This window comes from Vipera ursinii (genome assembly GCF_947247035.1).
Source record: "Vipera ursinii genome assembly, chromosome: 9".
In the NCBI taxonomy this organism is placed as follows: domain Eukaryota; kingdom Metazoa; phylum Chordata; class Lepidosauria; order Squamata; family Viperidae; genus Vipera; species Vipera ursinii.
The window spans coordinates 8,477,005-8,544,757 of NC_139523.1; the positions used below are offsets into that span (position 1 = coordinate 8,477,005).

At 42.9% G+C, this 67,753-nt stretch overlaps 1 protein-coding gene across 1 annotated transcript; it reads left to right on the forward strand.

Annotated features, from left to right (window-relative positions):
- Positions 1-10,763: 10,763 nt before the first annotated feature.
- DLGAP3 (DLG associated protein 3) lies at positions 10,764-58,882 on the forward strand (the record flags this gene model as incomplete). The annotated part of the gene is made up of 10 exons (XM_083369742.1): positions 10,764-11,786; positions 23,920-24,125; positions 25,344-25,458; positions 28,714-28,954; positions 30,249-30,589; positions 46,118-46,203; positions 48,642-49,066; positions 51,532-51,623; positions 52,643-52,786; positions 58,664-58,882. 10 exons carry the CDS (start codon positions 10,764-10,766, stop codon positions 58,880-58,882), a joined length of 2,892 nt encoding a protein of 963 aa, XP_083225868.1.
- Between the last annotated feature and the right edge of the window lie 8,871 nt (positions 58,883-67,753).

Consider the following 67,753-nt stretch of genomic DNA (forward strand, 5'->3'; position numbering starts at 1 on the left):
ATGTCCATCCAGTCCCAATCCTGTCCAATGTCTACATTTTCCGAAGACCCAAGAGTTTTCTTCAAATGCTTTCTCAGGATGCCAATTCAGGAAAACACTTTCTCAAAAGGGAGATTCCCATGTATATCGGAAAGGGAGGTGTGCCAGAGCCCAGTTATGGCCTGCCTTAAAATGACCAATTATTTTTAAATGGCCTGCATGATAGCCGCTAACGCTACATTCATCGACTGAAAAAAAAATGCTATTAGTTCAAGTAAACAAGTTAATCAGCTTCCCATTCAAAATGTTTTGGATTATGCAGGTGTGCGCAATGCATGGAGCCCTTGTGTTAGTGAAGAAAACCTTGGCAATATTCTGGGAGTTGAAATCCCTTATCCCCCCCCAACCACCTTAAAGCTGCTAAGGTTGAGAAATACTGTCAACTTACTGTACATCCAGTCATTTAGTGACCATTCAAAGTTACGATGGACCTGAAAAAGGTAACTATGACCCAGATTTAAAGTTCTGACACCTGAATAGCCTGTGGTCACATGACTATATTTGAGGTGCTCAGTAGCCGGTCTACAATTACTGCGGTTTGCAGCGTCCTGCACTTACATGACTGCAACTGATGACATTTTTGCTGGAAAATGTCATAAGAAACCAGCATTGACTTCCAGCTTTAGGAGAAAAATCACTGATGGCAAACAATGGCTTCACTTAACATTTGTGGTGATCACTTAATGAGTGTGGCAAAAAACAAAGGTCATACAAATCAGTGGAGACGCTCTTAACCATCATCACGACGTTTGACCAAAATTGTGCATGTACGGTAATTACTATCGCAAGTCGAGAACTGCCTCTATGAGATTGCTTGATCCTGGGTTTCGATCCATAACAGCAAATCTCTGGGCTTTACTTCATGAACCATAAATCAAGGATGAAGCTCCTGGGATCTTCCTGTGTGTATGAGATTGCTGTGATGATGCCAATGCTGTCTCTACACTTACCTCAGAATCCAATTGTTATCCTCCTCCAGTTGTGCTGTTATTTCTGCTGCAAGCCTGGCCAAAGATGATAGCAATTGTAGTCCAACATATCTGGAGAGTGCCAGGCTGGGGAAGAGTGGATTAGTTAGATAAGACCCAAAGCATGCAAATGCAAGTAGATTAATAGGTACCACTTTGGTGGGAAGGTAACAGAGTTCTATGCTGACTACATTATTATAGATAATGTCTTCAGACAATGCTGGCTCCCTTGGCCAAGAAATGGAGATGAGCATCCTAGAGTCAGACACAACTGGACAGGGAAACTGTACTTTTAATCTACAGTCACAGCTGGAGTATTTTGCCTTGTCATGAGTTCTTTCCATAAAGGAGCAAGATACAACAAAAGGTTGTCATTAATCTATAAAGTACATCATTAAGAAATCCTTATTAACAAAGGGAAAGAAGAGGAAATAAACATGCTTGTTTCAAGGGACATCTTCCTGATTTTCTGGTCAATGACCAAAATAAAATCACTGATGGGTTGACTAACGTCTTACTGGCATCCCAAAACAACAGAGCTTTAACAATTGAAGGCAGTGACTCTTTTCTCTGTGATTTCCCACCTGGACTACTGCAGCTCACTCTATGTGGGGCCTGAAGATGACCCAAATGGCAAAGATGCTTGTCTGCTGACCAGCACTGGCGTAGTCCAGCAATGGTTTCTGAGGGACTTCTGGGTCCAATTCTATAAAACTATACCAGGCCAGGAGATTTGGGCTTCCTAGCTGAATGATCTTCCTCATGAGATGCTCCTTCCTGGAGTCAAAGAGGCCATCTAGGTCAAAAATGAACAGCCCTCTCTCAACTGAGCCCTCTCCAGTCTACAACACAGTCCTTTCAGCAGTTCCAAGAAGGCTCCACACCCATCCGCACTACTCAGGTGACCCCGAGGGCACAGATAAACCTCCAGGGGCTTCAACGCCTTGCTAAAAGAATGCAGATATGACCAGCTGTCTGCAAGGAGTATAAATCCTTCCATTCCCCACCATCCAGTCAGAGCTGAAGAAGCTTCTTGGGTGAGAAGCGAAATGTCTTTCAGGAAAAACAAAGAAGTCCCGTTGCCTTGTGAAAAAAAGCCACCTTTGGGGCCTTCCTGAGGAAGCTCACCCAGAGAGATGATCCTGAATATTCTCCAGGTAAAATCTGCCTGGCCCACATGATTTAGCCAGAAAATAATACTATGAGTACCTGCAATTAGACAGATCAGGGGAGTATGGATCCAGAGAATGGCATTCTCAAGGGCAGCCCACTCACTATGGAATAGCACACAGGCCAAACCCTTTCTCTTCTTCTGGGTGTCCCAGGCATTAATTTTATAGAAGACAGACTCATTTTTTCCAAAGGTTTGAATGATCTTAATGTCTCTGGATTTTCCAGATGTTTTTCATGTTCTGTTGGCCACTGGGAGCATGCAATTAATTGTAACCAATCAATCAATCAACATTGGATTTATCTATTAATGCTAGTCTCTGATGCCTTGTTACATCAAGCCTGACATTGCCAGGGGTCAATGATTGCAAGCAGGGCCAAAAAAAAAAGTCTTCAGCTACACATTTTTCATTTGTTCACTCTTATTGTAGACTTTTCTGGCATGTAACTGGAAGTGGGATGCTCTCCAAAGCTTGTGATGCTCTCCACCCAAACCAGAAAAAAATGGGTTAAGGGGGGGGGGAGGGAATTGCCCTCTCCAAAAACATTCTTTTAGGATGCTCACATTGGTTATTCATGAAAGTTTCAGAGAGCAGTTGACCACTATCTGCACTTCACTGCGTTCCCCAATATTTCATTTTGATGTTTGGCACTTGCTGCAGTGCAGTGATATTTGGAGCGGGGCAAGATGTGAGGGCTCCTATCTGATATCTCCAAAAACTATAAGAAATATACTAAAGGATATCAACAAGATAAAAGGCCTGAATGCTAATGTTAAAAATTTGCATTCAGGACATGGAGCTTAATGCAACGTTCACTATTTCTAATCTGCAATTTGATGGGCAAAATATTTTAGGATATTTCATCTCTAATACTGATCACTGTTATTACTGAAAGGAGTATAACCTATTTAACCCTTGCCCTTGCCAGGTTCAGGGATCAAAAGAGAGTGATTTTTTTTTTCTGAGACTCCCCTTTTTTCATGCAAATTATGTATATCACTGTGGAACCGTGAACCATTGTATGCAAAACCCGTTGACTGAAGGTCTAGGAAAGAAAGGTCTCCTTTGATGGTAGTACAGAGATGCTAGAAGATGGGTTCTAGGCATTGTTTGGAAAATGAAGTCTAGAATCCTGATGAAAAGGCTAGGACAGTTTCAGCTGGCTTGTTAAATTGGTGCTAACCTGATCCGGTGCTGTCCCAAGCAGTTAGCAACACAAGAGCCCTGATTCTCACCTGTAAGAGAACAACCTAACCACAGGACCATTGGTGTTACTAAAAGGTAAAGGTAAAGGTTCCCCCGCACATGCGTGCTAGTCGTTTCTGACTCTAGGGGCCGGTGCTAATCTCCTTTTCAAAGACGAAGAGCCAGCGCTTGTCCTAGGATGTCTCTGTGGTCATGTGGCCGGCATGACTAGATGCCAAAGGCGCACGGAACGCTGTTACCTTCCCACCGTAGTGGTCCCTATTTTTCTACTTGCATTTTTACGTGTTTTCGGACTGCTAGGTTGGCAGAAGCTGGGACGAGTAACAGGCTCTCACTCTGTTACGCGGCACTCGGGATTCGACCTGCCAAACTGCCGACCTTCTGATTGACAAGCTCAGTGTCCTAACCCACTGAGCCACTACGTCCTTTTTGGTGTTACTATCCAGGCTCAAAATATGTCCAGGATAGGATGCCAATGTAGTACCATGAAACAGCATTTCACCATTTTCCTCTCTTATTCCATGCTGGTCTGGTCTGTGACTACTTGGGACTTGCTGGAGAGTTCAGGTCGCATGTCCTTGATGTACATATGTCCTTCCCCTCACCCCTTCCAGACACCATTAGTTCATCCTGTCGTGAAACCCAACCATCCTCTCAGACTCTTGTGGGAACTAGACCACCAAGTGAAGCCATCATATAAGGTTTTAAAAAAGCTAATACAATCTTTGGTTGTATAAATAGAGGCATATAATCCAAATCATGTGAAGTGTTACTATCACTTTATAAAACCTTAGTAAGACCACGCCGGGAATACTGCATCCAGTTTTGGTCACCACACAAAAATAAAGACGTTGAGACTTTGGAAAAAGGGCAAAGAAGAGAAACTAAGATGATCAAAGGCCTGGAGACTAAAACATATGAAGAACAGTTGCAAGACTTGGGTTTGCCTACTCTAGAGAAAAAAAGTACTAGGGGTGACATGACAGCAGTATTCCAGTATTTGAGGGGCTGCCACAAAGAGGAGGGGGTCAAAATATTTTCCAAAGGACCAGAAGGCAAGACAAGAAATTAATCAAGGAGAGAAGCAACCTGGAATCAAGGAGAAACTTTCTAACAGTGAGAACAATTAACCAGTGGAACAGCTTGCCACCAGAAATCGTGGGCGCTCCATCACCGGAGATTTTTAAGAAGAGACTGGAGAGCCACTTGTCTGAAATGGTATAGGACAGGGGTAGGCAACCTTGGCTCTTTTATGACTTGTGGATTTCAACTCCCAGAATTCCTGGGAGTTGAAGTCCACGAGTCATAAAAGAGCCAAGGTTGCCTACCCCTGGTGTAGGGTCTCCTGCCTGAGCAGGGGGTTGGGCTAGAAGACTTCCAAGGTCCCTTCTATTTTATCCTATATAAAGTTTTTGTTGGGATCCAGCCCGTGTCCTGCGCACATTGGCTGAATCCCCCTGATCTAATTCCAAAGTCCAGGGATGTGCTGCCAATCTGTTAACAAGGTGTCCTCCAGTGAGCGAGAACAAACAGAGGAGGGCAAAAGAAAGGCATGACTTGGTCGTCCAGAAGAACAAAGACATCCTGCTTCCCTCATTTGTTTTGCCTGCTGTTCATCTGGAACCAAAGCTAGTCAAGAGAGACAGGAGTGATTAACACCTCCAGGTAGCAGTGCGTGAGCTTGTCCTCCCTTGGGTCTTTCCCTAGCGCTCGCCACCTGATTTCCTTTACTGCTAAATTCACGATCAGGAGGGCTCCACGTTCTCTCGCCAACGTTCTGGAGAAGCACTTGGATGGGATGGGAGGAAAGGATGCTTTGCTCATATGGGTGGGCTGTTCTTGACGCCTTTCCCAGCCCTTCAGTCCCCAGCTGGATGCCTGTTCGCTTTTTTCCAGCGAACAGATGCACCAACCGTTTAACTGACAAGGCCACTTGTTTGGCAATTGGAAGCTGACCGCTGCCGCAGTTGGTTTCTTTCCGGTTTGTAATGCTGCAGCTTTATATTTATGAATAATTGGAGGGTGATTTGTGCCTTGCAAAAGCCGAAAGGCATGAAGCCGTAATAAATCTCCTCCGAGAATGGATTGACCTTGTGCCTTTTCTCCTAGACAAAGAGTCATTTTCTGCCTCCACCCACTCTTTAACTTTCTTTCTTTTCTCTTTTTCTGTTCGGTCTCTTTTTTTCATTCATTTGCTCACTCTTGCATTTTTTACGACTGGCTAGAAATGGACCCATCCTCCCCCCCCCAGGCAAAACCAAAGTGATAAAACCCACCAATTTTGACTGTGGCTTAAAAGCAATTTCATTTTTTTTACTCAGCAGCGGCTGAATGACTTTATCAAGAGGGCGGGGGGAAGCCTGTGTAAGATCACACCTAGAATTGCTGTTAAAATGTACCACTTCCTGGTCTGGTTGCCATTCTAGCAGGATTTTTCTGCTTTAGCCATAAACATTTACTGTAGCAAGGGGGATTATCTCAAAGCTGCAATAGAAATTAAATCCAACAAGTCTGCCAGATTACAGATTTTATCCCAAACACAAGTTGTACCAAATTGGAGCTGCCAAATTATAGGGTAACCACAAGTAATGCCAGTTTGGTCTAGTGCAGGGGTAGGCGACCTTGGCTCTTTTATGGCTCGTGGACTTCAACTCCCAGAATTCCTGAGCCAGTATGGCTCAGCATGGAAACCTCTCCCTTTCCCCTCAGCATGGCTGGCTCAGGAATTCTGGGAGTTGAAGTCCACGAGTCATAAAAGAGCCGAGGTTGCCGACCCCTGGTCTAGTGGTTAAGGCATCGGGTTCGAAACTGGTGAGTTCTAAGTCCCGCCTTAGCCATGAAAACCAGCTGGGTGACTTTGGGCCAATGCTTCCCTCTCAGCCCAACCCACCTCACAGGGTTGTTGTGGTGGTGGTGGTGGAGAAAAACAGGAGGAGGAAGGTGTGTTGGATATGTTCGCCACCTTGGGTTGTTTGTAAAAATGATGAAGTTGAGATGCAAATAAATAAATAAGCCCCAGTAAGCTCTAATTCTTTGCTGTGTTTCACGGTCACTTGGATCTTTGTGGGCCAGTCTAGTAGCTTTCACCTAAACAAACCAGGTTCTATCTAGGGGTCCCTTTTTCGGATGGAGACACTGACTGGACTTGCACGACAGACTTTGCATGGTTCCTGAATTAATCTATTTTCTGAAATCATTCACAATATAGAATTTTAAATTAACAAAACAGAACATGTGTTTTAGTATCACAGGCTAAACCGTCAAGAGAGAGAGGGGGGGAGAGGGAGGGAGGGAGGGGGGGAAGGAGGAAGAGAAATATTTAAACTTATTGTGTATATGTTTAGAAATTTTATATGTAAAAAAGATATGAGCTATTTCATGCTTTATTGTTCCAATCCAAGGATGACCAGGGGATCAAAAAAAGCACACCTGGGTTTGTGTGTGTGTGTTTGTGTGTTCTCTCTCTCTCTCTCTCTCTCTCTCTCTCTCTCTGTGTGTGTGTGTGAATCTGAAAACAGGAGTAGGTCTTCAAATACATGGTTGCAACAGCCATCTTAATTTTGGGACTCCCCCCACCCCCAACTCCCCACTCTGCCATCTGAAGTAAAAAAACGTATATATCAGCAACTGGCTTGGGGATCCCATGATTGATCAAAGCTTGCAAGATGGTTACATGAGGCTAACTAAGTGAACTCTCTGTATGTGTTTTTTCACTATTTGTGGATTATTTTATCTCTTGAAATTATCTTGGTTCTATTTTTAATCAGTTTTCACCTATTGGGATTGTTTTAGTGTATATGCTGCCTAGTCACTATGTGAGATGGGCAGCTATGTAAATGTGTGTTCTGTGTTCTGGGTGTGTGTATGTGCATGCACGCACGCACGCACACAAGGGACAGAGATGATAGATAGATAGATAGATAGATAGATAGATAGATAGATAGATAGATAGATAGATAGATAGATAGATAGATAGATAGATAGATAGATGATAGACAGACAGACAGACAGAGATAGACTCTGTTCCAATTCTACACCTTCCCCAACCTGGCATCTGTTGAGACACTGCAATTATAATTTTTAAAATTCTCAACCAGATGGCCAAATCCTACACATTTAAAAGGTGTTAGGTTGAGGATGATCACCTTACTTCACCTGATGAAATGTCTAGCAGGCTGTGGAAATATGGGGGAGGAATCAGGATGGTTGCAAAAGAAACACTTCAGCCCGAAGACGGTGGGGAGGAAGCATAAGAAAGAGAATAACTTTGACTTAACTATACGAGGTATAAGTAGATCTGGAGAATTGCTTTGGCAGTCTTTCGAGATTCTATTTCATTACCTGGCTAAAAACAAAGATTTCTCCAGAAATCCAAGTGGTACTTGCCTCTGAGTCTATCAGCACTGCAAGGCTTGATAAGCATTAGAAAATTGGCATAGTTCTTATTGTGCATATGTGTCTGTCCTGTCCCAGTTTGATCCCTTAAGCAAGAATGACCCTCGACTCCATTTGGTGTGAAAGGTTTATTTTACTAACGGCCAAATGGATTACAGCAGGGGTGTCAAACTCAATTTCATTGAGGGCCGCATCAGCATTGCGGTCCCTGGTGGGTATGGCCAGGGTGGGCGTGGCCTACTGGGTGGGCATGGCCAGCTCTACATCGTTCGCATCAAGGGTGCCTCTGGGGGCCTGGGCAGGAGTGGGACAGATCTGGGGGTCTCTGGCAGAAGGAGGGTCTCTGGGCCAGGGCCAAGGCAGTGGGGGCCGTTCCCTCACTCCTTCCAGGATGGCTTTGCGGGCCACATGAAACCACTTCGCGGGCCACATCCGGCCCCTGGGCCTTGTGTTTGATATGTCTGGATTACAGCATAGCAAAGCCAGAACTGAGGTTTGTGCATCAAAACTTTCACAGTTAACTTTTCCCCACTTTGTCTCTTCCCATTGCTGGTCTCTCCCATTGTCCAATCATATTGAAATAAATTGTTGTGGGAACGGTCTCTTCAGCTGTAGACTGGGTGGTGCAGAACTGCATGCCATTCCCAGCTGGGCAACCTTGAAGTAAGGTTGTAAAAGATACGATGAGTCTGTCCCCCCCATAGATCATGGCAGGTGGCAGCTCTGACAGTATGTTCCTCTCCCCCCCCCCCAAAAAAAGTTCTGGAATGGTGGAATCCAGAGGAAACTTCAGTCCTTAATTCTCCTAGCTTCATCAATGGGCTTTGGAATTTGCCATAGGTGGTGATCTCTTCTAGCCTGATTTTTCATCCGTGGATTCTTTTCAGTCTGCCTGCAGCTTTAATCAACACTTGCTTTTGACAAATAGCTAAGAGATTCAGGAGGCTTTAAGGAAACGTCTAAAAATATCTCCACAGCAACATCAGCCTTGATTGAAGCCCTTTTCAGAAAGGATGGATCTGGATCAAAGCCTCCAGTCATGAGGTAGCCTTTGCCCTGTCTCCATTTCATTTCAGCTGCTGAGTATCAAAGGAGGGGACCAGCTGAGAGATTGCAAGGTGGACACGCTATTTTAAAAATATTAAAAAGCCTAAATATGAGCTCTCAGAACCTTATTCATGTAAAACCTCTCCCTTTTTAAGCTTCTCTTTTGCTCATTGCTATGAACCACCATAGAGATATTGTGGAGGTGTCTTAAGAGATTTTTCAAAAAAAAAACACCTCCCAAGATGTAGACACCAGCCAAAAAAAGAAAGAAAGAAAGAAAGAAAGATCCACTTATTAAAAAAGTGAATGTATAAAGTCCTGGGCCCATTGCCAGAGGCCTTGGCAATCTGATGAGCAAAAATAAAGGCTTCTGTCAAAGCCACCTTTGCTGTTGGCTTGGGGAGAATAGGAACTCAAGAGCTCTTTGAGCAGCTGAGATGCCCAAGATGCAGAGAGGCTTCAAAATCTTATCACAGGTTATTTACTCAGATGCCTGTTGCCATTTAAGGACCACTTTGCTTTGTTTGGTACTCTGCCCCCTTCCCTCTTCTCCATAAAAAATCAGTTGTCCACTAAGCTGCCTCATAAACTCCAATTCTATCAAAACAAAAGGTCAGCCTCACAACGAGGTTTTTTTGTGATACTTCCTAATCACTGATTTTATCTAAATATTTTCTGTTCAACTTGCCTTACATTACCCCAAGGAAAATCCTTAGAAAGAAATTAGCACTTTCTTTTTACAATGGATGAAGAACATCCAAAGCTTATTTCAGGACACACCAGCAATAATGATGATGTGTCCCTGATGTCACCAAATCGTAACTTTCAGTAGGCTCACTCAGCATAGCCTACAGCAGGGGTAGGCAACCTTGGCTCTTTTATGACTCATGGACTTCAACTCCCAGAATTCCTGAGCCAGCATGGCTCAGCTTGGAAACCTCTCCCTTTCTCCTCAGCGTGGTTGGCTCAGGAATTCTGGGAGCTGAAGTCCGTGAGTCATAAAAGAGCCAAGGTTGCCTACCCCTGGCCTATAGTAAGGATGCTGGGAACTGTAACATCCAGATACACATGTGACTCCCAATTACACCCGTTAGTAGAAGTCAACCTTGGAATACCTAGTAGGAAAGAATAGAGATGCCTGTTCACATAATGATTCCAGATAGAGGTGGCTGGTTCCTGAAACCCATTTACGAGCAGACAAGCCCTGCTCCTTTCTTCTTTTTCCTCTCTTCTCCACCCTTACCGTGTTCTAAAACTACATGATTTCAGATGGCCTTTAACTCCTTTCTGGGAAAGTGGACTCCCTTCAAAATAAAAACATAGGGCTAGGACCAACAAAACCTTTTCCTAATTTCCAAGAATGTCTGGAAAGGACTCTTATGCCAACCATCTCCGAATATCTTGGAGAATCTAGCTGAGACACTTTGCAAATAGTAGCCCAACATATCTGAAGAACTTCAGGCTACAGCAAGCTGAACTATCTTAAAAACTAGATAATTCCTTTGCTTGACCCCTTGCGGTGGCATTGACCATGTCAGAGGAAGAAAGCTTTAGTAAAAACCCTCTTTTCATCACCTTAGGTCAGGGGTCTTCATACTTGGCCAATTTAAGACTTGTGGACTTCAACTCCCAGAATTCCTCAGCCAGCGTGCCTGGCTAAAGAATTTTGGGAGTTGAAATCCACAAGTCTTAAACTGGCCAAGTTTGAAAATCCCTGCCTTAGCTCAAAGTTGTCTACCTGACAGCAGGTGTACAGGAGTTCCTATGGTAACTTTCCAGAGTCAAGGATTGAACCTGAGACCTTTTTCATGAAAGTTGTCTCTGTGGCCCTGCTTTTCTAGACTCTAACATTATCTTTTTTGTAGGTGCTGAGTCTTCCTCTTACTCTGACCTACAGAGAGCAGGATGAGAGGCCTACTTGTCCGGTGATGACACCATGAAGAGCTACCATGGGGACCGCAACCAGTCACGGGAACACCCTTGCCGCTGCATCCCAGAGGCCTGTGACCAGCCAATGGAATACATCCACCATAGCCAGGAATCTCGCCAGCCATACCTCCTCAGCCCCAGTGAGCCTTATTCCTTGGACCATTACTGCTCATCCCGGAGCTCTGCTGACCCTCCCCTCAGCCTAACTGAACCACTTTCTGCTGCCAGCAGTAGCAGCACCTTTCCTAGAATGCACCACACACCTCAACAGTACGACTCCTGTGACGAGTGTATGGCGGCCGCCCATCCTTCCGGCAAGATCAACCGGCTGCCCCCGACTCTCCTGGACCAGTTCGAGAAGCAACTGCCTCTTCACCACGACGGCTTCCACACCCTGCAGTACCAGCGGGCCAGCAGCACAGAACAGCCACGCAGCGAGAGCCCCAGCCGCATCCGGCATCTCGTCCATTCTGTCCAGAAGCTCTTTGCTAAGTCACATTCTCTGGAAGCCCCATCCAAGCGGGAGTACAACGGCACCAAGATGGAAGGGCGGGGCGCAGAAGGAGGGTACCATCACCACCACCCTCACCACCACCGCCAGTCGCGGCACGGCAAGCGTAGCAAAAGCAAAGACCGCAAGGTGGATTCCTCATCATCTTCTTCCCGCCATCGGAACAAGATGATGGGCTGGTGGAGCTCCGATGATAATCTGGACAGTGATAGCAGCTACATGGTGTCTGGAAGGCAACATGCTGTTGACCAGAACACCCAGTACTGTGTGGACACCCCCGAAAGTGCCTTCCGAGACTTGACCTTGAAGGGTCTCAAAAGTGGAGGTGGTGAGGGCAAGTGTTTAGCCTGTGCAGGAATGTCCATGTCCTTGGATGGCCAGACTCTCAAGAGGAGTTCTTGGCATACGATGACAGTCAGCCAAGCACGGGAGGCTTATCCCAGCTCAGGAGGAGGCCCAGAAAAAGCCTTGATGCTTCAAGAGGCCAAGGCCAAGGATCGGTCCTATCATTATCTTCAGGTAAGGAGGTGGGTAGACTGTCCAGGGTGTTCATTTTATACCTTCAATTCTGATATTGATGGGTTCTTCAGATATAGGTAGTCATTGACTTTCAACCAGTCGCTTAGCACCCTTTAGAGTTATGACAGATCCCCAAAAGGTACGTATGACCGGGTTCCAAAATTCTGCTCCTCCTCCACGATCACAACTTAGAACTGTAATGGACTGGCTCCATTACAGTCATTAGGCATGCACTACCTGTACATAACGGTCCTGAGCAGTATTGTCATCAGTTTCTTACGTCTACCTTTTACAATCTGTATTTGATTACAACTTCCAAATACAAGTCAGTATGACCAGATCCATCTAGCTAATCCCCATTTGGGAAATTGTGTTCCATAGCCTTGTTGTGTTCAGCCTTTTCACTGTGAGGTGGCGTAAAAGTCCTAAACCAAGCAGGAGATTGCATTAGCTGAGTCCCAAGGCTTCTTCAATTCTTCACACTCCAGGGGTGTCTCCAGGGGGGGACAAGGAGGAGCCCAGGACAAAATAAGCATTGTGGGGTCCTTGGTGCTCTCTGAGCTTGATGGGGATTTTTTTCAGACATTTCATTACCAAACTAGATAACATCATCAGTGCAAAATAAGCATTGTAGTGTCTTGAGGCAAACGTGGCCCTATTCTGACTGCCCCAAGTTGCTGCACAAACATATATAAGAGATGCACCTTACATCACATCGTGACAACACCGTTTTTGTCATTCTGATGAAACCAACTGATTCTTGCAGATAATTCTGAGTCCCGTCATTCAACAGTTTAGTCGTACGACACATTTTGCCAGCTCCAATAAAAACCGAACAGATGCTTTCACGCAATATGGTCAATCTGGCTAGTTTTAAACTTGCTTAGGCTTTTTACTTTTCAATTTAGCATGCTGCTGAAAGCCATTCTATTTGATTGATTTATGGTTCATCATCTAATCCTAGAAACTGAATAATAAGATGAAGAGACTTCTGTGAATCAGCCAAACACTGTATTGCTCTGTGTTACTTTTTTACCATTTTTGTCTGCTATAGTTTTTGGATTAAATTCCAAGGTTGTAATTGAGCTACTATTTTTATCCCCTAGGATTTGCTTTTGTTTTTTTGTTTTTTTTATATTTCCTTTCTGAAATTTTATTTTTTAAAATATATATTGTATTTGTTTTTTTATATGTGGTTTTATCCGTTTGTCATGCACCACTCAGTCGCCTTCAGGTGAGATGGGCAGCTATGATTTCTTTATAAGTCACAAGTTTCTCATAATTAATTAAGTTTGGGTGTACGAACGCCTCCATTGTCGAAATCCATCCTGGTATTTTCATGTAAGTTCTTGATTTTACCTTTTCCCATGTCAAAAGCAGTGCATTTGTTACGTAGTGGTTTTGAAAGTATTTGTAAAATTTGTTCTTCCCATACCCTAGGAAAGCATGTCATCCAAGTTGTAGGTCATGCCCTTCTAGGTATAATAGTCTTTTATTTCTAAGAGTTATCCATTCTTTTAAACCACGTTAGTGCGGCTGCTTGATAGTACAAGACCCAGTCTGGTAGCTCAAAGCCTCCATTTTCTTTTGCTTCTTGTAACATTTTCAGTCTAATTCTAGCTTTTTTCCTTTGCCAAATAAATTTCAATATTGATGTATTCAATTCATCAAAAAAAATTGTCAATTTTTATCGGTATTCTTTCAAATAAAAAGAGCAGTTTTGGTAAAATGTTCATTTTCACAGTCGCTATTCTTCCCAAGATCGATAATTGTAGATTTTTTTCATTTTTTTCAATTCCAGTTTTATTTGTTTTAATAATTTTACATAATTATCTTCTTTAATTTTTGCACACCTTGCTGTTAGTTATATCTCCAAGTATTTAACTTTCTTAACTACTTGAAGATATGTTTTTTCTAATAATTGTGGGGTTTTTTTGTTTATCTGTGAGGTTTTTAACTATAACTTTAGTCTTTATTGATTTTCAGTCATGCTACTTCTCCAAATTCTTCAATCTTTGCTAATAATTTAGGACTTGTCTCTAACGGATCTCCAATATAAATAACAAGTCATCTGCAAATGCTTGTAGTTTGTACTTTTCAACTTTTATCTCCTTTGATTTCTGGATCTTGTCTAACATTCCTGTTCAACACTTTCAGAGTTAAGATAAATAATAGTGGGGATAATGGACACCCTTGTCTTTTGCCTTTTTTAATATTGAAACTCTCCGTGAAATCTCCATTCACAATTATTTTGGCCGTTTGTCTGTGATAAATTGTTTGAATTATATTCATAAAAGTTTTCTCCAAAATCCATACAGTTTAGTTGTTGAACCATAAATTTCCAATTGGAATGTTATCAAATGTACCCAGGAAAACAAATGGCTTTGATATATTTTTTTAGACGCACAGAAAGCCAAAGATGCTTTTTCATGAGGCAACTGGATTTGTTTTATTTTGAAGGCATTTTGCTTCTCACCTGAGAAGCTTCTTCAGCTCTGACTGGATGGTGGGGGTGTTCTGTACCAGCCTACTACCGGCCCTGCAGAAAAGGCAGGGACAACCCCTTTACAAACGGCAAGAGGCTGGAACTAAGCCTGCCAAATTTATTAACATAAAACAGAGCAAAACAAGACATGAACCATGAAACAGGAGCTATTCAAACGGTTGCCTTCAGCAAACCAGCCCTCCCACACATTCCCCTTTTAAACAGTTCAGGGCGTGGCTTCTCTCTGCCTCCTTCCGAGGTGCCCCATTGCCTTCCTCTGTTTACTCCTGATTGACTGCCTCCTGCGTCGGGCATCCTTGAACAGGGCCAGCTGTGGGTCATCTTCATCCATGCTGTCAGGCTCACACAGCTGGGTCTGCGTCGTAACCAGATGGGAGGGGCCTGGCTGAGGGCTCTGCGGAGCCTCAAGGCCATCATCAGCAAGCTCTCCAACACCCTCAGCAAGCTCTCCAACACCCCTTTCCTCCTCCTCTGAATCGTCCGACCCAACTGCCGAACCCACAGGCTGACCCTGAAAAACAACAGGGGGGTGGAAGGATTGATATTCCTTGCATACCGCTAATTCGAAGAATGTTCATCCCAAAGTACATGGTTAAATGCCTATGGAGATTCTCAGTCATCCAGATCATAGCTGCCCCAAAGATGCTTTTTCACGAGGCAACTGAACTGTCTTTGTTTTTCTTTGAAGACGTTTTGCTTCTCATCCAAGAAGCTTCCATTCCCCACCCTCCAGTCAGAGCTGAAGAAGCTTCTTGGATGAGAAGCAAAACGTCTTCAAAGAAAAACAAGAAAGTCCAGGTGCCTCATGAAAAAGCATCTTCGGGACAACCATGACTTGGATGACTGAGAATCTCCATAGACATAAACAAACAAAAAAACCCAGCAAACTGGACCTGTAGGATAAAAATCTGTTGCTGAGAAAGAGTCAGTGCTCAGGGATTGGTTCCTTGATATCAGCAGGAGAGGAGAAATTTTGCACAACTGCCTATTGGCCCATCCCAGATTCTGTAACAATTTTAAAATTATGGCCAAAATGCAGTATGGATTTCTCTATGGAACATCATTTCCCCTGAGGTACGATTGCCGCCCCTCACCTTGTGGCTTTTCCAAAAGTGGTTGATTTGATTGTGTTACTACTGCCATGGGGATTGTGTCCTGTTATGTTCTGAATTTTTAATATTGTAAGCCACTGTGTGTGAGTTGGGTAACCATATAAATTTGTTTAGTAATAATAATTAAGAAGAAGAAGAAGAATGGATATTTCTACGAGGCTACCAGTTCTAGCATGTGTTTTGTCTAGTTAATTCATGGTAGCTGTGCTTGCAGTATGGAGGAGTATTCTTCTCTTTTTTTCTCTCCTTTCCCCCTTTCTTTTCCCATGATGCTTTATAGTTCTGCCCCTTGATGTTGGTGATTAAAGAAATGTCAAGGCCATAGTAACCTCTTTTCCAAAGAAGAAGAAAAAATGGGAGGGAAAGCAGTCAATAGGAGCAAAGAGAGGCAGTTGTCCCTTTTAAAAGACTGAAGAGTTCTGAAGAGCTGGACAGATCAGCTTCTCTGGATGTCGAAGCTCTTCCAACAGGCCAGTTGCTTTTGCTAGCAGTACCCAAACAAACAATTAGCAAGAGCTAGTAGCTGGTACTGCAGAGAACAGCTATTGCACAGGGCTAATCAATGGTCTCCAATTGCTAATGAGAGGAAAAACAGAATAACAAGAGCAGCCAGCAACTGTCTGGGAGAAGACAATGAAAACATCCTTCCCAGGTCTGTTTTCTAAGGTCAGGGCTCGAACGTGACCAGGGTTGCAAGAACTTGATCATTACTGTTCAGAGAAGGAGGAAGGATTAAATAAGACAGTGTAGTTGTGAAGGTGTTGAACTGCCATTGTGAGACTCAAGTCCATCCTCAGATACAAAAAGCGTGTTGGGGAAGTTGGACTTGTTCCTCTCTCTCAGCCAAAGAACCACGCTGGTGTAGTGGTGTAGGTGTTAAACTAGGAGTAGAGAGGCCCAGGTACTAATCCCTGCTCAGGGATGAAGATCAGCAGATGACTTTGGACCAGTCTTTCCCTCTCAACCTAGCCTATCTTAACAGAGTTATTGGTTTTGGAGATAAATAGGAAGGGAGAACATTGTGCACCACTTTGAACTTCTGAAGGAGACATAACAAATCAAGTGTCAACCAGAGCTCCAGATGGATCAGAGTACATGAGATATGGACTAGCACATATTCAGAGCATCATGATGGGGAAAAACATTCTAGATCAGTGTTGAGGATATTTATGTGCCCTTACTGTCTTTTTAAGGGACGCGGTGGCTCAGTGGGTTAGGACGCTGAGCTTGTCGATCAGAAGGTCGGCAGTTTGGCGGGTCGAATCCCGAGTGCCGCGTAGCAGAGTGAGCGCCTGTTACTCGTCCCAGCTTCTGCCAACCTAGCAGTTCGAAAGCACGTAAAAATGCAAGTAGAAAAATAGGGACCACTATGGTGGGAAGGTAACAGTGTTCCGTGCGCCTTTGGCGTCTAGTCATGCCGGCCACATGACCACGGAGACGTCCTCGGACAAGCGCTGGCTCTTCGGCTTTGAAACGGAGATGAGCACCGGCCCCTAGAGTCGGAAACGACTAGCATGCATGTGCGGGGGAACCTTTACCTTTACCTTTACTGTCTATTTAAGGGATGCAGTGGCTCAGTGGGTTAGGACGCTGAGCTTGTCGATCAGAAGGTTGGCAGTTTGGCGGGTCGAATCCCGAGTGCCGCATAACAGAGTGAGCGCCTGTTACTCATCCCAGCTTCTGCCAACCTACCAGTTCGAAAGCACGTAAAAATGCAAGTAGAAAAATAGGGACCACTACGGTGGGAAGGTAACAGCGTTCCGTGCGCCTTTGGCGTCTAGTCATGCCAGCCACATGACCACGGAGACGTCCTCGGACAAGCGCTGGCTCTTCGGCTTTGAAACAGAGATGAGCACCGGCCCCTAGAGTTGGAAATGACTAGCACACATGTGCGGGGGAACCTTTACCTTTACCTTTATTGTCTATTTAGGATAATTTTGTAAGATCTTGAAAGGTCTTCTGAAACTTTTTGGTTATCCTATCTTGTCTCCTGGACTACCAACTTACTTTGCTTTATATTTAAATCCAGTCAGCCCTTGATTTAATGGTCCAATAGAGGAAGAGGATCTATTAAAGTAGAATATCTGTTATTTCTGAATGAGAGTTTATGCATGTGTGTTTTACATATACTATACCTGCATAAAATGGCAAACATGTTGTGTATACAGTATTGACAATAAATGTATATTGACAGCATTTGTTCATTTAATCCAGATTACTTTTTTTGCTTATCCAAACACAATTACCTTCCTTCCTATGTTCAGAAATTTAGGATCTGGAACCCACCTCTGCCAGTTTGCCAGATTCCACCTAAATAGGTTCCGAAAGACATTAGATCTTCTCAGTGTGAAATCTGTTTCACCCACTAAATCCATGACACATATTCCAACTTATCTTCTTGATATTCTGTTTCTCCAATCACCCTTCCACAGTTGGTTGTACGATGAGTCTTTTGGAACGAAGCTGGCTTCTGGGCACTTCTGAGTGTAATCACTTTTAATTATGAGATGCTGCTAGGAGAAAAGAAATGGAACTAAGAGAAGCAGTTAAAGTCAAGCAGGGAATTTTCGAAAGCAGTGTGAAACCAGCAAGAATGAATTTTCTGTTAAGCTCTGTTGCGAAATTGGCCAGAGAACAGGCAAAATTTCCTCTTCCTTCTCCATTGTTGTTTGTTATTCAGTCGCTAAGTCATGCGCAACTCTTTGTGCCCCCGTAGACCACAGCACACCAGGCCCTCCTATCCTCCATTGTCTCCTGGAGTTTGCACAAATTCATGTTCAATTTATTTATTTATTTATTTATTTTAATTCCATTTATATCCCGCCCTTCTCCGAAGACTCAGGGCGGCTTACAAGCTTAGCAGTAGCCTTCATTCTATGTATATGCCTGCTTATTAGGGCTTTCACACACACCCCAAGCGGCATTATTACAAAGTCAGCTTAATTGCCCCCAACAATCTGGGTCCTCATTTTACCTACCTTGGAAGGATGGAAGGCTGAGTCAACCTTGAGCCTGGTGGGACTCAAACCTGCACTAATTGCAGGCAGCTGGTGTTACTTAAGGAGGCCTTAGCCCACTGCTCCACCAAGGCTCAATGAGTCAATAACACTATCTAGCCATCTCATCCTTTGCCCTCCCCTTCTGCTTTTGCCTTCAGTCTTTCCCAACATCAGGGTCTTTCCCAATGAGTCCCCTCTTCCCATCTGGTAGCCAAATTGTTTGAGCTTCAGCTTCAGTATCTGTCTTTCCATTGAAGAGTCAGGGTTGAGTTCTTCTCCATATCTCCCCAAAGTGGGCAGGAAAATATTTCTTTCACTTGGTTAAAAAAAAAAAAGAAAATCCAACATCTAATGGAATGGAATGGAATGAAGCTATTCTGACTCAAATCATGGCACAGTCTCAGAAAACACAACTTTAAAAAACACAGCAGCAACTGCAGTGTTATTACTTGCCAAGACCAAAAAAAAAATGTGGCCTTTGGTGAATTTTCTATTTGTCCCCTAGCTACCAAGTGTGCATCACCTACTCACATTCTGTACCCAGCAGACACTAGAGTAGAGTTTGTGATCTGAGCCTACACTGCTGCAAAAGGCCAAAAGTACAGCCACTCTCATACTGATCTTCCCTTAATCACAGCAGCTCCTTCTTTATGAACTGTTTAAAACAGAGTCAAAGTATTCCAACTACAAAACATTTGGTTTGAACAATGCTAAAAGGGAAACGGAGAAACTAACTAACTTGGAAACTAACCAAGGAGAGTAGTAAACTAGAACTAAGGAGAAATTTCCTAACGGTGAGAGCAATCAACCAATGGAACGGCTTGCCTTCAGAACTTGTGGATGGTCCATCACTGGAAGCTTTCAAAAAAAGGGACCGGACAGCCACTTGTCTAAAATGGGTTTCCTGCTCAAGCAGGGGGTTGAAGACCTCTGATATCCCTTCTCAGGTTAGGGGCAGATCATTATGGAGAAAATTCTATATGTGTGGTCACTAGGAGTCAACAATGAGTTGTTGGCACATAATCAACCGATCATGTTTAATAAATATTTCAGGACAGATCATTAGAAATCACACCATCTTCTTTTACAAAGCATCAAATAATCTTCTGTAACACATCTTTATCCACACAGACCTTTCTGAAGTGGTTTTGATTATATATATATATATATAATAAGGAAACTTGAGAGTTCGCGAGGTGGATGCTATATGACTGTGACTGCGACTGAATCTGGATGTTCTGCTTCAGATACCGTGAAGCCCCCTTCTCCCAGAAGGTAACAAGGAAAACAGGTTCGTGGAGAAGGATATGTAGATATACTGCAGATAAGATAACATTCCCCAAATTACCAGATTTTCTGGGCAGAGAATTTTCTGTCACATATGAAATACATCAAGAATGTATTGCTTTTAACAGTTTTAAAAATTCTTATATGGTGACTGATGGCTGAAGGACCAGCCCAAACCAGCAGTATTGCTAACATTTTTCAGTTTACAACTCTCGTTTTCTGGACAGAAAGAAAAGTGGAACGACGTAGCTTGATTTATCCTCCTGAATGGAAATCAGAATGGATACTGGAATTAGAATGTTGTTCATTGTTGGTCCCCATCATGACTATCCTGCTTCAGCCCTCAATCACCATAGATTTTTTTGGGGGGGAGAAATAGAAAATCTACCAAAGGCCACATTTTCTGTTTGTCTTGACAATCTGTTCACAGCAGGTTTATAAAATTCTGCATTTAGCCAAGCATATTTTGTGTGTGTGTGTGTGTGTGTGTGTGTGTGTGTGTGTGTTTAATTTTAATTACAAAGTAAAAAATAAAAGAAAGAAGAAAAGATATAGTACAAAGGAATAGAAAGTGAAATGAAAAAAGAAAGAGAAAACAAAGAATGTGATAAAAGAAATAGAAAAGAGATAGATAAAGAACTGAATCCCCACTTTTGTTACAACAACTGCAGAGAAATTTAATTACTCTGACTAGATTGATGCAGTGGGCAACCTATTTCGTAGAACAGATAACTGATCAAGGAGAGATTCAACCTAGAAATAAGGAGAATTTTTCTGACAGCGAGAACAATCAACCATTGGAACCATTTGCCTTCAGAAGTTGTAGGTAGTTCATCGCTGGAAGCTTTCAAGAAGAGACTGGACAGTCATTTGTCAGAAATGGTGTAGGGTCTCCTGCTTGGGTGGGGGGGGTTGGATTAGATGACCTACAAAGTCCCTTCCAACTCTGTTATTCTAAGAAAGAATGCAATATACTAAGAAAGTAACTCAATAAAAACATTTACTTTCACGAGGACGATAGGATTCTAGCTGTGAATGACAGAATGGAAAAATTGAAGTGGTTCAAAGCCCCTCTTAGTTCACTGCAGATATCGTTTTCAGCCTCAGCCGCTTGACAAAGTTGTTGGAAAGATAAAATTAAAGACAAGTAAGCTTGCTTTAGCAATTAGAATAAAAGCATCTTAGAAGTACAATTAATAATGGTTATACTGGATTTAGTTCTTTGACATTTTTTTCCCATCTACATTTTGTCTGTGTCTGTCTAGTGAATGAATGTCCTCTGAAAATGCTCAGGATTTGGCAACTGTCTTGAATCAAAAATTGGATGGCTTTGTACCATACACTCTACTTAATTACTGCATTAACCCATTTCCTGGGTTCACACAATACAATGAATCTTAACCCAACCAGAGGGGCTAAAGCTTTTCCACAGAAACATTAAGATGAATGTTAGCCAAGTTTACTACAATGAGCAAAAACTGGATTATTGTTTGACTTGCTTAAGTAAATTTTGTCAACACAGCAGTAGGTTTTCCTCTCTCACCTATCCATTTTTTTTCATGAATTGTTGTCTCTTAATTAGTTTAATAGTCTTGGCCATAGGCCCAAACTGAACAAGGTTAGACATAAAGGGGAGAGGAGAAGAGAAACAATAATTAAAAATATTGATTACTATTTCCTGCATGAGTAGTTACTGATTGGCTTCCATCTTTCTGCTGCAAAAGAATACTTCTGTGAAAATTCATGTTCAATAAATGACAAAAATTGTGCTGATAGAGAGATATATAGATGATGGGTGGGTGGATGGATGGATGGATGGATAGATGATAGATCATTCAATTCAGGAACAGAGTAAGCTGCATTCACATGTGTGTGTGTGTTTGGATGTTATTTTCCCTGAAAATGTATTTGTGGAAGTGTAATACTAATTTTGGAAGGGATGCGGTGGCTCAGTGGGTTAGGATGCTGAGCTTGTCGATCAGATGGTCGGCAGTTTGGCAGGTCAAATCCCGAGTGCTGCATAACAGAGTTGAGCGCCTGTTACTCGTCCCAGCTTCTGCCAACCTAGCAGTTCGAAAGCACATAAAAATGCAAGTAGAAAAATAGGGACCACTACGGTGGGAAGGTAACAGCATTCCGTGCGCCTTTGGCGTCTAGTCATGCCGGCCACATGACCACGGAGACGTCCTCGGAGAAACGCTGGCTCTTCAGCTTTGAAATGGAGATGAGCACCGGCCCCTAGAGTTGGAAATGACTAGCATGCATGTGCGGGGGAACCTTTACCTTTAATACTAATTTTGACACTGAGCGCTAGATCCAACATCATCCCTGCACATGGTTCAGGTGCTGCACTTTTTCTTGAAAAATCAAATTTGAATCAAGTTTACGTTTACGTTTACGTTTTATTTAATTTGTATACCGCCCTTCTCCCTAGGGACTCAGGGCGGTTCACAGGGCATATAAATAACAATACAATACAATACAAAAGTTAAAACAAAGATTAAATCAGTGCCCAGTTAAAAACAATAATACTACTATTCTAAAACAACAATTTAAAACCCAACTCCCCCGTCAGGCCAGACCGGCTAATTCAAATAAATGGGTCTTCAGGCCACGACGGAAAGTTCGGAGGTCTGATGCCATCCGGAGCTCCACCGGCAGTTGGTTCCACAAAGCCGGGGCACCCACAGAGAAGGCTCTCCCCCTGGGGGCCGCCAGTCGGCATTCCCTGACCGGAGGCACCCTGAGGAGGCCCTCTCTGTGGGAACACACAGGGCGGAGGGGAGTTGACGCCGGCAGCAGGTGGTCCCCGAGGTAACCCGGACCCATGCCATGTAGGGACTTAAAGATCATAACCAAGACCTTGAACCTCACCCGGAAGACAACTGGTAACCAATGCAGCTCGCGGAGCAAAGGTGTAACATGGGAGTACCGGGAAACTCCCAAGACAACTCTCGCGGCCTCATTCTGTACCAGTTGGAGCCTCCGAGTGGTCTTCAAGGGAAGCCCCATGTAGAGAGCATTACAGTAGTCAAGGCGAGAGGCCACGAGCGCATGAGTGACCGTGCACAGGGCATCCCGGTCCAGATAGGGCCGCAACTGGCGCACCAGGCGAACCTGGGCGAAAGCCCCCCTAGTCACGGCCACCACATGATCTTCACCACATGATATTCCCTTACACCAGTTTCCCATTCAGCATCTATATCAGAAATTCCATGGGGTTGCCTTGGACAAGTATTCAGATTGATCGATTGATTATGTGCCTTTAAGTCATGTTCAGCTCCTGATGACCACATAGATAGATTTTGTCCTTGATGATCTTGCTCTAACCTGTTCTTTCAATTTCTTAATGGACCAATTATCATCAACGTAACTAAATCTGTTCACCTTGCTGCTGGTTGTTCTCTTCTTTTTTCTTTCTGCCTTTCCAAGCATTAAAGCATTTTCCAGAGATCTGAGTTTACTTAAAGTAAGATAATTTGGATCTGGTCATTTGGGCTTTAAGTGAAAACTCTATTGATTTTTTTGATGATCCATCAGCTCAATTTCTGTCCATGGTGTTATCTGGCGTCTTTTCCAACACCCAAGCTGAAAGTTGCCAATGCTCTTCTGATGCTTCTTCTTTAAAGCCCAATAAATATTCAGAAAGTGAATGAACATAGCAACTCTTAGGTGTATTTTATTTATAGCAGGTTACTGCTCATATCAACCTGTCTGATCCTGCCTATAACATGAGACTCATTGTGTGCCAAGGATAGGGTATTTGAAAATGAGCACCATCCCCTAGTGTTAGACATGACTAGACAGGGGAAATCTTTATCTTTTTTTTTAGAACTACTGGAGATGAGCCAGGTGAAAGAGAGTACTGTAGAGGAATCATAGAATCATGGAGCTGGAAGGGAACTAAGGGATCATCAATCCCAGCCTCTGTTTGAAAAACCCCAGTGGAGGGAAAGAAACCATTCACTGGGAACATGTTTCACTAATTGGCAGTTTTTACAGTCAAAGAGCTAAAATCAACATGACAGGTAAAAGGTAGCATTTAGTGTACAGGTGGAAAAATTTTAGTAGGTTGGTACAAAAGGAACAATGGGCCTCAGTTCCTCTCTCAAATATTCTAACCGCACTTCATAAAGTCTGCTTTACTTACAGCCAAGACCTCCCACAGAACTTCCTTCTTATCCCACAAACCCTGTGCTCTTCCTGTACAAAGTCTCTTCTTCCTTCAGGTGCCACAGGATGATTGGGGAGGATACCCAACATCGGGGAAGGATGGTGAGATCCCTTGTCGACGGATGCGGAGCGGCAGCTACATCAAGGCCATGGGAGATGATGACAGTGGGGACTCAGATACCAGCACCAAAGTGTCTCACAAAGAGGTGGCCCGGCGCGAGGCATATCGCCGTTCATCCAGTGTAGATCAGGCCAGAACCAAGTAAGAAGTTAAGAAGGGTGCTAATATTTCCTGGTTACTACAGGGGAAATGCTTAAGAAAGGATGAACATTGAACTGAGCTGTGGTCTATACACAAAACATTCTCTCTCAACCAAGAGCAAGAAGCCATAGGAAACCTGAGTGAGGTTTCCTAAAACCAGTAGCAAAATTGATATATTATGGGGGAAGGCAAAGTGGGTAGGGGAAGAAATCTTTCTGGGATAATGGTATTGCTGATCAGGAAAACCATAGAAAGATAGTAGCAGAAGTCAGTGGGGAATGTGTTTGCTTGTTCCTGAACTCAGATTAGGTACCAGTTATTTTTCCTGACCTAAGTGAGACATGGGATACCTCAAGGAGTTGGGCAGGGCAGGGAAAAGCTAGCCTTCAGAACCATGGATAGCTCCAGACAGCCAATATGCCCCAATGATCTGAGGGTCTGCGTCCTTCCTGAGCCAGTCTTCCTCTTCCTTGATTCCACCCCTTCCTGAGGAACTGAAAATCAGATCAAATCAAAATGTTATTATGGTAATTGATGAGAAACGTCAGAGCAATTTAATGACAGTCAATAAACGAGAATATTTGTAGTTCAGGGTTGAAGTGAGAGATCTCCGATGCTCTCTCAGCTTGGTTGTTTTCTTGCAGACACTTCATTATGCAAACTAGGTAACATTATGTGTGCTAGCACTAATGATGTTACCTAGTTTGGGTAATGAAATATCTGCAAGAAAACAACCAAGCTCAGAGAGCACCAGGAACCCCTTAATGACAGTCCTCTGAAGTCTACCTATCTGATCATTGATTTTCTCCTTCTGGACTATCCTGGGGATAACATGGTACCATGTCAAGGGCCCCAAATTTTCCAGACCTGCTCTCTTTGGCAACCCAAATTTCTTCCTTATTAGCAGAGTGTTGAGGTCAAGTTTAGAGTCACATTCTGTATTGCTGATATTTTGTCTTCCTGATCCACAGAATTCTCATTCCTTAATGCTAAGTCCTGGTAGTTGCTGGAGGTTATAGCCACAAGAGTTCATTTTATCAATATTTATTGCCATTTTGAAATAAAGCAGCATACCAATACCTTTGCAAGGATCTACCTATTTTATAGGAGCAGAGAAGCTGCCCATATTAAACCAGCCAGTCCACTCCTTTCCATGTGTTCTCTTGTCCTGCTTTGGGGGTTTGTTCAGAAACCTTTCTTCCCCATGTCTCTCATTAGGTTTGCAAGTAGACACTATTCTGACTCATATATCTGTAACTGTCCCAGCTGCTGCACACCACCCCGAATCCGGCCACAGGGACAAGGGTATGGACGTTCCTTCACCACTGGGCAGGTGAGGTGGTTTTTCTCTTTGGTTCTTGGATTGTAGAAAGCTGACCGAGTAGAAGTGATGGACAGTCACGAGAAGTAACACCGATATCAATTTAGCTGAGTGGAAATTGTGTCACATAACTTACGGTATTATAACTGGATGGCTGGGATGCAAAATATTGAGAGTCTGTCATTTTTCCCCCTGCTTGTATTGAGAGTCTGTCATTTTTTTTCACTACTTGTAGTGGGATGATCAAATAAAATATCAATTTGGGGGAAGGAGGCATTTATTTGCATTTCATTGCCCCTATTGAGATGCTTGCAAGTACAGCTTTTTTCCTCTGGGGAAGTTTTATTAAGAAATGCTCCACCAAGCAAGGAGAGAATTCCAGATCCTCCTCATTTGTGGAACAAGAGCTTTCTGGAAGAAAAAGTAGCATTAGCAATAGCACTCAGACTTATATACCACTTCAAGGTACTTTACAGCCCTCCCTAAGTGGCTTACAGATTCACCATAGTGCCTCCAACAGTCTGGGTCCTCAGAAGGATGGAAGGCTGAGTCAATTTTGAGCCAGTCAGGACTGAACTGCTGGCTGTGGGCAGAGTTTGCCTGCAATATTTCATTCTAACCACTGTGCCACCAGGGCTCATAGTCCTCTCTGTTGAGCAGGGATTGCCAGTGAAAATGACTAAGTTTCATTGGATACCAGACATGTCAGTCAGGCTGCTTTGGCTTAAGATACCTTGGCTGCTCTCCTTTGGTCTGATGCATGCTCACCTTAACTGCATCTGTGAATTAGTCGTCCCTCTCTATGCTTTGGCATCCGCATGCTTTTCCATTCAGTCATTCAGAGCACTATATACACCAATCCATTTCTGCAGAGTAATCCTGGAATGGCTTTCAGTCTCTGGAGCCAAAAATTCACACTTTGCATTCCTGAGATTTCATTTGCACTGCATCCTGGAAAGAGAAAAGAAAAATGATGAGTAGCAAATCAAGCTTGGGATTTATTTTCCATGCTGTGTTTTTCCTTATTGTGATTGGGGAAAAGAGGATGAGGGGGGCTGATATTTATTTATTGCAAACAGTGTGTTAGATTTGTAAACATAAAACAGCAGCCCTGGTTGTGAATAACAGATATTTGTGTCAGAGTTGCTGGAATTTGGAAAGTTCAAAGGGAAAACATTCTTAAGATACGTCTAATTAAATTATGGAATTCACTAGGACAGGATGCAACAACAGCCCAGCGGAATTTCAAGGAAAGGATTAGTTATAGGAACTGAAATTGTGGATTATGGCATTAAAAAATTGGGGAGAAATTTTTCAATAAATTTGACATTTTCAAACTGACGCACCAATCAACATTGTTCTTCAGACTTTGTGCTTTTACACATGCAGAGGCACACACAAATATGTGTTATAATCTGATATTATAATATTAGGGCAGAAGCAGAATTGCACACAAAAATTGTACAGGAATAATTGTGTGTAAAATTTATTAAAATATATTATAATGTGTTTTTTTAAAAAAAATCTTGAACTACTGCGGGACGACACAAGCCAAATGTATGCATAGGAAAATGACAAATGGAATTAAAACTGACAGATTTGCACAAATGAGAAATAGAAAGCAACTGAGAGCATCTGAAATTGACAGATTCTCCCATTCCCAATGATGGCTGAGTGAATCATGCATAAATCTGCAGATTTCCAAACTCTTGAAAAGGTGCTTTTCTGAACAATTGAAAGAAACAGAACTTATCTTTTCACAACTCCAAACAAGCATTGGTTTTGTCAGGAACAAGTCTTAGATTCATCATTCTGAGTGGCAATTAACCATTCACATAGGTTTGAACGGAATTTAAGTATTCTTTGGTGTGAATCTAAGCAGAAATTATATTTGCAATTTTCTAGCAATCGCAACTAAGCAATCTGCCCGAATCAACTGGCCTTTATAAAATAAGACTGATTTGCTTTTAACTTGGAACTCTGTGGTTTTGTCTGAATAATCAATTCAAGCTGTAGCTCTTAGCTAATTAATTTTAAAGGATTTGGCCAATGCAAGTTTGCCAATCTAATTTACCCATATACTTAACTTTATTTGTTCAACTGCTAAATCCTAGGATGGAACACAGTTCATCGGGGACAAGCTTTCTTGAACGCTGCCTGGTGTTTTGGGAGTTTGCATTGACTGACTGTACAGGTAGTCCTCCACTCACGACCAGAATTGACCAGAATTATGGTTGTAAATCATGCCAGTTGTTAAGCAGATCATCATGTGACTCATCCCAATTTTATGACCTTTTTTGAAGCAGTCATTAAGTGAACTCAGCAGTTTTAAAATAAATGCTGTTGGTCGTAAAGCATACACACACGGGGAATGTGGTGGTCTTTTGATTGAACCTTTTGTCCACAATGGACTCTTTTTTTCTTTTTTTGCAAGAAATTAGAAGTAAAAACCAATTTCTAGCAAAAAAAATTGCAAATTGTGGTCACATGACCACAGGATGCTACAAGCAGCTGAAGTGTGGATTGGTTGTCGAGCTCCCAAAATGTAATCACATGGCCACAAAGGAGAGGCCAGCAGTCAGAACTTCTAATTCAGTTTGCAATTTTGAATGGTCTCTAAGTTTTCAATGGTTAAGTTGAGGATTACCTGTACATCTCACTCAAAGGTATGGTTTGTTTAAACACAGTTTGTTGAAGAAGCCCCAATTTTGATTTAGACATGGTCTTTGAAACAAAAGGTGGGGTTCAGGCAATACATTGAGATGATAGCCAACAAGCTACCACAGTTTGATTTAAAGTGGTGGAAGAAACCAGCAATACGCCTTAGTTATAATGGTGAATGTGACCAAGATTTGTGTCTATGGAGATTCTCAGTCATCCAGGTCATGGTTGTCCCAAAGGAGCTTTTTCAGGAGGCAACTGGACTTTCTTGTTTTCCTTTGAAGACATTTTGATTCTCATTCAAGAAACTTCTTCAGCTCTGACTGGATGGTTGGGAAGGGAAGAATGGAAGGATGTCCAGTCAGAGCTGAAGAAGCTTCTTGGATGAGAAGTGAAATGTCTTCAAAACACCCCCCCAAAAATCCAATTGTCTCCTGAAAAAGCATCTTTGGGACAGAGATTTGTGAGAACATAGACCCAACAGAAAGTTGACACCAGGTAGATACACTCCTTTGAGTGTACCCTTGGTAGGACAACAGGAATAAATTACTGAATGTGTGAATGAGTCTGAATTCCCTCCACTCCACCTTTCCATTGTCTTCCCAGATCAATGATGAGTTGAACCATCAGTTTGAGGCTGTGTGTGAGTCTGTTTTTGGAGAGGTGGAGTCCCAGGCTGTGGAGGCTTTGGATCTGCCCGGTTGTTTCCGCATGCGCAGCCATAGTTATCTGCGGGCCATTCAAGCTGGCTGCTCCCAGGACGATGACTGCCTCTCTCTCTTCACCATGGCAACAACTCACCAGCCTGGCCAACCTCTCACCAGCAGCATCCTCAAGCCAAGCACCTGTAAGTACCAAGAAGAACCTCTAAGTAGGGATGAGCAATGTCTCCTAGGTGAGATTAACAGAAGGCCTTCTGATAATAAGATGTCATGTGATGGAAAGGAATTTAGAGCTGACCTTGAGGAAGGTATGTAGAACTCACCATGGTTTTAGGCAGGATATTGTACCTGAACCAACTTGCAGGCTAACAAACCAAATTAATTCTCACTCTCTGTTTCAGGAATGTAGAATTCTATTTATTGTACATAAACATGACTTACTTGTTTTTTTATGAATCAATTTATGTTAGCTTGTATTTGTACAGGAAAGAATAAAGACAAAAAAGTTTCCTGTCCTTGGCCAACATTATTAATAAACTGGGTCTATAAATGTAATGGACAGAAGGAATAACCTTGAGGAACAACTGGAAGATCCACAACCAAAGCAACAGTCAGATAAAAGAAAGCTGAGCCCTGGGGAGAAGTGTAATTAGAGACAGCATCTCATGCATGACCTTCCCTTGTTCTCATGAAGATAAAGAAGGAAAGGGGAACCACATTCAAACTTGCAAGGTTCTATTAATATAATCTTACAATAAAATAATATTTGCTTGTGTGTCTTTGGCCTCCAAGTCTGATCTACCTGGGAGAGTTGACATTAAGTTTGAATGCACTTCCTCCCTCCCTTTCTTTATCTTCATGAGAAAACTAGGGAAGGTCAGATCTGAAACTTTTCACAAATTGTATTTTGGCCTTGGACTCAGATTTTTTTTTAATCTGGCCATTGTATAACAGAATAACAGAGTTGGAAGGGACCTTGGAGGTCTTATAGTCCAACCCTCTGCTCAGGTGGGAAACCCTGGCCTATACCATTTCAGACAAATGGTTGTCCAATCCCTTTTTTAAAAACCTCCAGTATTGGAGTGCCCACGACTTCTCGAAGCAAATCATTCCACTGGGTTTTTGTTCTAACTATCAGGAAATTCCCCTTTAGTTCTAGGTTGCTTCTCTCCTTGACTAGTTTCCATCCATTGCTTCTTGTCTGCCTTCAAATGCTTCGGAGAATAGTTTGACTCCCTCTTCTTTGGGGCAGCCCTTTAGACAATGTTTTGGTTGCAACTCTTCCTGCTCTCCTCAGAATGATTCCTTCTGCCCATTTCAGTAAATTAATACCAAAACCAAGCAACCTTGAGACAAGAAGGCTGTGATGCCATGGATGTAGCCTAGTAGATGCTAATTAAAGTGCAGCATCCTTTTTTTTTTAATTGGTCCATTTTGCTTTCCTTTCTCTTCCCTACCCATCCCCCAACCTCCATATAGCTTTTAGTTACCGGAAAGCTCCACCAGCCCTCCCTTCAGGAATCAAAGCCAAGCCCCTCATTGCTGTTACAGCCCAAAGCAGCACCGAATCTACCCATGACAGTTTCCTGCCCAGAGAGATCAATCGGAGTCCATCCTGGGCCAAAGAGGCCACCAAGCACTGCAACTCCTCGGAGAGTTTAGAAAGCACCAAGATCACTGCCATGTCTCTGGATTTGCCTTCAGTCCAACCCCGGACTTCCCCCAAACCCTCCACACTTATCATCAGGACAATTCCCGGGAGGGAAGAGCTAAGAAGTTTGGCTCGCCAGAGGAAATGGCGTCCATCTATTGGTGTTCAGGTAGGTTTGGGATGGTTTCAAAGAGAATTTGTATCTTGGCTGGGGGCAGTTCAGGAAGCACTGCTTGTGACCAGCCTCTAACTTTACTTCTGTCATAATCATTGACCATCAGAAACATAATATCTTCTTTACTTCCCCTCCCCCATTATTTGGATGATGATGATGATGATGATGATGATGATGATGATGATGATGATGCTTTGAAAGTACAGTAGAGCTTCTGCACCAGAGACAAATTCCTTGTCTGTCTATTCACACTTGGCCAAATAAAGTTTTCTGTTTTGTTCTGTTCTGTTCTGTTCTGTTTTATTCTACTCTACTCCACTCTACTCTAATCTAATCTAGATTCTATTCTATTCTATTCTACCCCACCCCACCCCACCCCACCTCACCCTACCCTACCCTACTCTACTCTACTCTACTCTACTCTACTCTACTCTACTCTACTCTACCCTACCCTACCCTACTCTACTCTACTCTACTCTACTCTACTCTACTCTATTCTATTCCACTCAAGTCTTTGGTTGTTTTTGAAGCACTCTTTGTGAAGCTTTAGTTTCCTCGGCCACATTTGCAAGGCAAACAGCAAAAAGAAAAGGGAAAATGTTGAGTGAATCTTGAGTTAACTGAATTTTCTTTAGAAGACCTATGAAATTTGCACTACAGAGGGTACTTCCATCCATCTGACATCCTCATAAAAATGAAATTGCCTTCAAGCTTAAAGATACTATGCCATGTTGCTAGAATATGATTTCTACCAGCAAAATAGCCGGTGTTGTGATCTGCAAAGAGAGCAACAAGATATTACAAAGACACCAAAGAGTGTTTCTGGTCTCTAGCTTCATTTCCGTGCTATTGGCTTACAGTGTCTTCACAGCATGAAGCATCCATTGTTGAAGTGAGATGAAGCCTGTCTACACTACTCTTATTCTGGCATAATGAAAACTGCATGATTCAAGAAGAAGCTATAAATCACTAATGTGGAATTGATATGGGTGTGCTAGAAGACATCTTGGCTATGTTTATATTACACATTTCATCAAGTCCATTGGTGGCTGCTGTTCTTTCTTTTGTTTCTCTCTGAGGCAACTGTGCTTGCCAAACTGCAGGGAGACAAGAGTTCCTATTGTACAGGTGCCTGGAAAACATAGTATGTTTTCTTCAGTCCAACTCTTGAACCCTCATTCAGTTCAGTTCTCCTACCAGGCAGGGCATTCTCCAGAAGACTCCCAAAAGTTGCAAATCTAAAGATCAAAAAAAAAAGCTCAAAGGGATGTATTTGTAGCTGACTGAATAAACATTTGCATAGTTTGCTGACATTTTTCCTCTGAGGAATTCAGGATGCCAACTGGACGTGGTAGGCTCGTTTTGCTGATAAGCTGCTGCTTCAAAAAATCAGTAGGTTACATTAAGCAGCCCTTTGATTTTGAAGACAATGGGTGCTCCAGAGCATGAACCTGGGTCCTCACATAGCATCTGTTTGAAACTTCTTAAAGCAGCTATTTCTTTGCACAACATGCTGTGATCCTTCAGCTGATCCTTGGAAAAGTTGTCCTTGGTTTAAGGACATGCAGCTGGATATTGCATCCACAGCCCAAGGTTGTGTTTCGTTCCTCAGAACCAAAGTACCGCGTAGCCCTTGATCTCAGGGATTTGGTGCTCATCGTTGTCAGGCTAAGTTATTCCCCCAAACAATAACTTTGCTTTGTGTGATAACTTTGTGTGATACATTTTAATCTCAGTTCAAATTGGATTTGAACTGGGATGGCTATAGGCAAAGTAAGTCAAGGATCCCACTTGAGCAGACAGTACTGTTCACAAATGGGGGCATGATGGCTCATCAATGAAAGACACTGAGTTTGTCAGCTGGAAAGCTGACAGCCCAGGTTCAAGACCCAAGCCCTCCGGGACTGGGTGAGCTCCTGTTACTTGCCCCAGCTCCTACCCACCTAGCAGTTCAAAAGCATACAAATACAAGGAGATAAATAGGTACACTTTGGTGGGAAGCTGTCAGTGTTCCATGTGCCTTGGCATGTAATCATGCCAGCCACATGAACATAGAAGCATCTTCAGACAACACTGGCTCCCTCAGCTAGGAAATGGACCATCCCCTAGAGCCGTGGTGGCGAACCTATGGCATGGGTGCCACAGGTGGCACGCAGAGCCCTCTCTGTGGGCACGCACGCCATTGCTCCAGTCTTAGGCCTTCAGCTGGGTTTTATAAAACCTTTTCGCTTTAGGCCTCCACTGCCGTGTGCAAAAAAAAAAAGTTCAATCAATCAATCAATTTCAACTTCTCGCGGGGAAAAAAAGATCTCGCAAAGTTGGAATTGATTGATTGATCTTTTTAGTCCCACCCAGTCTGCTGTTACTATCATGGCCATGCCCACCCAATGGGCCATGCCCACCCAATGGGCCACGCCCACCCAGCACCCGACGATACATAAGTGGGTTTTGGGTTGCAGTTTGGGCACTCGGTCTCCAAAAGGTTCGCCATCACTGCCCTAGAGTCAGACATGACCGGACAGGGGAAACCTTTACCTTTCCTGTTCATAAATATTGGCACAATCTGCAAGATAGCAAAAAAGGATGTCATGTGCATTGAGACGTCACAATACAAAGGTTTTCATATTGCCTCTCAGTATGCCAGTCGGGGGGGGGGACTGTGTCGTGTTGTCACAACACATTTCATCATTTGCCCACATGGCCTCTTCTCAGATGTGTTGTTTCTAAGGCCTTCATGTCTTACTTTAGATATTCCGAAAAGAGCCAGAAAGTTTCCCAAGGCAACAGAATGGTGAGCCTTTGGGCTAACCCCGTGTGGGCTCTTCTTGAAACTGTACATAAAGTGTTCTGACAGAGGAGCATATTTGTAGCTCAGGGTTGAAGTGTGGGGTCCTTGAGCTTGCTGGTTTTCTGGCAGGTGTTTCATGACCAAATTAGGTAATGTCTTCAGTGCACTGCAAAGCTCAGAGAGCACCAAGGATCCCACAGTATCTACAGTGGCATTGGTACTTGATGCTTTAGGATCAGGAGAAAGTTACATAGGAAGCTTGTCCTTAATTCAAGCAGTCTTGATGGACTGTGGTTACCATAACTGAGTAAGCAACTGGTTTCCACACCATCCTACTCAAAACTATCCATCTAGATTTCCTTGGTGAGAGAGATGGGCAGTTTCTAAATGTGATAAATCAATCAGTCACTCAATCAATCAATCAGTGTCTGCAATATGGCTCAGAGAATGTCCTAAGCTGCATCTGTTTGCCACCGCTTTGATCTCAGCTCCTTCCCATCACTTTTTTTTTACTAACGTTCCTCTCACGTTGCTAATAAGCACCAACTTCTTCCATCACCATCCTTAATCCTGTTTTTAAATATAGGTTTAGGCATCATAGCTTATTCTAAGAGAAGCTCAGGGAAGTGGCAAGAGACCTTCACGAGAAGCCATAATTCTTGACCTGATTTCAGCTTCTTAGCACACAAAGACCCAACTAGCCATTCCCTCGAATGCTAATGAGCCAAGAACATTTCAGTAAAAGCTGTTCCCACCATCTTTCTTTTTCTTGACCCTCAAACCAACAAATGAACATTAAATGTCAGAAATGAAAACTAAAAGACCTTAAAATCAGAAGAAAAGGACTTTGAGCACCCTAAGCAATCTTAGACTTTTAAAATTCCCTTGGGGATTTTTTTTGTTTTTTGGGCTGGTATTTTCCTGAACAAATATATATATATATTTAATCAACTATAATCCTCTCCCCTTCTTCTCCTTAATCCTCAACTAATTTATTCTGGTGCCAAAGCAAAATGACAAAAGCGTTTATTGACTAACCCTTTCAAGCCTTTGCATTTTCATGAAAGGTGGATGCCGCTAGCAACAAAGTTGGAAGGAAAATGTGGTTAGGTGGTTCCTGTGATTCTTCTGGGATGGAAGACAATGTTTTAGCACAGGGGTCTTCAAACTTGGCCCTTTTATGACTGGTGGACTTCAACTCCCAGAATTCCTCAGCCAGCTACTCTGGCTGAGGAATTCTGGGAGTTGAAGTCCACAAGTCATAAAAGGGCCAAGTTTGAAGACCCCTGTTTTAGCAGATTGGGTGAACTAGTAAGCTCCAGTTTGTTTGGGCATAAACATAACTGAAGCTGAATAAAGAGAGAAGCAACCTAGAACTAAGGAGAAATTTCCTGAGAAATTTCCTGAGTGAGAACAATTAACCAGTGGAACAACCTGCCTCCAGAAGTTGTAGGTGCTTCAACACCGGAGGTTTTTAAGAGATTGGAGAGCCATTTGTCTGAAATGGTACAGGGTTTCCAGCTTGAGGAGAGGGTTGGACTAGAAGACCTCCAAGGTCCCTTCCAAATCTGGTATTCTGTTATAAATTGTGGTTTAGGAAATAGCATACAGGTAGTCTGACTTACGGCTACCATTGGGATCATAATTTTCGACTTAAGCAAGGTAGTTGTTAAATGAATCATGCCCAATTTTACAAACTTTTTTTTGCCATTGTTGTTAAGTGAATGATTGGTGTTAATAAGTAAATCACGCCGGCGTGAAGTACGGTAAATGAGACTTTCCCCCGTTGACTTAGCTTGTCAGAAGCTGGCTAGGAAAGTCACAAATGGTGATCATGTGATTCCCAGGATGCTGCAATCTTCATAAACACATAAAGGGGTGCCAAGCACCCCAATATTGGTCATATGACTGTAAGGATGCTGGGACAGTCATAAGGGTAAGTCAATTTTTCAGTGCCATCGTAACTTTGAACTGTCAGTAAATGAATGATTGCAAGTTGGGGACAACCTGTATTGTGTGGCCAAGTGGCATCCACAATAAATTAAAAAAATTAAGACAGTAGCCACAACTGTGCTGTGAACGTTTTGCCTCCTTTCTATTTTGTCTATCTGTCTGTCTGTCTGTCTATCTCAATCCATCATCTGTCATACATTTATCATTATCATCTATCTAGCTATCATCTATCATCTATTTATCTGCCTGTCTGTCTATCATCTATCTATCTATCTACCTATCTATCTATCCATCTCAATCCATCATCTATCATGTGTCATATTTATCATTATCATCTATCTATCACCTATCATCTATTTGTCTGTCTGTCTGTCTGTCTGTCTATCTATCTATCTATCTATCTATCTATCTATCTATCTATCTATCCATCTCAATCCATCATCTATCATGTGTCATATTTATCATTATCATCTATCTATCACCTATCATCTATTTGTCTGTCTGTCTGTCTGTCTATCTATCTATATCTATCTATCTATCTATCTATCTATCTATCTATCTATCTATCCATCTCAATCCATCATCTATCATGTGTCATATTTATCATTATCATCTATCTATCACCTATCATCTATTTGTCTGTCTGTCTATCTATCTATCTATCTATCTATCTATCTATCTATCTATCTATCTATCTATCCATCTCAATCCATCATCTATCATGTGTCATATTTATCATTATCATCTATCTAACTATCACCTATCATCTATTTGTCTGTCTGTCTGTCTATCTATCTATCCATCTCAATCCATCATCTATCGTGTCATATTTATCATTATCATCTATCTATCTATCACCTATCATCTATTTGTCTGTTTGTCTGTCTATCTATCTATCTATCTATCTATCTATCTATCTATCTATCTATCTATCTATCTATCTAATCTATCACAGGAGTCCCCAATCCTGGTCCCTGGCCCACAGGCGTGCCGCAGCCCATTCAGAACCAGACTGCAGAAGTGGTAGGCAAAGCTGAATCTGTAAAGCAGTGCTCACATCTATTTATTTATCTGTCTATTATCATCTATCTATCTGTCATCTATCTTCTGTCTGTCTATTTATTATCTATCACTATCACCTATCTAGCTATTATCATTTATCTCCTATCTATTTATCTATCTATCATCCATCTATCTCTAGCTAGCTAGCTATCATCTATCTTCTATGTGTCTGTCTGTCTGTCTGTCTATCTATCTATCTCCCCTCTATTTCTATCATCTATCAATCTATATATATCACCTGTCGATAACTATCCTCTATCTCTATCCTCTGCTTATTGCTTTGCATATAAAAAGGAGATCAGACTGTTATTGTGCAGCTGCAACCATTGTCCTCACTTCTTTGACACCCGTCCCCTCTCCTTCCAGAGCTGCCCCGCTTTGGACTGTTTCTCATTTTTATTCATCCTCTAAATATGCATTTCTGCCACCTGCCCTGCCGTCTCCTTCATTAGCAGGCTTTGTCACTTAGCATCCGTCCAGGTGTTGCAGGGAGAGGTTCAATGAAGTTTAGACAAGGGTATCCAAGCGGTTCAGCCGAGGGGGCAAACAAGCGGAAAGGAAGTGTCTGATCCAACTTCATGGTGTGCAGTTGCTTTTGACAAGGTCAAAACGTCAAAAGCAGTGGGGACAACACTTAACAAACCACTCCAAGCTGACACCGATGAATCAATTAAGCCTCTGCGCCAGTCTTCCGAAGATTCAGCCATCCAGGGCTGTGTTCTGCAAAAGACGCCGATATTTTTCATGCCATTTGGAGAGTCTGAAAAACCCTATTTACTGTTTCAGTGCCAGTCCTCTGCGGGACCTGCTCCAAGCATAGTCAAGACAATTGCAAGCTTCTAGAATCTCTACTTCGTGTTTCATTTTGCTTTTAAACCAGTCTGATGCCAGTTGCATTAAGAAGTGCCCAGCAGGTAGACGTTTGGGCAATTAAGGCTTTTCCTGGCATGGGGAGCTGCCAGCTTCTTCACCAGGCCTCTGTTTTTGGCAACAGAAGTGCACTTATGACCCAATGGCCACCGGTAGCCTTTTCTCACCACTCTGGGGTTGCTCTGCCAAAATGGACCAAGCGTCTTCTGGACACCCGGCAGCCTCATGGGATTCCAGTTCAACAGTTTGCTTCCTGCTGCTTGAAGGAAGCTCTGTAATAAATGAAAATCCACAAACCTCTTCTTGTGCACATAAATCACACACTAACAAGTGCATTTGCACTTGCGGCTAAAAGAGGGGTCGGGCACTTTGTGGCCCGTGTTTGTGAAAAACCAGCTATTAGCTGTGTTCACACACCATGCAGCAGCTGTATTCAGGCAGTGATCATTTTCCCTTGTTTGATTCTTTTGTGGATTAGTGTATTATAGGAAAACCAAAGCACAGAATTGGCTTATGGTTCAATATTTGCTTAGTGAATTAATGCAGCAATTAGCTTGGGTGGGTGGGGTGATGTCAGGACTTCGACTTACAACCATAACTGGGCCCAACATTTCTGTTGTTAAGCAAGGTGGTTATTAAATGAACCGTGCCTGATTTTAAGACCTTTTTTTTGCCACGGTTGATAAACGAATCGCTGCAGTTCCTAAGTGAATCAGGTGGTCGTTAAGCAAATCCAGCTAGCCCATCAACTTTGCTTGCTGGAAGAAAACTGGGAAGGTCACAAATGACAATCACGTGATCCTGGGGCTCTGCAACCACCGTAAATACAGGCCGATTTCCCAGGGATAATAATTCTGATGCTGTAACTGCAGGGATGCTGCAAATAGTTGAAAGTGCAAGGACCAGTTATAAATCCACCATTTTTCAGTGCTGTTGTAATTTCGAACAGTCACTAAACAGACGGTTGTTCGTCAGGGACTACCTGTGTTTTTACCTTAGCATATATTGTGGGTTGAGGCAGTAAGATTTATTTGACAATCACATATTATGTGGGAACAGCCATTCAGGTTTTGGGGGCTGTACATGAAATGGCTTTTCCATAAGTATTGTGGGAAGGGGAAATGTCTCTAACTGATGCCAGTATGAGCAGCCTGGGGAGACTTTAAACTTTCTCCCAGGAACTAGCTTTGTAAAATCCCTTTTTCCTCCCCCCACAAGGGGTTCGAAATGACAATCAACATGGTCCCATTTGCCCATTTTCCACTGCCGTGGCCAGACGTGTGATTCCCAAATGAAACAGAAAAAACAAACCATTGATAACCTTCTCCAAGGACACAGTTTTCAAATGAAAACTATTTACACATGAAGTCATGTTGTGTGTTATGTCCTCTCTTTTCATACCTGAATATTTTATTTAAGAGCATACTGTAGTCTACGGCAGAGGATTCCAACCTTGGCAACTTCAAGACTTGTGGATTTCAACTCCCAGAGCTCCTGGCTGGGGAATTCTGGGAGTTGAAGTCTACAGGTCTTAAAGGTGCCATGGTTAAACATCCCTGATCTGCAGCAAAGGAGGGAGAGAGAATGATGGATTGATTAGTCTGCCTAAGAGAGATCACCCAGGAATTTCACAGTGGAAGCTGGATTTAAATCTCAGCCTGCTACTTTCTTATCTCCCTATGAGACTTTGGATGGAAAGTTTTCCATTTGATGAAAGAAGATTTATGGAATCACAACTCCACAAAACATGCTGGAACATCTTGGTGATAAGCTCTGGGTGCTTTTGAATACCAAGGCATCTGGAAAGAGAAGCACAAAGCTAGGCCAGGTTTTAACTCCACTCATTATTGCTCTGCATATCTCTGCATAGAATTGATCTGAAACTCCTTCTGTACTTGGGCATTTGAGCGCAAAATTCCCTTTTGCCACAGAGGTTTCTCCTTCTTATTTCCTCTCCGTTTCCAGTCATATCCAGCCATAGCTTTTCTCCTCAAATGCCATTACTTAATTAACTTATCCATCATTCTTGTCTACGGAGATTCTCAGTCATCATCCAGGTCACGGTTGTCCTGAAGGTGCTTGTTATGTACTGGGCTCTTGAGGAATACCACGTGGGTTGCTGGAGAAGCTAACGGCTCTCCAGCAACCCAGACTACAAGTCTCCTGTGCTGCAATTGGCTATCTCCAGGCGGCAATGGTTGATTCAAACCTATTGGCTGACGCCTAGGGGCTAGACTATATATTGCGGCTAGTTGCAGCCATTTCCCCAGTACAGTTTCTGCACGAAATAAACTATGAATTACCCTCTACTCAGTTACGCATCTTCATTCCTGCGCCAAAGAACCCGCTATTTAACAGTGGCGACAAAGGTGGGATCCTGCTTCACTGAATAAAGAGTTGAAGTCTACGAGGAAAAGGCAGCACACGCCGGAGGGAAAAGGCATTTCTCCCCACCTCTCTCAAGGTCAGCTAGCAAGTTACGCTAGCGACCTCGTACTCAGTGGACTCATTCCCTGACCCTGGAAGCAGGATTCGGAAGAATGCAGGAACCAGCAAGAAAGGTCGGAAAACTGCGAGAATTCAACGTGAAACACCCGGAGGAATGGCCATCATATTTATCACAAGTAGAAAACTACCTCATGGCCAATCAGATCGCGGAAGAAGGACTGAAGGCTGCAACGCTACTCTGCGTGTGCGGCCCAGCAACCTTTGATTTGACCGAGAACCTTTTTGCGCTGACACCAATTGAAGTGGTCTTCTACGCAGATCTCAAAAAGAAGCTAACCGGGCATTTCCAGTCCAAGATGTCTGAAATGGCTTGGCGGTTCAAGTTCGACCAAAGAGTGCAGCTACCCGGTGAATCAGCTTTGGAATTCATAGCAGGCCTAAGGCAGGCCACACGCCTATGCAAATTTTCAAATTTAGAAGAGCGACTACGAGACCAGCTCATCTGCAGCCTACGGGACAGAACGCTTCAGCAGAGACTCTTTGCTAGGCAAAACTTAACATTTTCTGAAGCACAAGATGAGGTGATGGCCAACAAAGCCACCGGGGGCACAGTTCAAACAGTACAGCCCGCCAAATCGACAAAGTTTGAAGAAACGGTCCACCTTGAGGATGCCAAATGCACCCAAGAATCTTCCAAGGAAGAAGAAACTAAAATCAACTGACTCCAAAAGCAACCCAACACGCAACACCGCAACAGCCAGCAGCAAGAGGACAGTTACAAGACAGTTTTCTTACCGAGATGTAAGGGGTGCAGCGGCAACCATTTTCGTGCCAATTGCAGATTTTGATCAGCCATATGCAGAGCTTGCGGAAGGACAGGCCACATCGCAGTGGTTTGCAGAGCCCACCAGAAAGACCGGCCACCCAAACACCAGTCGGAAGAACCGACTAGGAGAGGTACTGGAGCCCAGAGACCAGTTAGTGTGGGGTTTTTCAGAAGCTGTAGAAGCATATGCCGCACCGTGGCTTGACGCCCCCTCAAACCCAAACTTCAGTTCATGGTAGAGCTACAAGGAGTTGCATGTAAGATGGAATTGGACTCTGGCTCTGCAATCTCAATTATTTCTCAAGACACTTTTAACTTCGTGTGTAGGCACAGTAACAATTGGGCCAAACTAAGACCCTCAGATATAATCCTAATGGACTTTCAAAATGCTCATGTTAAAGTTAAGGGAGAAGCCACTTTATTGGTAAAGTTTAAAGGGTTTTGGGGGCACCTGTATATAATAGTGGTAGGGGGCCAGAGAACGAGTCTCATTGGACTCAATTGGTTTAATGCCTTAGGTATTCAGATTACTGGCATAAACCGGACACAAACTACAGACCTCATGTCAGTATGCGAGGAATATGTGGATGTTTTTGATTCAACCCTAGGAACATACACAGGCCTGCCTATCTCATTTAAGCTAGATCCCAACATAGTTCCAATCAGGGTTAAGCCTCATAGGGTCCCCTTTGCCTTAAAACATAAAATTGATTCTGAAATTAATAAGGCATGTTACAGCCTGTTGATGGTGGGGAGTGGGAAACTCCTATAGTCACTCCACTTAAAGCCAATGGGGAAATTCGCATTTGTGCTGACTATAAATGCACTCTAAATAAAGCCCTCAAGCAACACGCTTACCTGGTCCCAGTAGTCAACCATATTTTAGCCTTCTTGCAAGGGGGTACTATTTTTCCTAAACTTGATTTAGCACAGGCCTATCAGCAATTGCCGGTTGATGAGGCCACAGCCGCGGCTCAAATGATCGTGACTCACAAGGGGGCTTTCAAAATTAAATGCTTACAGTTTGGGGTCAGTGTTGCACCGGGTATTTTTCAGGGAATCATGGAGCATACACTCAAGGGTATTCAGGGCGTCTGCCCTTATTTTGATGATGTTCTTATTGCAGGGGAATCCCCAGAAGTGTTGGCCAGTAGGCTCAGGGCTGTCTTGCAGAGGCTTCTTGAAGCAGGCTTCAAATTAAAAAAGAATAAGCGTAGTATTGGGGTTTCTTCAACAGAATTCCTGGGTTTCCGAATTGATGCTAACGGCATTCACCCTGCTGATTCTAAAGTGAAGGCCATTAAAATGGCTCCTAGGCCCAAATCAAAAGGAGAGCTACAAGCATTCTTGAGGCTCCTAAACTTCTATCACACATTTCTACCTCATAAGGCCACAATAGCAGAGCCCCTCCACAGGCTTCTAGATAAGAAAGCTCCATGGAAATAGACTAACGTACATGAAAAAAGTTTCCAGGACTTAAAAGCACTATTGTCAGAAAACTCCACTGTAACTCACTACAAAGAGTCTAAACCTGTATGTCTTGCATGTGATGCATCTCCCTATGGGGTGGGGGCAGTTTTAAGTCACATAGAAAAAAATGGGAAACACATTCCTATAGCATTTTACTCAAGGACATTGTCCTCTGCTGAGCACAACTATGCTCAGATTGACAAAGAGGCCCTAGCCATCATTGCTGGAATAAAAAAATTCCATGACTATTTATATGGCAGGGATTTCACAGTCTACACTGACCACAAACCTCTGCTGGGACTTTTCACAACAGACAAACAAACCCCCCACATACTCTCTCCAAGAATGCTGAGATGGTCTATTTTCCAATCTGCATACAATTTTAAATTAATTCACAAACCAGGCAAGGAAATGGGCCATGCTGATGGCCTCAGCAGACCACCACTGCCACTAATGGATCCAGATCCGGCTCCAGCTGCTAGAATATTGTCCATACAGGACATACCTGAATTTCCCCTCCATGCAGGGGACATTGCTGCTGAAACTGCCACAGATAAAATACTTAGTAGAGTGTTGTCATGGGTATACATGGGCTGGTTGGATAAAAGTCCAGGCTCAGAATTTCAGAGCTATTTTGTCAGGAGGCATGAGTTATCTGCCCATAAAGGGTGCATTTTATGGGGAAACAGAGTCATAATTCCCACTTCTCTAAGAGACAGGGTTTTACAATCATTACATGAAGGCCATCCAGGCATTGTCAGAATGAAAGCTTTAGCTAGAAGCTACCTCTGGTGACCTGGCCTTGATAAGGACATTGAGGCTCAAGTCCATGGTTGTTATACATGCCATCAATCTGGGCCTGAAATGCCACAGGCTCCAGTTCACAGGTGGGAGGAAATGCACACTCCCTGGTCTAGGGTTCACATAGACTACGCTGGGCCCTTTCAGGGACAGCTCTTCCTTATAGTAGTGGATAGCCACTCCAAATGGCTGGAAGTAATTTCAGTTCCTAACATGACTACTGCTAGAACCATCCAGGTGCTGAGAAAACTCTTTGCCATACATGGGTTGCCAGATGTCTTAGTTTCAGACAATGGGGCCCAATTCACTGCTGCTGAATTTCAGGCCTTCCTTAGAGCTAATCTCATCAGACATGCAACGTCTGCGCTTTTTCATCCATCTTCTAATGGTCAAACTGAACGCATGGTGAGGACAACAAAGGAAGCACTCAAGTGCATTATCACAGGTGACTGGCATCACAGATTGGCAATTTTTTTACTCTGGCAGCATTCTACGCCCTGCACTGCTAAAGGCAAAAGTCCTGCAGAACTACGCTGGGGGAGGCGTTTGATCACTAAACTGGACAGGTTGCATCCAGATAGAGTTGCAGCAGAAGCCTCTCGACCAAAACCCCCGAGGGGGCTGCACATGGGCGATTGGGTTTGGGCCAGGAACTATGGTCATGGGAATCTGTGGGTTCCTGGTCAAATTACCATGGCATCCAGACCCTTATCTTATGAAGCGGGATTGGAGGGAGGGTGAGTTGTCAGACAACACATTGATCAGCTCAGGAAGCGGTTTCCAGAATGGCCACTAAGTGAGGACTGCATCATAAGTCCCTCCCAAGGTCCTCAAACTTGTGGCCAAGCCAGTCCTCACATGGACTATCAGGACTTTTCCTTCTTAACTGAGGTGGAACCGGAGCAACATGGATCCCCTGAAGGAGCAAGCCAACCGAACTTCAGCAACCGCTGTGCCTATTCTGCCGAACAGTCTGACTCTGGGGTGGGCCAACCTGCAGAGGCCAGCCAGAGTGCATCAAATCCCCTTGACTCAGGAGCACAAAGGGACACAAGCCTACCCAGCCCACTGGGTAAGCTGGTAGAACACAAAGTGATGGGAACTCTGAGATGTTCCTCTAGGGCACACAAGCCTCCTTCATATCTGGCAGATTACATTGTAAAATAAAGAGCTATATATTGTTGTAATTCCTGTTTGCCACTATACTACAGAATCTAGTGCTATTATGTAATTGTCTAAAATTGCCATCTTTGAAGCCTATTCATTCAGACGTTGTTTGATAACATTGTAACCTACATTGTTTTTTGTTTTTTATTATTATTATTATCACTTTTACTTTAGTGTGTTTGGATAATGAGTCTTGACAATTGTTGAGACTAATTGGTGCTATTATGGTCTGTTCTAAGAGGGGAGGGGGTATTATGTACTGGGCTCTTGAGGAATACCACGTGAGTTGCTGGAGCAGCTAACGGCTCTCCAGCAACCCAGACTACAAGTCTCCTGTGCTGCAATTGGCTATCTCCAGGTGGCAATGGTTGATTCAAACCTATTGGCTGCCACCTAGGGGCTAGACTATGTATTGCGGCTAGTTGCAGCCATTTCCCCAGTACAGTTTCTGCACGAAATAAACTATCCGTTAGCCCTCTACTCAGTTACGCGTCTTCATTCCTGCACCAAAGAACCCACTATTTAACAGTGCTTTTTCAAAAGGCAACTGGATTTTCTGGGTTTTTCCTTGAAGATGTTTCGCTCCTCATCCAAGAAGCTTCTTCAGTTCTGACTGGATGGTGGGGAATGGAAGAATGGAAGGATGTCTGCAAGGAATATAAATCCTTCCATTCCACACCATCCAGTCAGAGCTGAAGAAGCTTCTTGGGTGAGAGGCAAAACGTCTTCAAGGAAAAACCAAGAAAAAGCTTTTGAAAAAGCACCTTTGGGACATCCGTCATTTTTGTTTTCTTCTCCTTTCTCCTGTTTGAAGTTTTTTTCCCACCAAGCTACCCTCATTTTTTTAAAGTGAACTATCTGTTCGCACAATCTGGCCACGCTTTGCCTTCATTCATTCCTTTTCTTTGTCCTTATCTATTTTTTTTCCCCTCATGGGATTCAAACAAAAAGAGCCTTGGTGGAGCGGTGGGCTAATGCCTCCTTAAGTAACACCAGCTGCCTGCAATTAGTGCAGGTTCAAGTCCCACCAGGCTCCAGGTTGACTCAGCCTTCCATCCTTCCGAGGTAGGTAAAATGAGGACCCAGATTGTTGGGGGCAATTAAGCTGACTTTGTAAAAATGCCGCTTGGGGTGTGTGTGAAAGCCCTAATAAGCAGGCATATACATAGAATGAAGGCTACTGCTAAGCACATTGATTTGTGCTTCTTAGATTGTAAGCCGCCCTGAGTCTTTGGAGAAGGGCGGGATATAAATGGGATTAAAATAAAAAAAACAGTTCTCTCAATTATGTCTTGTGTTTTTTCATCTCGAGATCTTTTCATTTTTTCCCATCTATCTTTAGTTCTCCTTTTATTCTCTCTGCTATTTACCTCAGTACTTAGCGACCTTTCCTGGACTAGCTCTCTTCCTTTCCTTAATTTGTTCTCCCTACATTTTTATAATTCCTTTATCTTCCTCTTTAGTTCAGCTTCGTGATTTTTTTTAAAAAAAAATGTGTTTCCTTCACTTACCAATTTCACTTCTTTGCTTCTTTCTTTTTTAAAATTCCCTTGTCAAATCTTCTACAGGCAGTCCTCAACTCGCAACCATTCATTTAGCGTCTGTTTGGCCCGGGAAAAAAATTATTTACGACTGGTCCTCGCACTTATAACCATCACAACATCCCCACCACCACACGATCAAAGTTTGGGCACTTGGCAAACACATGTTTACAATGGTTACAGTTTCCTGGAGCTACGTGATCACCATTTGTGACCTTTCCAGATGACTTTCGACAAGCAAAGTCAATGGGGGAAGTCAGATTCGTTTAATGACCATGAGGCTCGTTTAACAAATGCAACGGGTCACTTAAAAAAGGTGGCACAAAAGATCTTAAAATCAGGCACGATCCATTTAACAACTGCCTTGCTTAGCCACAGAAATTCTGGTCCTAATTGTGATGATAAGCTGAGGACTATCAGGATTATGCTTGTTAAGTCTCAATTCTTTTTCTCTTTTTTTTTTGGTTCTATTAATAAACTTTCTTTCTTAAGCAGCTACCCACCTCTCCTCTGTTCCGCTAATTAAGTTTTCTTACGGATCCATTAATCAACTTCTTTTTTTTCCTTCTTGCTGTCTTCTTTCCCTTCCCCGGAAGGTGGAAACCATATCCGATTCTGACACCGAAAGCCGAAGCTGTCGAGAGTTCCACTCTATTGGTGTTCAAGTGGAAGAAGATAAACGGTATGGCTGGTTAAGCATGCTTCTCAATGTCTGCGTCTCTTCCCGTGCACGCACGCACACACACACACACACAAACACAAACACAAACACAAACACAGAGACATCATGCCACAGTCTCCTGCATTAATGCAAAAACTTGTCAGCCATATTGTCTTCCCCCAGGTCAGTATTTGCAAGGCAAAATTTCCAGAAAGCAAAGCTATAAGTCCAATGTTTCTCAACCTTGGCACACCTTCTCTTCATTAAACTAGACATGCCCAATTCCTGCAACCGTTCTTCATATGTTTTAGCTTCTATTCCCCTAACTATCTTGGTTGCTCTTCTCTGCACTCTTTCTAGAGTCTCAACATCTTTTTTTACGATAATGCCAGTGTAGGAAGTGACCAGGCTGAGCTGAAATGAGGGGTCAAATATGTCATTATTTGGAGTCCCTTCAGGCTTACAAGAGATCTAAGTTGAGTCCCCCTTGAATTCTGTTGACTCTTATCTACTACCAATTTTTCTTGACCACTAGTAGTTCAGATTCTCGTTTATGGATAGCACGGAATAAACCTGTACTCATTTGAAACACCCTGGTTCCCAATTTCTTGCACCTGGCAGCAACCATGAAAATGATAGATGGGATATCATAGTGTTGTGCAAGACCCTACATACAGGCTTGGGACAATCAAATAGAGGTAGTCCTCAACTTACAACCACAATTGAATCCAAGATTTCTGTTACTAAGCGAGACAATTGTTCAGTGAGTGTTGCCCCATTTTGCAACCTTTCTTGCCACCATTGTTAAATGAATCACCGTAATTGTTAAATTAGTCGCATGGTGTTTAAGTGAATCTGGCATCCCCATTGACTTGGCTTGTCAGAAGACCGCAAAAGGGGATCGCATGCCCCCCCAAGACACTGCAACTCTCATCAATATGAATCAGTTGCCAAGCATTTGAATTTTTATCACGTGACCACGGCGATGCAGCAATGGTTGTAAATGTGAAAAACAGTCATAAGTCACTTTTTTCAATGCCGTTGTAACTTTGAACTAAATGAACTGTTTTAAGTCGAGGACTACCTGTGTAGCATGGGAATGAGCAGAGACTCATTAGTCCTGGAATGGAGCACTCTTGACTCTGAAAGAAGAATAAGCACTCAAGCCAGAAACTCAGATTTATAATATTTTGGGGACTGTCTGACCTGATATCCCTGCCATTCGCCACACAAACCCTTGAATTTCAAAGTTCCTAGTCAGATATCCCATTTCTTCTTCCAGTGAGTAATTGGCCAGCACGTCTTCTGCTGCACTCAATCTCTCTTTGGTCCTCTAGCATCCATCCAACACTGGTTGCCATAGAAACAGGCCAGGAAACGCAAGGGAGTTTGATGCTCAAACAAGAAGGCATGGAATTTGTTCCTGCTTGTTGAAGGTTTCCCTAACTCTTGTTCCTGCCTCTGGGGCCCCAGTAGCTTTGTTGCAGAAAGAGATGTACTGTACGTTGCATCCTAAAATTGTCATACTGGATGTAAAAGACACTGCTGCCCGAAGTTCCACGTATAATTGACATTCTAATTCTTGGGCTCCAAAGTAGTTCATATAGTTGGAGAAGTAGATTGGCTGGGAAAGGAAACTGTTCATATCGTTCAGTTTCAAAGATGAAGAACCTCTGGAAACCATAAACCACTTCCTGTGTCAATCAGTGAACATCTAGAACTAATAAACCATCTCTGGATTGCACAGTTTGGCACATTCCAGGAGAAAACTGACATGTTCCAAGATAATTAATAATAATAATAATAATAATAATAATAATAATAATAATAATAATAATAATAATAATAATAATAATAATAATAATAATAATAAAAAATCCATGCCAGGCTTCCCATTTCGCATGCCCATCTCTGTAATATATTTTGACCATCAGTCACAAAGAGGGGCTTAGCATTCTAGCCTTATTCTCTCTGGTAAGGTCGCTGAATCATCCTCAGGTTTTTATGGCTCTCAATAGTTGAGAAAGAACTTTGTAACATGCAGTTTCCAAAGGCTACATATATGAGTGAGAATGTTTTGTACAATTGGAAAAAACAGTTGTTCCAGATGACTCAACTTCATGGTCAAAGTAGAACCTACTGAGCTAAGTGGATCAACCCTCTCTCCAGTGAATTGCTTTGCATTACAGAATACCAGGGTGTCAGGCCCCGAACCAAGAATGACGTGTGATTCTTCCAAACTAAGTTCTTTATTGTTCCCAAACCTATAGACAGAATCTTGCCAGACTAAACACTCTACCATCTGCATCTTTGGGAACAAAATGCTTTCTCTCACACAGAATATCTGGGCTGAGTTGCCTCCTACTCCTCTGGAATGCAGCCCCTCACTCCTGAGAATCCACCTCCCTACTCTATTCCATCACACAGGAAAATCTAATCCTTTCTCCTCTTCGTCTTAGGCGTGCTCGGTTCAAGCGGTCCAACAGCGTGACAGCAGGTGTGCAGGCTGACTTAGAGCTTGAAGGCTTGGCTGGGCTGGCCGTGGCCACCGAGGATAAGGCTCTCCAGTTTGGACGTTCCTTCCAGCGGCACTCCTCCGAGCCTGAGTCCACACGGCAATATTCCGTCTACAAAACAGTTCACACGCAAGGGCAATGGGCCTATCGGGAGGACTACCAGATGCAATACGACACGGTGGAAGTGCCGCGACAGGAGTCCTGGATGGACCGAGGCTCCCGGAGCCTGCCGGATTCTGGCCGAGCGTCACCTTGCCACCGGGATGGCGAGTGGTTCATCAAGTTATTGCAGGCTGAGGTAGAAAAGATGGAAGCCTGGTGCCAGCAGATGGAACTGGAGGCCGAAGATTACGATCTGCCAGAAGAGAGTGAGTCCGTCTCCAGGGCCAGGAGGAGGTTGGGCAGCTCCATCTGTACTGTCGCTGGGCGCAAGCCAAGCTGTAGGGCTCTGTGGCTGAACATATTTTGGACAAGGAAATTAATACCTGACTAGAGAACGAAATGATGGTTGCAATGAGTAGCATCCAACATTTAGAGTTAGACTGATAAATCAAAAGCCATAAGTAGGTGTTGCATTTCAAATCGCTTTTAGATTATAGAAAATATCGGGAAGAGCTACAGAAATAGTCACCCTCGCGTTACATAAAGACTTTGCTGTTCAAAAACACTTTTATAAGGGAAGAGTACATCCATGAATTCCTCTTGAAATTCCTTCATTTACTTGATTACAGATTGTCCTCAAGTTACAACCAGCCATTTAATGACCATTCAAAGTTATGACAGATCCCCAAAATGGTATTTATGATCTGGATTTGATGTTCTGGTGACCAAGGGGCCCCTGCAGTCACATGATCCCATTTTGGGCACTTGGAAACCATTTACATTCACATTTACGGATCTTGGCAGGATCCCACGGTCACATGACTGCAATTTATAACAATTTTGACCACAGTTTCAGCAAAATACACCCATTGCAGATCATAGATTTGTTGAACAACCATGGCACTCATGTAATGACCGTGAATTTGCTTAGCGACCATGGTGATTCACTTAACAAACACCACAAAACAGGTTGTAAATCCAGTCGGTCATGACCTGCTTAGTAATTGACACAACTTATGATCATAATTCTGGACCTGGTTACTGTTGTAAGTTGAGGACTGCCTGCATTAAGAAGGTGTTTGAGGGTCCTGTCTGACTGGTAGAACCAACTCTCCGGAGAACCACCATCAGCCTGGCTTTCTATGCATTGATTTGATCTATGCATTGATTTGATCTCAAGGAAGAGAAACTCTTTCATGAAACTTTTCCTGACTGGGAAGAATGGAACCCCACAGTGGTTTCAGAGGGATAGAAAGATACATCATGGTAAACAGCAGCAGCAAATGTTGCCTCCTCTCCCTCATCCAATAATAAAGTTAGCTTTAAGAAAAACCTCCAAGTGAAATTAAGGTATTCTCAAGTATCTTGAGGTAGAAAGCAGAACATGCTGGAGAAAGTGCACGACAGGTTTTGGCACATCTTTCATATGCATCATGGTTCGTCATACAGTCAGCCAGATGTTTAGATTGGATTTGGCATTTTACCCATCATTTGAGTTCTTCCCAAGGACCTGGGATTGGCAGAAGTTGTCTGGTGATAGTATTAGCATTAGCATTATTGCTTTATCTCAGGGATGGATGATCTGCTTACTTCTAGAAATTCATAAACCTTAACTGTGAGCCAGGAAAGAGAGAGGGTTGAACATAGAGAAGGCTATCACAAATAAAGTAAAAAAAAGCCAAGATGGCAACTGGATCATGTGATTGAAACTGTGCCCTGCCTTCTCTCTCTCTCTCTCTCTCTCTCTCTCACACACACACACACACACACACACACACAGAGAGAGAGAGAGAGAGAGAGAGAGATACAGAGAGAGAGAGAGAGAGAGAGAGAGATACTATTGGTTGCAGGAAGAACAATTCCACATTTGTTCAGACCTCCTGTCCCCTTTCCTACTTTGGGTAGAAGTGAGTTCACTCACTAAACTAAGCCAACATACTACATAAAAGGAAACCCACCCAACTATTCTATTCATGCTTAGCCTAATTTTTCATAGGTTGTCTTAATAACACATAAATAGAAAAGCAACTGGAAGGTTCATATAGAAATGTATAATAATAGGTAGAGATTTTTTTTCCCATTCCTGGGGGATCATTCAAATATGCCCTTGATCTCTTGTAATTAACATGGTATCTTTGAAACGTGGAAATAGAATGCATGGGGCAGGATGTTCCCCAGATAGCAGCAAGCATGGAAAAGGGGAGAGGGATTTAATTCTTTCAGCCATTTAGATGGGAGGAGGGAACCTCCTATGAAGTTATTTGCGTCTGGAGGAAAACTGCCGTTGATGCCAAATTAAGGGGCTTTTTGCCTATCGTAAATGTCAGTTTTCCAAAGAATTAGCTTGTTTCAACTCCATCATTAATAAGCTTCTCCCAACAGGGGTTGCCTTGTCTTAAAAAAAATTGCTCTTTAAATGCAAAATCTTATGCAGTGTCATTCAGGGGTCCCCAGCCTTGGCAACTTTACAATTTGTGGACTTCAATACTCAGAATTCCTCAGCCAACATGGAGAGCTGAGGAATTCTGGGAGTTGAAATCCACAAGTCATAGAAGGGCCAAGTTTGAAGACCCCTGTTATAGCCCGTTTGCCCTAAAGTCATAAAGTTACCAAGGTTGGAGACTCTTGTGCTGATTCGTCGCGCAGAGGAACAAGTACAGAGCAGACTTCAAATTTATCCCAATGCTGACTTTTTCCATTGATTTTCTTGCTTTACCTTGTTCCTGTCCAGTTCTTGAGAAGATCCGTAGTGCAGTTGGCAGTGCTCAGCTGCTGATGAGCCAGAAAGTCCAGCAGTTTTACCGACTCTGCCAGCAAAATATGGTGAGGGGAAGATTTGATATATGTTACATATTTATATGATATATAAATAGGTTTTCTTAACATGCCTTCCAAATTTGGAGCGGTTAAAAAAAAAAAGGTCCAGCTTTCTCCAAGAATTCATTTTCTGGTGACTTCGTGGTCATGTACAGAGACTTTTTTTTGGCAACAATGCAATAACAGCTTGCCACAAATTTCTTCTGAGTTGGTTGGTTTGACCTCTAACCCTGAATTCCTGGTGGCTCCTCCTTATGTTTCAATCTACCCACGGTCAATCTGGTGCTGCCACCTTCTGAGATTTTGGAAGAAAATAGGGAGTTGTAAAGCGTGTCCATGCCACCTGTGAGTTCAGCCAGTTTTCCCTGGGCACGATTTTACAGTAGACACTGAGCTGTCACTGAAACTGCCATATGCCGTACTGAACCAGAAATGGGCAAAGTGTCGTCTTCTGGATGTGCTTAAACTTCAGTTCCCAGAAGACCAGGAATGTCTACAGCAGTGGTGGGGAACCTATGGCACGGGTGCCAGAGGTGGCACTCAGAGAGCTCTCTGTGGGCACCCGCACCATGCCTTGGAGGTGGCAACTGTCCCTCTTCAACCAGCCACCCCCCCACAGGTGTCCCTCCTCACGAGCGACATTGAGGTGACCACACCCACCTTGGTCACACCCATCCAATCTTCCATGACCACTACAGCCACGCCCACCCAGTAGGCCACGCCCACCTGGCACCCAGTGATAAATAAGTGGGTTTTGGGTTGCAGTTTGGGCACTTGGTCTCTAAAAGGTTCGCTATCACTGGTCTACAGGGTATGGCCCAAAAGTCAACATATCAGCCACACCCATGCATTTGAAGCTCCACACACTGGGGGGGGGGGGGGGAAACAGGCCAACTTTTGATCTTGCCTTCAAGAATGCCCTCTCCATATTTTTGCCCACATCCTGCAATCACTCTCGCAGCAGACCAGATCTGATTCTGCCCCCATCCTCTAAACATTTCTCCTTTTCATTTTCTTCCCGGCAGGATCCAAATGCTTTCCCCATGCCCACTTTCCAGGATCTGGCTGGATTCTGGGATCTCCTGCAGCTCTCAATTGAGGATGTCAGCATGAAGTTTGCCGAACTTCAGCAACTCAAAGCTAACGGGTGGAAGCCCATTGAGGCCAAGGTAAAAAAAAAAAAAAGAGGAAGGGGATGGGATAAGATGATACAAAAAAACCCAACCCTTTGTCCATATTCCTTTGCTGACCCTACTGGCTCTTGTCAGTCTGATGAAAGTAAGTTTGCTTCTGAAATTTCTGTCCAAGTAGAAAAGAGTTGGGTGGACTGTGGCTATGTAAGAGGCAATGAACAGGTCCGTGTGAAGGTCCTAGCTTGCATTTAGCAGGAAGTTCTCTAAGTCACCTGTGTTTCTTTGCTTATCTACTGGCTCTTCTTCAGTCTGATGAAAGTAAGTCTGCTTTTGAAATTTGAAATTTCTGTCCGAGTAGAGAAGAGTCAGATGGACTGTGGCTATGTATGAGGCAATGATTCGGTCCGTGTGAAGGTCCTAGCTTGCATTTCACAGAAGGTTCTCTAAGTCAGCGGCCTGCCCGGCTTCTCATTCTTCCTAGGAATGACCTTCAGCCAGAAGTACTTCCACCAAACCTTTTCAAACTGGGAAGCATAAACAGCCAGGGAAGCTGCAGACCAATGGATGTTTCCCAGAAAACCACCCTCCCAAGAGCAGCTTCCTCTGCTCGCCCCACCAATAAAGTAACAGCCTTGAGCTTCTTTTGCTCACAAACCCAGAGTGGCAGCTTGCTGCACTGGGGTCTTTCCTATGAATTCTCCAAAATGGGGACCCCCTACGATGAACAGTTGCAGGAACTGGATATGTGTGTGGCTGTAGTGTAGAGGTAGTCCTCGGTTTATGATCAGAATTGAGTCCAACATTTCTGTTGCTAAGTGAAACATTTGTTAAGTGAATTTTGCCCTATTTGACTGCCTTTCTTGCTACAGTTGTTAAGTGAATCACTACAGTTGTTAAGCTAGTAACGTGGGTGTTAGGCGAATCTGGCTTTCCCATTGACTTTGCTTGTCAGAAGGATGAAAAAGGCAATCATGTGACTCTGGCCCACTGCAACCATCCTAAATATGAATCAGTTGACAAGCATCCAAATTTCATTTATGTGACCGTGGGGATGCAGTAATAGTCGTAAGTGTGGGAAATGGTCATAAGTCACTTTTTTCAATGCCATTGTAACTTTGAGCAGTCATTAAATGAACTTTTGTAAGCCGAGGACTACCTGTAATCTAATGAAGAGAAGGATTAGGGGTCCTGATCTAAGTTTTTCAATATGTGAGGGTTAGGATTAGGGTTAGGGTTAAGGGTTAAGGGTTAAGGGTTAAGGGTTAGGGTTAGGGTTAGGGTTAGGGTTAGGGTTAGGGTTAGGGTTAAAGGTTAGATTTAAGGGTTAGGGTTAAGGGTTAGGGTTAAGGGTTAGGGTTACAGGTTAAGGGTTGGGGTTAAGGGTTAAGGGTTAAGGGTCAGGGTTAAGGGTTAGGGTTAGGGTTACGGGTTAGGGTTGGGGATATGATTAAAGGTTAGGGTTAGGGGCTAGGGGTTGCCGCAGAGAGGAGGGGGTTGACCTATTCTCTGAAGCACCTGAGGGCAAGATCAAAAGTAATGGATGGAAACTTCTCAAAGGGAGATCCAACTTAGAATTCAGGATAAATTTCCTGAGAATGACAACACTGAATCAGTGGAACGACTTGCCTCCAGAAATTGTGGATGCTCCATCCCTGGAGGTTTTTAAGAAGAGACTGGAAGACCTTATTCAGAAAGGTAGAGAGTCTCCTGTTTGAGCAGGGGGTTGGACTAGAAGGCCTCCAACGTCTCTTCCAAGGCAGTTAAATTGTTCCTGTTACAGTTACTCTAATGCAGGGGTCTTCAAACTTGGCCCTTTTATGATTTGTGGACTTCAACTCCCAGAAATCCTCAGCCAGCCATGCTGGCTGAGGAATTCTGGGAGTTGAAGTCCACAAGTCATAAAAGGGCCAAGTTTGAAGACCCCTGCTCTAATGGTACCAGGGACTTTTTCCCATGAAGACACATCTCCTAAAGATGTACCAGTTTAGGAAAAGAAAAATAAATCAAACTCTCAGTTAAACATGCATCAGAGGCTTCCTGCTTCCTTTTCTCACAGGTGTCCTGAGAGATTTGCTCAGCATAAAAGAGATAAAGAATTGAGAGAGAGCCATCACGGCTGTTTTCCTCCTTCCCCCGCCCCCCGCCCCCCACTCCACTGATCTCTGTAAAGCTGTGTTGCTGGCCACGGCAAAATAATTGGACATTTTTAGTGAACCTTTGCTCTCTTTCCTTATATTTTAAAAAGAAAAAAAGGAAGGAAGAAAACAGCCAAGCTTCCCGAAAATAGAAAATGGGGAACAGCTCGGAATTTGGCTGAGAAACAAGTTCCAGATTTGTTTTATTTATTTATTTATTTTTGCCATGTGTTTTGTTTTAATGCATCTGTTCTCTCCCTCAGTGTCTGCGCTCGTGCGTCCGCGTGTGTGCCACTCAAGCTCCTTCCATGCATCCACTCACAGCTGTGCATATTTCTTTTTAAAGCTCTTCCAGACTAGGGCCAGCACGCCCGACCGGCAGGATTGGCTCTAGACAGAGGTCTGCTCTCTTTTAGTGTTTCTGCTTCATCCCCTCCAGCATTGCCAGAAAGCCCATTTCAAGCCCAGATCCTTTACACAGCTCTTTCTTCCCCATCTTCCATGTTAAGGATGCGGAAAGCCAGGATTCTTCCAAATATATGTCATTTTTACAAATAACTAAGTGACCTTAACCTTAATTCATTTTTTGTACATGATTTTAATGAACATAGATACAAATACATTCATGGGGAATCAGTCTCTGTCTGTCTCTCTTCTATCTATCTATCTATCTATCTATCTATCTATCTATCTATCTATCATCTCCATCTATTATCTCTATGCTATTTTTCTGTCTGTCATCTATCATCTATCAATCATTATTTCTATTATTTCTATTGTCTATCTCTATCATCTATCTACAGTATATACCATCCATATATCTGTCTGTCTGTCTATGTCTGTCTGTCTATCTATCTATATCAATCTATCAATATCTCTTTCTCTCTATCTATCAATCATCTATCATCTCCATCTGTTATCATCTATCTATCTATCTATTATTTATTTATTTATTTATTTATTTATTTATTTATTTATTTGTTTGTTTGTTTGTTTGTTTTTATAGACCGCCCTTCTCCCGAGGGACTCGGGGCGGTGTACAGAGGAAGGAAGAGATACAGATTGAACAATAAAAACAATAGTAAAACAAACTGGGACCCCCAATTAAAGCTATCATGCCAGGCCGGATTGCTGGAACAGGAAAGTTTTTAAATCGCGCCGGAAGGTGCGGAGGTCGGGGGCCATCCGGATTTCGGTTGGTAAGCTGTTCCAGAGGGCTGGCGCACCCACTGAGAATGCCCTCCCCCTGGGGGCCACCAGCCGACACTCCTTGAGCGGTGGCACCCTGAGGAGGCCCTCTCTGTGGGAGCGCACAGGACGGAGGGGTGCTGACATTGGCAGAAGGTGCTCCCGTAGGTAGTCCGGACCCATGCCATGTAGGGCTTTGTATGTCATTGTTAGCACCTTGAACTTCACACGGAAGGCAACCGGAAGCCAGTGCAGCGCACGGAGGAGAGGTGTGATATAGGAGTATCGGGAGGCTCCCAGGAGTGTCCGTGCCGCTGCACTTTGCACCAGTTGAAGCTTCCGAGTGGATCTCAAGGGCAGCCCCATGTAGAGAGCGTTACAGTAGTCTAGGCGAGAGGTCACAAGGGCATGGGTGACTGTACGTAAGGCATCCAGGTCCAGATAAGGCCGTAGTTGGCGAACTAGTCGAATCCGAGAGAAGGCCCCCTTGGTCACAGCTCCTATGTGATCTTCCAGGGAGAGCTGCGAGTCTAGGAGGACACCTAGGTTGTGGGCCCTATCAACAGGGGGTAGTAACTTGTCCCCGATGTTAAGGGATGGGACGTTCTGAATATCCTGGCTTGCCGGTACGTACAGCCATTCAGTCTTGTCCGGGTTCAGTTGAAGCCTGTTCCTCCCCATCCATTCCCGGACCGCTTTCAGGCAGCGGGACATCACGTCGAGGGCATCACTGATATTGTTTGGAGTTGAGATGAAAAGCTGGGTGTCATCAGCATACTGATGGTACCCTACTCCAAAGCTGCGAATGATCTCACCCAGCGGTTTCATGTAGATGTTGAACAGGAGAGGCGAGAGGACCGACCCCTGAGGGTCTCCATCTATTATCTCTATCTATGCTATTTTTCTGTCTGTCATCTATCATCTATCAATCATTATTTCTATTATTTCTATTGTCTATCTATATCATCTATCTACAGTATATACCATCCATATATCTGTCTGTCTGTCTATGTCTGTCTGTCTATCTATCTATATCAATCTATCAATATCTCTTTCTATCTATCTATCAATCATCTATCATCTCCATCTATTGTCATCTATCTATCTATCTATCTATCTATCTATCTATCTATCTATCTATCTATCTATCTATCTATCTATCTTAAAGTGCACTTATCCTTAAAAACAATCTTCACTACAAAATTCAGTAAATTTTGAATGAAAAGATTTTGTTTTGTGTGTTGGCTACAGAATGAGAAATTAGATTATTTGCAGACACCCTGAATTTCTTCACCATCCATAATCCTGATGAGCTGGGACAGAAATTTTCTTAACTCCCAGAGTGTGTGGCTAAAACATCCCAGGAACTCCAGGATATGGAAAGTTGATTTAGTGTGAGAATAAAACTTTCTTTGCTCTTCATTTATCTGCATTTCTATATCTCTACTCCTGCATTACTTCTGCAAAACTAAAGAGGGACAAAGAGATCGTTAAACCAGCCCTGTCAAAATCACACCCCACACTTTTGTTAGAGTAATTCCATATTCTAAATAGAGAGGGGTTAAAATGATCAAGAGACCAAATCTTGCCAGGTTCATTCATGCATCAGGCAAAAACTACAACTTTTACAGCACAAAAGCAATATTTCTAGGGAACCAACCATATAAAAATGCATGCAGTTGGGCCACAAACGAAGTTGACAGAAATACGTCAATATACATTTTAAAGCACATCAGTCCTTCCATCAGAGCATCTTGGTGATAAATACATGTGCATAAAATTACAAATTTGTATACGCACAGCTCTCCTAGGCAACACCACTTAGTCATCCTTGGCTGATCCCAGAAGCTAAGCAAAACCACCCTTCGTAGCTGCATGGCAATTGCAAAAATCATGTGGTCCATAGGGTGTGGTCACAAAAGACAAAATGATGATGTGGTCAGTGCTCTCCACCCGATGTTTAAAAGTGGTGGACTTGTGATACAGGATACAGAATCACCAAGAGTCACGTTCAAGTCTAGGATGACCTACACATCATTACAATGTGGGTGGGTTGGCACGAAAACAATAAAGTAGCTAGTTTGAATTCTACCCTGTCCGATTGTTTGTGCCTGACTCTAAGGTTGAGAAACACTGGTCTATAGCACCAGTTTAGACATCCACAAATTGTAGGAATTTTGCAAGGGGTAGAGGTAGAATCAGCAACCTTAGCAGTGGATGCCATTCTGTGATTACCCAAGAAGTCGCAAGACTCCAAGGAATCAATAACATTAATGATGTTTTAATTTTTACAAAAAAACAATGAAGGCTACAAATGACCTGCTATGGATCTTTCAAGAATTCTGTGCAGAAGGAGTTTTCTAAATCCATGCCTAGCTTAATTGTGGACTTCTGTGAAGTTGTCTTCTCCTTGGAGGCCACATTTGGTCTTCTAAGACACAGGAATCTTTTCAGAGATATCTCCTTTTTACTTATAGCTGGCTTATACCTTTTCTCTCCACATCTCTCTCTCTCTCTCTCTCTCTCTCTCTCTCTCTCTCTCTCTCTCTCTCTCTCTCTCTCTCTCTCTCTCTCTCTCTCTCTGTAGCAGGAGGAAAAGAAGGTGCCTCCACCGATACCAAAGAAGCCACCACGCTCCCGGCTGCACCCGGTGAAGGACCGATCTCTGGACTCTGTGGACCGGCAGAGACAGGAAGCTCGCAAGAGGCTCTTGGCGGCCAAGCGGGCTGCCTCCTTCCGCCAGAGCTCAGCTACTGAGAGTGCGGACAGCATTGAGATCTACATCCCAGAGGCCCAGACCAGACTGTGAGGGCTGGGGCCACCTTTTCTAACCCTCCTCCAGGCAGAGCACACAGCATTCTGGGATCTGCTGGCTGTGTTCCACGGTTTCTTCCAAGAGAGAAACACAAGGATCTATCCGGTCTCTACTTTTTTTAAAAAGAAGAAGAACTTCTGAGAAATCCATGAACTTCATACAAGACAGTTGAGAAAACTGAGGTTCTGGCCCTTTCACTCATCCCTCTCAGCAGGACTTGGCAACAACCAGCCTATACCACATGCTGTCCTCGGATCCATCCAGACCCTCACCTCCTTCCCTTTCTCTTCTTATCCCCTTTGCCTCCTGTTCCATCGGTGGGCATTATCCCTTCCCCTTTAAATCAACCCCGTATATGAGCTTTTCTCACTGTCCTGCAGGCTCGGGCCCCCTCCCACCACTCTGTCACTCCACCTCCGTGGGTTCTAGACCCATCAATATTTATATAAAAAAAATATATATGTATATGTACTTCTATAAATATAACCGAAAGGGCAGAATCTGCCCCCAAGACCACAGCTGTGTTTCTGATGGCGAGAGCTTCTCGTCTCCTCAGGAGACCCTCCTCCCTTCCATATCAGCAGACCCCTTCTCACCACTCACGTGCACAAACCATACAAAAATCTCTCTCAGTTTCCACCCACTCACAAATGTCTCGAGCTGGGATTGTCAGCAAGCAAACCAAGTCTTACATAGTGGTGAGGTCAACAGATCAGTGTTCTGGTGAATCTTGGCATGTCACCGTGGTTTTCCAAGGAGCCTTCGGGATAAAACTTCTAGAGAAAATTTCAAAAAAGGGGGGGGGGATTCCAGGGTAGGAGAGTTCAGAATGTTATTTGACATTAAAGGGTTAGTGGTGCCCCCTCAAGGGACCAATATCTGATCATGTGCATCAGAAGGGACCTGTGGCCCAGACAGAAAGCCATGATTTTGCTATTCAAGAAGGAAGTTGTTGGTGAGAGTTCAAACAAGATCTAGAATAGTAGAATCTCTAAGAAGACTGAGGGATGTTTTCAGAGAGGGCCATGCTTGTGCCTCATTCGTGGATTTTTCCAGGGGCCCTTCCTAAAAATGTCTTCCATTCATAATTCTTTTATGTTATGCTAGGGCCAAACTGAGCTTTTCAAAAGAATCACTGGAAATTCACTAAGGAGAAAAAAATGAAGGGTTACGTTCTCATATTAAGTCGATAGTTCTAGTAGCCTGCCACTTGGAAACACTCAAATGGCCCAGGATAAATCTAAGGCAGTTTTTCCCATCAGGTGTTCTCTTGATGAACTGGAGTACAATTCGCAGCATGTCCAACCACAATAATTAGGGGAAAGGGGGAGTTGCAGTCCAGCAAATTGGGGTGGGATGAGTTAAAATGTTAGCTAGAGATACATAGCTCACAAGCAATGAAATATGAGATTTCTCATCTTCAGGGAATCACTCCATATTAACTGTGTGCTGTTGAAACCACGTTGAAAAGTTATCAGTGGTCTAAGATGCTCAGTTCCTTCACGTGGGGCACTGGCCAGAGTTTTTACTCCTTAGAATTACTTTCTGCAACGTATGTCCTAGATAAGATTTTCCAAACTTAGTTTCAGGAAGTTAGACTTCAGTTCCTACAACTGGAGAATTTCAAATATGTTGGACTTCAATTCCTATTAGCCACAATGGCTGAGAATTAGCGAAGGACACCAGACAGTGGAAGTCCCATCTTAGAACAAACGAGTAAATTGTGCCCATCAATTCCACATGGGAAGAGATGATTTATCAAGGTTGAATAAGCTTATTTGGTAGACATTCCCAAGCAGAACCAGGAGTTCTGACAGCCACTAGGCTAATGCAATGAAAATCAGTAAGTCAGTTCATGGATATTTAAAACAGCATCAGTATACAGACAGTGACAAGACTGATCCTTACTCTCCTCTATTTAAAACAAAAAAACAAGATCAATGACAAGACCAAGTTGCTGAGGGTGACTTTGTGACCTCGTTCCATGAGACTTCCTGGAAAGAATTTTTGAATGCTGGGATTATGTTGTATTACTAATTGAGACTTGTGGATTTAGGGCTCTCGTATTTCCTAGCTTATAACCAAAGACTTGGTGATACAAAAATGATAGAGGAAAGTAGGGAAGAACCAGGTTAGTTCCAGACAGGGTGGCATTGGGGTGGAATTTAGAGCCAGTGGTAGGACTGTGGTCAGATCAGAAAGTAAGAGAATGTTCTCAACCTTTAAGACACATGGAAACCAACTCCCAGAATTCCCCAGACACCGTGACTGGCTGAGGAAGACTGGGGATTGAAGTCCAAGTGTCTTAAAGTTGCCAAGAATGAGAAACCCTGTCTTAGATCTTGGATCCCAAAAGAAAAGGACAGCCTTATGACCATAGATCTGTGTTTTCTCTTGTTCTCAGCAGTTATTAAGAGGGGAGAACAGCAGGAAAGAGGGAAATGGGAAGCGAGAGCAAGGACCAACTAGGACATAGCTTATCACATTTATTCAAAAAAGATCCTTAAATTACCATGCCTCCAAAAAAAAAGGAATAAATAACAGGTACAAAACTGCAAGCCATAAACAGATGCCAAAATGTTGTTCATTTATCAATGTTCCTAGTTTGTCGACAAAGAGTTACCAATCCCCATTGAATGGAGTATACCAGTTTGGGAAAAGTAGCATTAACTAGTTTTTGACATGCCCTCCGGAAGTATAAAATTATAAGTCCTATCACGTCCAGCCAGACACAGACCAAACCTTCCTGAGGTCGCCATTAGATCCAGGAAGGCTGTGCTAGCAGGATCCCAAATATCTGACTGCATCCACATAATGCTTACTGAAATATCCCATTCGCTTTGTGTTTGCTGCATGTTGAAGCATAAAGTAACCTAGGTTCGCACAACACACTAAAGGTAATGGTAAAAGCAAAGGTTTCCCCTGTCCAGTTGTGTCTGATTCTAGGGGGCGATTCTCATCTCCATTTCCTAGCATAGGGAGCCAGCGTTGTCTGAAGACATTTTCATGCTCATGTGGTCAGCATGACTATATTCCAAGGCACACAGAACACTGTTATCTTCCCACCAGTGGTACCTATTGCATCTGCATGCTTTCTAACTGCTAAGTAGGCAAGAGCTGGAACAAAGAATGGGAGCTCACCCTATCGCGTGGCACTCAAGTCTCAAACCCGGGCTGTCAAGCTCAGCATCTTTGACCTCTGAGCCATCATGCCCCCCTCATGCAACACAGTAAGCCACCCACAAAAAGAAAAGTGAAAACTAACCAAGCTTAATGATTGTGTGAATGCACCTGCAAGGGATTTATCTAACTTAGTTGGGTTTTTCATGTCTACACAACTAATGGATGATCTGTTCTAAGATCATCTCTCATCCCTCAGTTGCCAAAAGAAGTTACTAAAAACAAACATTTAAAAAAGATTGACAAGCATAACCGTAAATGTTACCTCTTTGCATTTAGTTTAGCATGGCAAAAGCCCCTGCAGGTTCTCTGGCCAGAGAGAGCAAATAGGTTGGTTTCTTTAAAGGATTCTCATGCAAGACAATTCTTAGCTTTTTCTACTGACTTCCAAAACCCATTCAAATTCACCTTTTGAAAAAGAGAACAGAATCCTCCTGGGCTTATTTCAGCTTTGACTGTTATTACTTCTTAGTCTGATAGTTTATCTCCCAGAATTGTATTTATCTGGGTTTCTCTCCAGGTACACTAGTACAATCCTGCAGAGTGAATCGCATGTTGAACTAAGCCATAATATAATTGGTTTGCTTTGAAAAAGAGAGGAAAGACCCATTGTTGGTGAAGGATAAGAACAGTGCAGAAGACAAGGTTCAAAACAGACCACAAAGCCTTTCTTGCACATAGTCAGTTCCCCAAAAGATGTCAAAGGCCAAGATTTTCTAATAGGAGGACATCTCATAAGGTTCCTGAGATCTGAACTGGGAAAGGTCCTGTGAGCTAGCACAAGACACTGGTGTCTTACCTGATGTATTGCATGATCTCAGATAAGAAAACCAGTTTTGTGACGTATCTGGAATCCATAGACTCCATCCAGGATGCTATAATTATGTGTCATATTCAATCAGAATAGAGCTGGAAGGGATCTTGGAGGTCTTCTAGTGCAATCCCCTGCTCAAGCAGAAGACCATTTCAGACAAGGGTCTGTCCACTCTCTTCTCAAAACCTCCAGTGATGAAGCACCCACAACTTTTGAAGGGAAGCTGTTTCACTGGTTAATTGTCCTCACTGTTAGGAAGTTTCTCCTTAATTCCAGGTTGCTTCTCTCCTTGATTAGTTTCCATCCATTGTTTCTTGTCTTGCCTTCTGGTGCTTTGGAAAGTAAGTTGAACCTCTCCTCTTTGTGGCAGCCTCTCAAATACTGAAACACTGCTATCATGTCACCCCTTAGGAGGCCTTCTTTTCTCTAGACTGACCATTACCCAATTCCTGCAACCGTTCTCCATATGTTTTAGTCTTCATGCCTTAATCATCTTAGTTGTTCTTCTTTTTCTTCTTTCCAGGGTCTCAATATCTTTTTTGTAATGTGGTGACCAAAATTGGATGCAGTATTCCAGGTGTGGTCTTACTATAGATTTATAAAGCGTACTAATAGGCATATAATAGTATATATAATAGTCCTATAATATAGACTCTGTTTTTCATGGCTGTTATGTTTTTTTTTTATTCCATTTATATCCCGCCCTTCTCCGAAGACTCAGGGCGGCTTACAAGCTTAGCAGTAGCCTTCATTCTATGTATATGCCTGCTTATTAGGGCTTTCACACACACACACACCCAGCGGCATTATTACAAAGTCAGCTTAATTGCCCCCAACAATCTGGGTCCTCATTTTACCTACCTCGGAAGGATGGGAGGCTGAGTCAACCTTGAGCCTGGTGGGACTCGAACCTGCACTAATTGCAGGCAGCTGGTGTTACTTAAGGAGGCATTAGCCCACTGCTCCACCAAGGCTCTGTTGGCAATGTCTCACCCACAATAGGAGAGCATAGAGTCTGATCATTTGACCTGGCCTTTCTTAATGTCCCCCTTCCTTCCTTAAAGTCCACAAGAGAAGGGGGGAAAGGAACATATTTCTGGGATATTATTCAACTCCGACACCAAAGCATCCTCTGACAAAGATGCAAATATTGTCTGGCACATCAAATAAGAGAAGATAACTGAAAAAGATAATTAGGGATTATGACTCATACTCAAGCAATATAACCTGATGAAATCAGGTGGTTTTTCCACTTCTGTCTATCTGATGCAGACTAGGAATTTGTTTCAACATGAATATACACAAAATGAATCAGTGGTTAATTATTATTATTTTTTGGGGGGGGATGAGGTCTGTTGCTGGAAGCCAAAAAAATCTAGAATAAGCCATCCTGCTCCTGTATCCCCCCCCCAGCTGTTATGGATTCTGCAGAGACCCTAAGAATTTTGCAAAACACAAAGATTTATCTACATCTGCATTAAGTGGCCCAATATAAGATTTATTACCTATTTTGCATCTTTCATGCTTCATTTTTAATATATCTATTAGCAATTCAGAGTGTATCCGACAAGCAAATCAATATTTAAAAATGAAACCATCTCAGTCAATAAAGTATGCCCTTCATTTAATACGTGTACAGAGAGGAAGGATTATAGTCCCTGGTTTTATATATTTTATATTCCCATGTCAGGGTAGTTGGAAGTACAGATTCTCAAGCTAACATGATGAGAAAAAGAGAATGGCAAACCATGTGAGAATCCAATAGTAATCCAAAAATGGCTGCTGACTTCTCAGAGGAAATCTAATTTTTGGCAAATCACTGTTTCTTTGTGTCCCTAATTTAAGGGTCAGTTTAGTGTAAATCAGTGTATCACATGCAAGCAAAGCTCCAGAAAGCTAAATGATGAATTAGCAAACCACAATTTAACCAGAAATGTTGCACAATTCAGCTAGTGCAAAATTTATGTCTTATTATGCCATGCAGACCAGTTAATAATGGATAAGTGTGTCACACAAATACAGCAATACACACACACACACACACACACATTGAGTGGCTAATATTTTTTTCCTGTCAAGAACCAGAGCCTTAAAAAAGGAGCCCTATTGGCGTATTAGTTAGAATGCAGCATTGCAGGCTAACTCTGCCCACAGTCAGGAGTTTGATCCTGATGGAGGTCAAGGTTGAATCAGCCTTCCATCCTTCCGAGGTCAGTAAAATGAGGACCTAGATCTTTGAGGGCAATATGCTGATATTTCTAAACCGCTTAGAGAGGGCTGTAAAGCACTCTGAAGTGGTATATAAGTCTAAGTGCTATTGCTAAATTCGTTTCTCTTGTGACATCACTTTAGTCTGCATGAGAATTTGCACTGAAACTCTAAACTGCATGGGGGGGAAAACATTACTGAAATTCACACCCTTGGAGTATTTTTTTCCTCAAAATATCTTTTTCATGCCTTTTTCAAAGGCATGAAATAGCGTAAGAAAACCCAAGAAGTGTGAAAGCAGGCAAATAAATAGGTTAATCTGAGAATTGCAGATTAAATCAATTCTGGATTGGAATTTGCAGCCCAGTTTCCTAAAGTTGGACTTCGGTCAACCTATACAGTAGTTCCTAGCTTCAAAGTCCAAAAATCTAAGTTGTTGGAAGGAAAGTTGATATAACAGAATAACAGAGTGGAAGGGACCTTGGAGGTCATCTAGTCCAACCCCCTGCTCGGGCAGGAAACCCTATACCATTTCAGACAAACGGCTGTGCAGTCTCTTCTTAAAAACTTACAGTGTTGGAGCATTCCCAACTTCTGGAGGCAAGTTGTTCCACTGATTAATTATTCTAACAGTCAGGAAATTTCTCCTTAGTTCTAGGTTGCTTCTCTCCTAGATTAGTTTCCATCCATTGCTTCTTGCCCTGACTTCATGAGCTTTGGAGAATAGCTTGACTCCCTCTTCTTTGTGGCAGCCCCTGAGATATTGGAACGCTGCTGTCATGTCATCCCATCTTTTTTTTGTTCCATTAAACTAGACATACCCAATTCCAGCAACCATTCTAACCGATATGTTATATACTGTAGGGAGCCATGCAAGGCTTTGCTTACATCGATTTGGCAAAACATTGATGTTTCAATATCTCAGATCAAGTCATCAAATTATTAATACATCAAATCAGATTTCACAATTAGATTTGGCCAACCGAAAGATCACTACGTGTGTTTTCACAGAAAAACCATTTTTGGAATCCACGAAAATCAAACCGATCCAATTTGAAGATTCAGTATTTTAAATTTTCAAACATAATCAGTTTGCTGAACTAGATTGGACAAGCTCCTTACACCTCCTACTGAGCTTCATTTAGACTAGAGTTTAATTTAATGAAAAAATTGCATATCATTTTAGTCCGTTGTTTATAAATATGTGCTGCCACCTTAGCTCTGTCCCATGTGACACTTTAGCCATGGTTAAGCATGTTGTTTCCACCTTAACAAGACACCATTTCCAGCTATCTCTGTCTAGAATGTGAAACTAACAATTAATTTTGTCAGCCATGCATGACCATTGGCTTCTCTAACCCCTCAACATATTCAAGGAGCTGTAAGAGGGCAGAGTCAAGAAACTTAAAATGGCAACCATGATTGATGCAATTGACACTCCGATGGCTTTTTAAAAATTTATTGGTCATATTGGTTGTTTGTTTATTAAATTTATATGTCCCCCATCTCACATGCAACTCTGGGAGGCTTACAACAAAAACAAGATAAAATATAAAAATGATAAATAATAACCACCCGTCCCCTTGTGGTTGAGATGTGGAGCAAATATATTAATTAAATATATATAATGTTAAAATTAACAAAGATAGCTAAGGAAGGAAGCAATATACAGTGGGATGGAGGTGGTGTCTTCTCTTAATCCATTAACCACCTCCAGTATGGAACACCCCCATTGGGATGCCAGGCCAATTGTCAGAGCAAGGTTTTAAGGCCCTTCTGGATGGCCAAGAAGGTGGAGGTAAATTTCAGCTTGAGGGGTACAATGTTCCAGAGGATGGGAGCCACCACAGAAAAGGCCCTTCTCCTGGATCCAAATTGGCTGGATCCAAATTCCTTGGCTGTCGGAGTCCACAGCATGTCTCCTCTGCCAGCACAAGTGGGGCAGGGCAATCCCATCTTTTTAATGCTTTTTATCCTTTTTTTCCCCCATACCTTGACAACACTTTTAAGGAGATGCATGGAAGAAAAAACTCAAACATTCATGATACTGAATCAAAATGAGTTTCTATGTCTCTGTAGAGACCAAAATGGGAAAGACTTGGACAGACTGACTGCCAAACTAAATCTCACTCTTTGAAGGCCAATGGTCTTGTCATTTAGGTATCACTTTAGAATGGGGGCCCCTGTAGCCCTTTCATTCCTGTTATTGGGGGTTGAGTCTTGGCCGATGGCTCTAAACTAAGCAGAGTCAGACCTGGCTCAGATGTGGATGGGAGACCCCATGATTCACTTCCTCTGGCCTCTAAGTTAAGCAATGTCAGACCTGGCTCAGGTATGGATGAGAGACCCAGGAAATGCTACTGCTGCAAACTAGATGCAGAAATTGAAAAACATCTCAGAAGAAAGCAGTAGGAACTACCAAAAAGAATGCACAATTGGGGTTTTATGATTATTAGGAATCTAGTTCAATTGGAAGGAATGTTTATTCTTGAAAAACCTTGGGGCAAATATCCAGCACGGAAGAAAACCTGGCCCTTCATAGAAGAGCTACCATAAAAGACACTGCACCGAGCATGCTTAACCAGCTCAGTTATTAACCAAGCAGTTGCCTTCATGGAATAGGAGAAGCTCAATGACTTACAAATTAGTTTACTTTTTTTTCC